This window comes from Lichenostomus cassidix, chromosome 2 (assembly GCF_008360975.1).
Source record: "Lichenostomus cassidix isolate B80296 chromosome 2, HeHo_3.0, whole genome shotgun sequence".
Taxonomy (NCBI): Eukaryota; Metazoa; Chordata; class Aves; order Passeriformes; family Meliphagidae; genus Lichenostomus; species Lichenostomus cassidix.
In genome coordinates, this window is record NC_139482.1 from 132,476,078 (window position 1) to 132,548,166 (window position 72,089).

Sequence of the window (72,089 nt, forward strand, 5' to 3'; positions counted from 1 at the left end):
AGCTTTACATGAGGAGAAAACTTGCCTCACAATAACCTACATTCTTCAAACCTTTCAGATGAAAGTGATTTATTACAGAAAACAAGATAATTCCACAGCAAATAATTCTGACTTTTGTTCAAACTGCCCTAGTATTGTAGCACAGGCAAATCAAGAATCAATTAAACAAAACACTAATTCAAACTCTCCAGAATAAAAAGAAACAGAGTAATAATGACTCATCTGAAACCTCAGTAAAACCAAACTAAACAAATGCAACCAATTACTCATACATTATTCCAAAACTGATCACTCCTTTTAATATTGCTAAGAAAAAAAATCACTGCAACAAATTCACCTCATACAAATATGAATTTTATTTACAATTTTCCAAATTATCAATCAAATCCAACTTCTCAGTTAAATGTGTAGCATTTCTCCTTGAAAACAAATTAAACATTGTGTTCTTTTTACATCTGCAATGTGGAGTCCATAGGTACATGCTATTTGGGGCATCTAATGGAACAAATTTAGATCACTGTGTGTCTTAAACACCGAAGGTATTCTGTGAAGACTCTTTCTTTAAAATTTATCTGCCTCAGGGACAAGCATTTCCACAACCACTTTCTAATGACAATTAATTAGGAAGGTTTAAAAACCCAGTATTTTATACCAGGACATACTGTTCACATATACTTCAGGGTGTGTTACCATGTTCCTATTGCAAAGCCGCCTGCTCTATAAGCAATGCTACTGAAATCAGACTAAAGATTACCCACAGATTTAGATATTATTCAATGTGAATAAAAATGGCCATTGATGACTTTTACTTGAGTATGTGTAATTATGGGCCAACTTGTACCTGATCTGGTACCAGTGTGATGTGATCTGTTCTGAAACTTGAAACCGCATGGGTCATTGTAATAAAATCTTTTACAACTGTATTGCACATAAGGTTCCTCAAAAGCACAAATCGACGTAATTGTGTCCTGAACTCAGAATTTACCTGCTAACTCTCATGAAAAAATCAACCAGATGGTAAAATAGATTATTTTTCTCATCCCAGTGTTTGTGAATGAAGAGAAGAGGGAGAAGATATATACACTTTGGAATCCATTCAATTGTTTGTTTCTTCTGCATGTGATTTGTACTTCAGAGATGAGGATTTTAAAAAAAATAAAAAGCCCGACAGACCTTGGATTTATCTTTAAAAGTACCTCAAAAACATAACAAAAATTCAATTTAAGTTTGATACATATTAAAATTTTAGTCAGTTCTGCCCGACAGCATAACACGACAGAAATGCACAAGACTTTAAACATGCTTTAAAATGACATTCAACAAAGTATTTAAAATTTAATAAATAGCATACAATCACACACAAATACATTTCATACTGGATCTTTAAGCCTACTAAAAAGACTGGCAAAGAATAAATAAAACAGTAGTTGACAGTTTTGTTTTTAAAAGGTGAAATTTCTTGTTGTCACACTAGTAGCCACATATTAATCTGCTTATCACAAAATTGGAAGTTATGAGCTTTTTTCCTCACTTATCTGTTTTGCTCCAACATGTAATATAATAAAAAATACACTAAAAGGGTTTTCTTTTGGTTTTTTTGAAACAACCAGTCTGCGACCAAGTAAACCAGTTTTTAAATACAATGAATAAATAGGGAATTAGTAAAGCAAATTCAATTGCAACAAAAATGCAACACCCCAAGAAAAGAGCCATGGAAATATATAGCCATTGCAATATTAGACAATAATAGTACTTAAAGTGATAGTGCTTGTGCACTAAGCTCATTAGAGACCTTAATATGATTTTAGTGCAAATCCCTTGAGTCCAAACAAGCTTTATACCCTACAGTATTAGGGAAAGATCTATTACCAGTTGGAACTTATTCTGTAGTGTATTTGTACATATCGGATATTCAAAGAACTAACACATATTGTAATATCTTCGGCCCTTTTTTACTTCAAATCAAAAAGACTAATGACTGGGGATTTTACATACTATTTGGCTGTACCATTTTAGATTGCAGTTTAGGAAAGTCAGTGCTATAAAAGCGTTTGCCATCAGTTTATCTATTATGCCTAAATTTCATATATCATTGCATTTTGTACTTCTGAAAGAAAAAGAATGCTCCTGGAGAAAGGTTCTCCTCCCTTTAAGTAAGTTCACATTATGATGAAATTCAAGAATATTTAGACAAAGTGTTGAATAAACTCAAAGAAAAGTACATATTTTACATTAACAATCCTTACCAGTATTTAGTATATTAAGTTACAAGTATGTTGGCAGTAATACAACAGAGTCAATTCCTAAAGGAGAATAATTCTGTACAAATTCACCTGTTAATATGGGGTTAAACAGGCAGCCAATAAGTCTTGAGCAGCCGTGTTTCAGGTTTGAACTATAGTACCAGGATAAACTAAATTTGAAACTAATCGGGAAAACTTCAGTTTAAAGAGTAATCTGATTATACTGGATACACACATTGTGTATTCAGAGCCATTAAAATGTTCATTCTTATAGTTCCATAATATCATCCAGTATAAGAAAAGTTTAATCAACCACACAGGCTAAAATAGCTTTAACATAATGTTGTCCTGGATTTTTTAAAACTAAAAACTAATTTTAACTGTGAAGTACAAAACAATGACAGATATTGCTCCAACTTGTACACAATCTTTCCTAAACAATCCGTACCTAGCAGAGTAATAATGCCTCATCGTCACTAGTTTCATTTTTCACTGTTGCCTCTAAGCAAGTGTCAGGTATCTGGGCAGTGTGTACGATGCCACAGCTCTCACAGGGGCCATCTCGACTGCATGACCTTACACTGTGATGTGTTGCACTGTAAGGCTGTCTAAGCCCTGGTCCTTGATCTGAGCTGAGATCAAGTAGAGGTCTTGAACAGTCATTCATGTCAAAGTCTGATGCTACATCAGAAACTGGAATTAACATTTCAACATCATCATCCTCTTCTCTTCCACTTACCCCATTATCAAGCTGTCTCAAAGGACTTTGGTTCTGATTCACTGAGCTTGATCTCCCTAAAGTAAAGCGTACCCAGCGTAAGCCTTGAGTCATGCGGCTCAGAGCGCTCGAGAGCTGGTGGCGTGCGGGACTTGTGCTTGGGGGCTCTACACCTGTCCCTTCTCTTCCACCATCCGTGTTACTGCTACTGCTGCTCTGAGCAGAGGAACTCCCACACGCTCCCACTGCTGCTTCTATTGCTGTTGCAGGAGGGACTTTTTGAGGCAAGGTGGCAGCAACACCACCAACTGCTCCTGCTGTGTCTCTTCTTTCATTTTCTGTGTCTGTATCATCAGATTCAACTGAAAACAAACTTCTGTGAGTATTATTTCTTTCAGCTTCTCTACTAGTACTTTGGCTGGCAACATCATCTCCATCCGCCGAGACCAATGCCAACGATCCAGAATGACGTGACCTTGCAAAATTAAAAATTCGATTCCAAATGTTACTTGATCTGCCAGCAATAGGAAGTCTGATTGAGGTAAATCCAAGCTGAGATCGTACTGCCAGCCTCAGGTTTTCCAGAACTGAAGCCTAAATGAGAAGACAAGCAACAATCAAGTGTTGACAGTCTGCTGGTACTGTTCTAGCAAAGAAAGAATGACAACTATTGCACAAAACAGCATGTAACAAAGTTAAATAAAGTTTTAAATATTAAAAAATGTTGCATCATTCATAATAAAGATCTGGTATACACAGCAATAAGCTACTTAAAAAAAAAGTGGGCATGACAAAAGTCTAGATGCTCTAGAGGAAAAAACACTATAGACAGGCAAATTAAGTGGAAATACATATGCAAAGGCAATAAAAGAGCAATGAATTCTATGTAAGGTACATTTCTGCCCTAATCAAGGATCTCTAAATAAAGACAATGTGAAAACCTATAGCCTGGATATGGAACACTGACTAAAGAAAAGTACAACCATAGAGCCAGATACAAGCAAAAAGGTAGACACTGAGGATTTTAGAGTAGAGCACACATAAACATGCCACAAAAAGTTTAGAATTTGAAAACAAAGTCTTCCAGAAAGATTTAACAAAGGTGACCACCTTTTTTATCCACTACCACTGAGCTGCCTCAAAGGGACTAAATTAAACATCTTCAGCAGAGGCTTGCAGTTTGATTTTTCCCCCCCTTCTGGTATAATCAGTTAATTCCAGTTTCAAAATGCTTTAATGGTTCCATTTAAATAAAATTATCTTATGTGTTCTAAACCATACATTTCCCCAATTCAGTATACATTTTCCACTCATTCAGCTATAGAAGGAGCCATGCCTAGATTTTCGTATTTAAAACCCTGTATAACTTTTCCACTGTAAGGTAACACAAACATATCAACTCCTTTGTCTTGGGGATCCCTTACTCAGACTTACAGGAAACATTGCCTCACCTAAGTAGCTCAGTTCTCAAACAGGGTAGAAGACCTACCAGATGCCCATGATTCTAAAAATACTCACAGATGTGTTTAATTAGAGGAAAAAGTCCATATTCACAACTTTTCATGATCCAATTAAATCTCCAATTAAACATATATGCATTAGTTTTCCTTCATTTACAAACACTGAACTTTGGTGTTCTCATGCTATCACCTTCACCTCCCTTCCACCATCCTTCATACAACACAGCAGAGTGTCAGAACAGCAGAGTGTCATACACAACCTACTCCTTCCCTTCCATTAGTTCAGAAGATGATTGAATTCAAGCCTATAACATGTGTAGAGCAGCCTTACTTTCAAAAGCTACTGAAGAGACTCCTACTCATCCTTGAAAATCCAGCTCTGAAGGTACGTATCAGTTTTAGGCAGAAACCACTACACAGAAATTAGAGTGTCCAAGATTCCTAGAGCTTGAGACTTCTAGGAAATCTTGAATAACTATCTTCAGTCCTACACAGATTGGCAACCTTAAAATGTATACCTTGCTCAAAATAAACTTTAACACACCTTGACTTAATACTGACTCCCTTCCCCCAACATTTTACCATATTAAAAATCGAGTTTTATAGTTTATAGAATTCATTTTGCATTGCCTTGAGTTTTTATTGATGTTCTCTCATCTGAAAAACAAAGGTTTTAAACAATGCAACTTCATTGGTTAAATGAGACTATAAAGTTTTTATCATGGAAGCTACCAATGCTCTAGAATGACATTTTCATTGATGGCCTTGAAGTTGATGGCCTGCTCACTACTATTCCTTATTTCTATGCTAGTTAATTGCTCAGTATAGTTACTTCAGTTTTCAAGGCCACAAGTTTTGTTTGAAATATTTGTGTTCATAATACGAATTCAGTAACACTCTCACTGTTCAAAATTATTGTACATGCATCGATATTTTATGGAGTGTGAAATTATGGTTACATAGAAACACTATGAAGAAACTACATTTTGTTATGTTTAATTATAAAAGATTGCCATATAATTCCAGTATATTCTGAAATTAATTTCAAATGTATCCAAATAAACAGTGGTTAATTCAATTTAAGTCAAACAAAAGTGAAAAGAAAATTTCAGTAATTGCACAGCTTTTTAAAAGCTCCAGCACCAATCTCTGACACTACAAGTCTGGGTCTTTCAGAACTGTCCTCCCTATAGGAGATTTCATTTTAGTAAAAAGCAATATCTTAATGTCACCTTTATGAGATTTCATCTGAAAATGAAATAATTTTCATCATTTTCTGATGAAAAATGGGTCTGAGCAAGGTAGGTTTTTCTGAAAATTGTAATTGTTCCTACACACATTCATGTACACCAAACCTGAAGTGTCCCACACAGGGTAGGTATCTGTAGGAAACATTGGCTTGCTCCAAGTTACCTGTACTACAGGACTTACACATCTGGGCATGACAACTGCATTGTCTCCACAGACTTTCTAGAGCTAACCCTACCTCAAGAGACTTGTGAACACAGATCCATCATAAACTGGTGAAGCTTAATTTTGGAAAAGAGGACAGCAAGCCAAATTTATAGAAGTATAGAATTGGTTTGAAACAGAAACATACTGGTCATTATTATAACCACAGTAACCCACTGAACAAGAACAAGGGATTGTAGAGTGTTCACTACAGGCATTTATTAAATTCATTCATGAAGTTCAGTGCTAATTTAGCTAACAAAAAATCTTTACAATGTCTTCTTTCTGGCACATTTTTAAAGACCCTCATGCAAATTGCAATTTTTTCCTCTTTTCCTCTGCAAAATCCTTTGTGACAGATCCCAGCTGCTCGTGAACATGTGTGCATGATAGAACATGTGATAATCATGTAACTTTTTCTTACAGTAAACTTTGCTGTATTAACTGCAAAACATAATTAATGCCAACTCTAATAGGGCACAGTAGGATTCCTAGACTAAGACTTCTATTTCTTGGCAGAGCTTTATAACTGAAAGACATTTTTAATTACTTAAAAAGTTGTTTGACAGAAATTCATTAATCAACCAAGTAAGAAATGTGCTAATCATCCACCTCTGTATCTGGATGTCTAGAAATTATTAACTACCATTTACTAGCTTTTACTTTGTTACTTGTTCATGCCAATTTTACAAGATATTACAGCCTGGCCTTTTCCATCATCTTATTATGCACAACAGGCATGAACGTACCTACGCAGTGTGCACATGAACTACCATTTTGCATTAGAAGTTTAGGTCTTCTTTCCCAAATCAAAAAGTGCTATCCTGCAGTCTTTATTTACACAATAGCAATACAAAACCTACAATTAGATCTACCAATCTATTACTTTTCATCCAAGAGGGGTTCTATAGTGTGCATTACTGGCATTATCAACAAAAGAAAGCCTGCAAAGGAAACTGTGGTGTTTCAGATCAAAAACTAGATCATGTTTTTGTCCAAGGGCTAATCAGTCGTATAACACTATTGACTTGAAAGGTGGAAAAGGAAATTCTGTAGAACAAAAGAAAGCAGATGAAAGTTAAAATATCTTCATTTCAATCTCTTTAAAATTTAAGTGGTCTGCCTACTGTTTTGAAATCTTACCTGATTTGGGGAACAAACAGGGAAATCCTCAACTGGTGGAATTAAACCCTGGGCAATTAATTGTCCATAGGACGGAGGAGCTTCTCTTCTTAACAGTTCAGCCTCAACCCTTGACAAATGAGTTTCAAATGATCTTTCAAAGAGAAAAGAAATGTCAGAGTACATAAAACACTGATTTTTATATATATATATTTTTATATATATATATATACACACAAAAGAATAAAAGTACATCAGACTATTACAATCTAAAATAAAAAAATTCAGAAGATGAAGGTTTTCTAATTTAATTGAAATTTAATTGTCAAAAAATATAAAGTCATTTCTATGGATCTGTCCAGCTGAAATGAGAGCAAAAAACACCAACCCAACAATAAATTTCTTAAAAACAAACAAACCAGCCCAAAACCATGGGCTAAATATAAAAAGCATCACCAGTAACGCTTTTAATATTGTAAAAACTTGAAGCATATGTAATCCTGGTATGAACTAGCCTACAAGAGAAGAAACATGCTGTTATATACAGAACTGCAATATTAACTGCAAATTAATTAACTGCAGTTTTCCCACACTTCCTTTTAGGTAACACCATCTGAAAGCTTAACCCTCATTAGTACAGTGATCAGAATACTTCTGTCCTCTTCACTGGGAGAGTGGTCAGTCACTGGAAAAGGCTCCCCAGGGAACTGAGTCATGACACCCAGCCTTCAGAGTTCAAGAAGCATCTGGACAATGCTCAGCCATAGTTCTTAGCAAGGTTTAGCTTTAGATGTCTTGCAAGAACCAGGGAGTTAGACTTGATGTTCCTTATGGGTGCCTTCCAACTTGAGATACTCTATGATTAACTAACCTCTTTGTACTATCAAAGAAAAAGGAACAATGTCTTTACAAATCACGTGCAACAATATCTGTATAGCAATAAAATTGCTTCACGAACAAACAATAGAAGATACCAAAACATTTAATAAATTTGAGTTCTTCTTACCTTCGCTCAAACATCCTGAGTGAGTACAATTTACAAGTACATCCCAGTGCAATGACAAGCAGCAATCCGCAAATAAGACTCCCAATGACAGCTGCAGTTATCACTCTAGTGGGCACAATGACTGGGCAATTCTCTTCGTCACTGCCATCGCCACAGTCATCTTGAGAATCACAAACCCAGCTCTCAAACACACAGCGGTTATTTTTACAATGAAAATTGCCTGGCTGACAGAAGAAACAATTCTTTTCATCCGAACCATTAGGGCAATGATTCTGGTAGTTGCAGCGATCTGAACGAGGGTAGCAAACACCATTTCGAGAGCAGGGAAACTCATCTCTTTGGCACATGGTGCAGTTGGTTTCATCCCTTCCATTTGGACAGTGCCAGTAGCCATCGCAGCGTTGCTGCTCTGTGTAGCACCCCCAATTTCCACCGCATGGGATTTCCCAGGGCAAACAAAAGCCATCAACTTGATAGGTTGCATTGAACCCTCTTGCAGCATTCACTTTGTCAGCACAAAAATGCACTCTAATCTGTCCTGAGGATGAAACAACCGTGAGGGGAGCATGAGAGTCAAATGCTGTTAGTACACGCAACAGCCTCCGTGGGTTCTCCTCTAATCCATCATATATTTTGACATAGTCTCCATAACCTGTACCATCAAGTTTAAAATCAGTGAATCGCAAGATTACTTTGCGATGATCACCAGTGTCTATCAGCCAGGTGCAGTTGCTGCCAGGTGGATAGAAGTCAGGATAGTTGGGAGAACTGAAAGTACCATAAAAGTATTTTAACCACTGCCCACATGTTGGCACATCACAGTCTATTTCATCTCCTAGGTCAAGACAATCAATGTTACCATCACATTTTAAAGATTCTGGAAGGCAAGTGTAAAGCTTGGTGAAACGGGAAAGACACTGGAACTGATTGCTGTCACAAGGCTGAAAGGAAGAAGCTGTTGGAGGATTAGCTTTGGCACACATTTCTTCATCCGAGTTGTCTCCACATTCATCCATATTATTACATTTCCAACTTTCTGGAATACACTTCCCATTAGCACAATGAAACTGGTCACAATCACAGCTTGGTTCATCAGATTTCCCTAAAAGAAAAAAAAAAAAAAAAAAAAATTCTTAGAGTTTAGCCTTCTATGGCCTGTGTTGCACATATATTTGCTGCACCAGGTACTTCAGATGGGCAAAGCAAATGCCTGAAGTGTCTGTAAACCATGGCAACTTTCAGCAAATTTCAAGATAAAACAGTTTTTTCAAGTCAAAATTCCATCAACACATCAGCATGAACCTTATCCTTGGGTTAAATAATTTTAACCCAAGCAAGAAAACAATGCTCATTTACGGCTATTGAGAAATCTGACTTCTAATATGCTAAAAATAAGTTAGAAAAATACTGTTTCTCTCATCTATCACTCAAAATACCATAACATTTTTTGCTGCAATACTGGTTACCTCCTCAAATTCTTTCATAAAAGCAGTCAGACTCTCTTCTGCTTTTGGAGGTTCCTACTTTGTACCAAAGGATCTAAGGCAAGAGAGAATCTACAGGTGAAGATTACATCACAACCAACCAAAGAGAAAAGTCTGTCTTCTCTTCTTCCTACTGTTTGCTCCTGTCTCTTCTGCAGCAACTAAGAGTGCAGCAAATGCAAAAATGCATGCTTGCCTTTACTTATTAAAGTTCCAACCATGCTGAACACAGAAGCATACCTGGGATCCAAGCTATTTCAGCACTGCAACAATTCAGCTGAGTCAAACACTGCTGTACATTTTCAATCACTGTTATTTCTACAAACCATAGTACAGACTGTAAAACTGGCTATAAAACAAACTGTCATAGTCAAAAAATTTAAAACAAGTCTGCAATGCAGATGGTCTGGCACAGCAGTAATTCAGAAAATAAAGTAGAGAAATATCTACTCATTCTAAAGAACACTATACCTAAGGTTTTAGTAAGGAAACAGGAAAGACAGCATCATGAACTCACTGAAATCCTAATGTTCCCAGGAGAAGCACGTTCTCTCTTTTTTTACAAGAGAACAATTCAGATTGCAATGGAGACCGTCTAATCAAATCATCTGCTCAAAACAAGGCTAACTGATGTTTGATTAGGCTCTTCATGGCCTTCTCCAATCAAGTATTTTTAAAGTTCCAGTGCTTTTCTATACAACATGATAAAAGTTTTCATAGCTAGCTTGAATTATCCTTGCTGTAACTAATCTGCTGTGATAGGTCACGTCATATCATACCTCTGTTCTCCTTTTTTCTGCTTTAATATCTTTTAGAAAGCATTAAAAATAAATACTCTAACTTAAAAACGTAATTTTTCTTTAGGAAAGTACAACACATAATTTTTAAATTTCACAAATGCTAAGGCTTTTAAAAAGTGAATGCAGGAAAAAATGAAATCAACAAGAGTGGTAAATCCTAAAAGCACTGCTGAAGAATGTTTAAGTCTTTAAATTTGCTGACAGAGAATGAAGAATGAAAGGAGAGCAAAACTTATGTGCTGCCAGTGACTAATTTTCTGAAAATGTTCATTTCACAAAAAAAAATCCAAAGAACAGATACAGTACAATTGATACCATCTTCTTGCTCTGTTACAGATACGTAAGTATTTATATATATATATTATTGTACCCTACAGGCATATGTATGGTTCACAATATTAGTATGGCAAAGTTGGAACCTTGGCCTTGAATTCAAAACCTGTAAAACTGAACTACTAGACAAGTCCTACCCAAACTGAATGAATATGCTCCATAGGTGGAGGTAATATAGAATATGCATCTCTGAACCTGTTCAAGTAATGATTATAATCTAGCTCAGTCCTTCTGCATTGCAGAACCTGGAAGAGGTGGAGAAGAAAGCTGTAGCATGAAATCATTGATGGAATTACTGATGGAATTATTGATGGAATTACTGAAGTAATAAAACAGGATACAATTTCAACCCAAGCTCTTCCTTCTACAAGCTTTTATGCATCCCAGAAAAGAGTTAATTCATCCTGATTTAGCATTTTTAATCACCAATCCTGAAATCCTTACATAAAGAAAATGTACCTATGAATCAAAAACTACAGTCTTAAAACAATAAGAGAGGGACAAAATAGAACTAACTTTGGGACTTGCACCACAAAAGACTTCAAGATGGCACAAGATAATTAGCAGCACTCATACAGTTGTAGCCAAAGGATTAACACAATTCTTCAATGCATTTACAGTGGACATTGACCTCTGTGCTTTAATAACTTTATTTTTCATGCTACATCACCATTAGTAAACTCTGTGCCATTTCAATTCCCATAATTTGAAAGGCTGATAAATAATAAGTAGCAGGAGGAAGACAGAGGGAAGAAAGACAAAAGTGGCACAAAATTTACTTCCTAGTCCAGTACCTTTCCTATCTGTAATGCTTTTTTTCTTTCTTATTATTGGTTTGTTTTAAATTAAGTATAAATATTTGCCTATTATTTATTTTAAACGAGAATTAATTCAAACAATTCACATGACCTATTTTCCATATCAGATTTTAAACATGGGGCTTTCAATAGTCACTTTTGCACTTGGTATCTGTAGTGTTTCTATCATTCCAGCACTAACAGGCCCAACTTGCAACCAAGTAACTAAAGTATTACTGTTTTTTTCCCTTTTTCAATGACGACTTGCCAATTTTGAGAGTAGCCCTAAAAACACTGAATTAAATAGTTTACTGAGGTGTTAATCTAGGCATTACTGCATGATGCTCATGAGGAGAAACCCAACGCAATGGCACAGTTGAATGCATAGCAAAAATGTTAATATTTCAGGAGCCTTACTCTCAAAGGCAGAAACTACTAGATGATCATTAAAGCGGAGTTGTCAACTCTTCTCCCATATACAGGTTAGTTTAAAACATTAAAAGACCACTCTGGTCACTGAAACACTACACTTTCACCTCAATTGTGAAATACTTCCTAAGTATTATATCAAACATAGGGACAAAACTCAAGCCAAAGTTTCAGTAAGGCTTGTTTGTTAAAAAATGAACAAACCTCCCCAAAGTAAAACTTCTTTCTTTTAAAAAAGACATCTATAAACATAGGATTAAAGTCTTCAGCACCTAATCTACAAAACTAAATAGAAGAAATCAACAGAAAAAATTGCTTATTATTGAAATTATTACTGCTTCTTCCAAGAGGGGTTATATAATGAAATTATTTCAAGATCAGAGAAAAAAGATTTTGAGAAAATTTCTACAGAGCCCATGGCTTGACTCCCCTGCCCATTCCACACTCTTATCCAAGGTATCCTTCCTTCTCAAAACCTCTTGGGCAGGAATGCTGCCTTTCATCCATGCCTACTTCGAGAAGGAGGTGGAAAGGGCAGAAGCTGATGCCTGACACAGGGTTAACACTGTTCACCTGGGCAGTTGGCAGAAACAGCAGCACAGGATGACTGATTATACAGTGGCTTCTTTCCCACTCCCTGACATGTTTTTTGGTGATATGGTGCACAAAACCCAGGTAGAACACTGCCCTGAAAGCTGGGCCAGCATCAAATGCAAGGCCCAAGACCTGCTAAACTGCAAGGAGCTATGCCATAGAGGGAGCTTTTTTGTAGGCTTGAAAACAGGTGACAGAGAGGGATAAACCTGCTTGGAAACTTGTTTGTGAAAGACGGACACAGTGGAGGAAGGTATTAGGTAAGAAGAGTGCACAGTACAGAACAGGAGCAAACACAGCTTAGACTAGAGGAGATCAGGGCTAGATTTACTGAACCTTGTTGGAATGGTTTTGAAGGTGGGTGGTATTGGATATGTGTAAGGGTATGAATTGTTTTATGGAGGAGTCAAAGGTTGGTGTGCACAGGGATCTGGAGCAGGCGAGTGAGTAGGTATCGGCACACACTGAGAGGGAGCAAGATAACATGAAACCATTGTGAAAACCAAGAAACTGAAACCAGTATTTGGGATGACTATGATGTAGAACACCATAATCATGCTATTACATAAAACTGTAATGCCTCTTAGAGCCAGGAGAAGTTTGGAACTAGTCTTGACCCACAACTGGCTTCCTACTCTCTCTTGGCAACATCTAATAGAGCAAGAATGGCTCATGAAATACTGTCAGTATTACTGCTGCTAGCTGATTTATATCACATCCTGTAATTACACAAGAAAAATTTTGCATGTACAGAGCTTTGTCTGTACTTGGCTAGATTAATCTATTGTATTAAAGTGGTGGGGTTTCGTTAGATTTTTTTTTTTTAAACAATAGTATGCCTTCTGGAGCTGGGAAAAATGATGCAAATTCTGTGAGAAATGTAAAAAACCCCTGTCATTTCTTCCCTCTCTTACTGCATTTATGCCACTCAGAAGTCTACCCAACTACTTTAACAAATAGTTTGATGAAAACATTTCAAATCTTAAACTATGTTAAAAAATCTTCCAGGTGTCTACTAATGGCTAACCTTTTTCTTCCCAAACCTTTTAATCTGCTTACTGTTACATTCATTGATTCCTACTTTGAAAGCTCAAGTTGTGCACAGGATCAGAATACATTTCCTAATGTGTATTTTCTCTGATTTCAATAAACTTTGAGGTGACTACAGGAAATACCTATAGTCAATACAGTACCCTGTTAGAAGGAAGAAATTCTTGAAACAGGAAACAAAAAGTAAAACCATAAAATTATAGTAGGTATCATTTGAAACATACCAGCAAAGTAGGCTAATCTGAAGCCTTTTCTGGAGATGCTATCATCTGAATGAAACCTGATCCAAACATGATCCTGTGAAGAGATGTATGGTGAGGGAATGGAAGAGCCACATGCTCTATAGCCTTCAATATTCTTGTAGCTTCCAATTGTTAACCAATCCGAGCTGCATCGTCGAGATCCCTGAACATCAAAATCTTGAAAGCTGAAATAGAAAAAAGGTCAAAATTGATACTGAACTAAATATTGCACTAAAAGCTGATGAATTACTACTCATGGAAATTAGCTTGTTCCTTTTGAAAGAAGTTCTTTTTGAAATAAAGAAAAACTTCTGAAATAAAAAGAGTACCTGTGTAAAAATAGGATTTAACCTCGTTCTGATATTTTATATTATGAGGACAGCAAGAATCCATTCTGTCAAACAAAATATTGCACCCATCACTTAAAGAAACGCTACAAAAAGTTTTGCTACAAAAACCACACATTGTCTTAATCTAAAAATAAATTCTTTTAATGAAATTGTCCTTATATGTCTCATTTAATGACTTTCACATGCTACTAAGTGATTTTGTTTAACCCAAATTTCACCAGGATTTTACCTAATGCCACACTTATGGCAATAATATGATTTGACATTATAAATACAGCTAAATTGTTCAAAATTATGACTTTTAGATAAGACTTTCTCCCAGTCACAGTACTTGGCTACACAACCTTTATGTCATGGAATGCTGTGGTATGGGTACCATGGTAATGGCGTGTGAAGGGGAGACAGTCTGTGCAAAACAGGTCTGTACAGACAACAGCACTATCAGAACTGAAATGGGATACGTATGGGTGGAAGAAAACAATATGAAAGGAAAAGAAAGTTTTATGCTGAACAGTTTTACCTACTTTACGTTGCATTTATGCCAGTTAAAATATTTAGTAGAAAAATTGTTTAAATTAAGGAGCAGTACTTTAAATGAGTAACTGATGTCAAAGCAAATACTTCACAATGAAGAGCAGTTTCTTAGGTCAGCAAGTCTGTACTGGAAACTGATGTAAATCTGCAGGTGATGCAGTTTCATCATCAAGTCTATGAAGCAGTACTAACTTGTAGGTTGATGCTAAAAGAAAACAGTAATCTGAAATGAACTGATCTACAAAGAGAGAACTTGAATCTATAAGTTTTTTACATTACTACTTTAGAAAAGCTACAAGATACGTGAAACTATGAGGAGCTCCCTGCATCAAAAGGCAGCCTTTCCTAAACTGCAGTCATATCTGTTGACTCACTATTTGTCCCTGACATTTTTGAGCACACCAAGAGACTTCATAGCAATGAAGCATTACAGCATTTACTCTGCACACTTTTTAATGAAAAATTCCTAAGTTCAGACATAATAAAAGGATACAAATAAATGAGAACACTGAAATTTTTTTTAGTCACCGACTGTCCAGCTGAAAACAAATGCTACATGGTTGTGTGAGAGCAAATTAGATAAAAGGAAAGGCAAAAATGAGACAGAACTGAAATCCTTCAGTTACAAGGAAAAGAATAACACAGGAACACTGTTACCTTATAGTAATGATCTCCCCTGGGTTTGCATGGATGTACCAGCTACAGTTAATTCGGGCAGGATACTCAGAGGGCCACCCTGGACTTGTGATTGTCCCACTTGGTGATCGAATTTGTTCTGGAATATCTCCACAAGCTAAAAATACATAGATATTGAAAGCAATTTGATTAATTCTATTTTTTAAAGCCAAGATATTTTCTTTTTATTTTCAGTCTGCACAAACATTCAGTTCAATTTAACCATGCATTTATACCTTATACTGACAAGTGCTTTAGAAGGTGAAAAACAAATAAAAGATAAATAACCAAGTAGCTGAAATTTTCTGTCTTAGGTAGACTCAGTGTCTGACCATCATTTAAATACCTCCCCACTTCCAGTTCTTGGCACGGAAATGATCTTCATACACGACTCCAAATGCTTGAAAGGCTAAGAGCACTGATTACTGCAGAGAGAGCTGCATAACTACATTTGTGAAAATGGACTAGAAAGCTTATAGGTCTAATTATATGCAACTGAAATAACTCAGTCATTTGTACTCCTGCTTTATTATAGGTGTAGTTTTCTGCCTTGGCCTTAACTCAGCTGCTGTTCCTTCCACAGGAGTGCTCTCAGTTCTGATTTTATTTGAAGCAATGTGCTTACACTCAGGTTTGTGGTTTTGTTTTCCAGTTCTTCCCCCCTTAGCAGCCTCATACCCAACACCTGTCATATAGCATATACACAACCTTCACATAAATAGGAAGACTAGAATGCTCTCACTGCAGAGATTCAAATTATGAGGAAGTCTAATTGGTCAGAGAACACATTAAAAATAACTGCCCTCTGTGCTTTTATTTTTCAATTTTATCACTGATAGTCCAAAACCTGCAAGCTGGCAAAGTGTACTGGTAGCCCCATCAGTTACACACAGGAATCTGAACACAAGAACTATTACAATTAAGGAAGCACTTCCACTATTGTCTGATCTTCAAAAGCTTTTGGAATTCCTATTTGATTAAAATAACCAATCGGAACTGATGCCATAAACAAATGTGATGAAGAATGAACTGCATTTATAACAGTGCAAAAGTTGCAATAATGTAATTTGTGGACAGGTTATTGTATTTATTTTTATGCATAATCAAGCTTTTAAATAATTTTGTAATACTGTAGGGACCCGAAATTAAAAGAAGTTATAATCTTAAATTATTATTATTATTATTAAAGTATTTCTATATGGCATAACAAATACATTTGAAAATATATTTTTAGAAGGATTAAAAGACAAAAATGCTGGCATATGTCTGAACTTTCTGTATTAACTTAAATACAGCAGCAAAAATAAAACTCAGTAAATTTACTAGTTTCCTGTGTATCTGTAAGAGAATAAAGTTTTAAATATTTTTTCACATGTTCCTTTTTAGAGCTTTATTCATGCTGCACAATTAAGTATTAACGTACCTCAATGGTAGAACACAGGAGCTGCCCCAATATCTCGGGGTGAAAAGGTCACAAAATACAGAAAGATATTATTTCATTTGAATATGCATTCACTTTCCTGTTAAATTTTGAGCAAACCCTATAGGTGGTGCTCTAACACCATAATAATTTGGAACACAGCTCCTGTGTAAGTGATATTGTTATACTTAACATTTGTTCAGACAATATATGTAAGGACTTGAAAGAAAAAAACAGTTATTCAGATGATGAAATAAAATAGCAGTTTCAACAAAAACCAAAAAAACATGCAAAACAAAAACATGCAAAAAAGTAGAAGAATGTGTAAGACATTTTGTACCAAGCTTGCAAATGCTGGTAACAATTCCACATACTAGCTGGTTACTACTGAAACAGCCCCCAACTTCAGTAAGTTGCCTGGAGGTAAAATTTACACTACAACATACACCTGCTACCAGATATTGCAAACTGACAGACAAAATTTTGTCACTGAGAACCTCTAAAGAAGCTTTTAAGTTTACCTGACAAAGAAAACATTGCACTAAAATACATAAAAAATAATCCATTCAGCATGTGTTCACTCAGTTTTACAGAATTCACCTCCAAAAATATTAACATGCTAAATCCTACAGCAGTACAAACAGTAACTTGTTATACATGGAAGAAATTCCACATGAAAATCCTGTATAATCAAAACAGTACTTCCAGAGCACATGAAAACTTCTAGTTTTACTCAAACTCAGGATTTTTTTATTCTTTGTTTGCAGAACCAACCTTATCCCCATAATTTCTATATTATTTTATTAAGATGTCTTTTTCTCTGCTTCCAGTAAAGCTCACACTACAGAGCTGAGGGCAAAATATGACCATTTGCAACAGCCTCCAATATGGGGAGAGAGAAGAAGACTATGGAGGACATGAGGGAGCAAGAATGACCACAGGCACAATAATATGAGGTGAACAAAACTGTATAAGTGCTGTAGAAGAGAGAAAAACTGAAGAAAGTATTCATATGACAAAGTAAATGTTCAAAAAATAAAAGGGAATGGACTTGAAAAGCTAATTACAGCTTACTTCAAGTTGACTAGATAAGCTAAATGCACTTACATACTTGATATATATTCATGCACTAAAAATCTCTTACTTATAACTCAGAAGACAACAGAAATCTCCTGTTTGCTTAAAAAGCCTATAAAGGTCAAGATCAACTGTACAGAAGCTGCACTTCATAAGTGCTGTGTTTTTTGAGAAAGAATAATTTCTCAGCAAGATTTTTAAAATCAAGGATAACCTCTTGAAATAGAACAGCTTTAAAGGGAATACAATTTATAAAGACAATAGCAAGCCTTTATAATAAATTCCTGACGCTCTGCCTAATTAGGATGTTTCTCTTACACCTTTTGAGACTATAATGTAACATACATTTTATTCATGTATATGTAAACATGCAGAATGTAAGCAACATCAAGAAGGATATGGGATAAAAAAAAAATCCTACTGGCAGCACATCAAACAGAAATGTATCAATAGAGTCAAACATCCTTACTTTACGTTGCAGAAAATTTGGACTTTTAATCTCAATTGCTGGCAGCCCTGCAAGCATTTGTCACACAGGTCAGTTATGTTTAGGACAACTTAAAATTACAGGAAAACCGATTAGGTTTGGAATAATTTATTTAAAGTGTTAAAAATACATAAGTGAACAGCAGAATGGAAATTAGAGGAGTCAGGATAAAAGGAATTGAGTTTGCAACCAAGGCTGAAGCATGAAAGAAATTGAGAAGGTTGCATTGTGGAGAAGCAAAGACACCCAGTGATGCACGCCCAAGATGTTCTCAAATCTTATGCTGGTGGCTGTAAGATCTGGAGGGGGGAACAAATTCCTCCTGCACAACCATTTCTACCATGAATGTTGTCTCTGCCTACATTCCCCTCAATGCTCTTGTATTCTTTGGCACAATTCTGCTCATCCATCTCCCACCTGTTTCAAACTCTTTCCTTTCAGAACCTTTATTCTATTAACAATCTATCTGCAATTGTTTGTTACTATGATATAAATGTTCAGTAGATTGCAATACTCCAATTAGCACTGAGGATGTTTCACATATTATAGTGTAAAATAATGGTGAAAAGAGCTGTGCACATAATTTTCCAGTGTATGTAGATTTTCCTGTAGACTTTTTAAAAAACATATAGAATAGTTTTTCTTACTTCCTTCTTCCTGAAATTTGTTTACCATCCCATATTACAGAACATTATCCTAAACTACAGGGTGTTGACTGACAAACAAAAGAGGGTGAATGAAAAGTTTACCAAATTTAACTAGCAAGTTGTAACAAGAAAATAATTAAGAAACCAATGCAAAAATTTGGTAGCAAGATCTAGAGAAGCAAAGTATCTGTAGTGAGAGTGAACAACATGTCAAGGAAAAAAGTCACTTCAGAAAAGCAAGGAGAGGGAGATTAGGGATTTATCTTCACAGTAATGCCAGGAGATTAGTTGAAAAGATAAAAGAATTAGCTTTCAATGTGAACCACAGGATGATAAGGTATGCATTATATTGGACATGGTAAGGACATGAATGCAGCTGGATAAATGATCTGAAGGTGTTTAAAACAGCTTAGAGTAAAAAGCGAATAATGTTGTGATAAAGTCTAAACCGTGAATAGGGAGGATAATTATTGCATTGTAACTCACAGGAGCCACTGAAAGTCTTATTTGGAGAACTACGGGGGAAGAAGGCATAGGAATCTTTGCCTCCAGGTCAAGCCCAAAAGCTTGAATTTAAAATGCCCTTTGCTTTGCAATACAGAGACACATTCAGTAAAAAGAAATTATATACATATATATATATATATATATATAAAACTGTTATGAACAACTGTTTCCACCAGTGGCTGAAGTTCTTTAAAATGCAGAGTGAGGGGTTGGGGAGATGGGGGAATTGGTTTTGCAATTGTGACAATTATGGCTCAACATACCTCAAAGACAGACCTGAAAATACTTCTGAACTTTTCAGATTTTAGAGACATAAAGACTTGCACTGTAGTGATAGCTTAGATGCAAAGAGACAACATTCCACTAATTGCTGTTGGTAGAAAAAGCATGCTCATATATTAGAGGTGTACCTGTAACTTGGCAGATATAATATACAGCAGAAGCATAAATATCAAAGACCACAGAGGTCTGTGCTACTAAAACATAATTTAGTAAGGTAGATCACGTAGTCTTACAACAGCAGCATGACAGGAAATCTACCATCAAGACAAAAATTTAATTTTAAATCCTGTCTCTGTAGCAACTGTCCAAGAAAATCACTTGCTTGGTTTCAACATCAAGTGAAAGCTGGATTTAGAAAGATTAAAGGCCAGATGTCTTTGGTTCCATTTTACAGAAATTCTGCTTTAAATTGTTCTGCTAAGTATAAAGCTGTCCAGGTATGCTTGATGAAACATAACCTGCAACTTTGAAAATACGTTTGGGAGACCACATTTATTTAAAAGGAACTAAAAAAAAATAATCTAATCCATCCCCATATTTTATACTTGGACTATACACAACATTTAAGATGTACATACAAAGAGCAGTAAGGAAAATGCTACTGGATGTTCTATATGCTTTCTTTAGGTTGTTCTTAACAGACCACCCCTTCCCTCAAAATCCCCCAGTGAAGAACTTCCACTTTGTATTGAAAAAGAAACTTATGAGTACCATATTTATTCTTCCCCATCTGGAAAGCTATTTTAAAACATAAGAACATCAGGGCTACTTTTATACATTTTTTCTTTTGTTACTATTTGTTTTTAAATGAATCTTTCGTCTCAGAAGTTACAGTTCTATCTACCAGCTGTTGCTATCTTGCTTTGTACAAAGTATGTTGTGTTCTGCTCTTCTTGGCAGTGCCTATTCAGGCATGCTGGCCAAAGTACTGGCAGCAGAGTCAAAAATTCCATTCACCTCTTGCCCAGCAGATGCTTTTCTGTCTGTATTGTGACCTGTGACACAACTGTTGCAGTAAACAAAGGAGTGAGGGGTTGTTAAAACATACCCTGAAAGCTGCATAGTTAGATTTCAGGCTTCTTGTCTCATACATTCCAATTCCGGTAACAATTGTACCAACAGGGACAAGGAGCTATGTTGATATTTATTATTTACAGTGTGCCATAAATGCAGTATATATGATACTTGGTGCACCAGTGCTGTTGAAAAGCAACATCATTCTTCATGATGCAGCAGAAGAATAGAAAAGAAAGATCTTCCATAATTAGACTTTTAACAGTCTTTGAGTGGCAAACAATAAAAGGGAAATAGAAAGCAGTGGGTGTAACAGAGACCATCCACTGACTGTAAATTTATCCAAAAACTTAACCACACAAATAGCAATGTAACGTTTAAAGCAATACTGCAAGGCTAACTACAGTGAGATGTACAAGCTGTTCTCAAAAAGGTTTACATTTCGACTTTGTAGGGATTAGTTGGCAGCTTCCCTATGGAAAGAATCAGGCTTGTATTCTGCTACCTGCTGAGGAGCCTTTATCTCCCCATTTGCACATATTCTGAGTATCTGTGTTATAAACCACGCCCAGCAGCTGCTGACACTGCACAGCATCTGAAGAACAAAGACTGAGCACCAATAATGCCTCAATGGCCACACAGTCCCATCACTAAAACACAAAAGTCCCGACTAAGGCTGCTGCCCAGAGGCCTAAGACTGACTTATTGGAAGAGAACACAGAAACCTTTGAGCAGTGTGTGCTGCTTTTATATCCCATATTCTCCCAGTATCTCACCAGTTTCTCAGTTTCATGAGTTCTAAATTTTTTTTCTTGTACTAAGGAAACTGTGCAGTCAAGTGTACAGTAGTTTCAGTTACTGCTCCAATCTAATCAGGTGAAACACATAACTCTTGGATTTTTATTATTTGATAGTAGCAGAGTCCAAAATTACATTTCAGTAAATTTCATTTCACAAAAACTTTACTGTGGAAAGAAAATATCAATTCAACTTAAACCAACTTTTCTCTTAGTTCAATGTTTGTATGGAAAAATAATTAAGCAGTCCACTTAGAAAGGCATAATCTGTTCATGAGCATGCAGGTATCAGTTTTATCTTATGAGAATTTTTCCATGTTCCAGTTGCTTCATTCCTTATTACATGCTGCAAAAGGCAGTAATAATTTTTATAGCCAAATATCTCTTCATAAGATACCAGGTGGCTTTCAATATTTACTATTTAAGTCATGCATGAAATTTAAACATTACAAAAAATGACTTACCCGTTGACACTCCTGAAATATGCACATTTTCAGAATGTTCTGCAAGAGCACCATTTCCTAAAATTAAACATAATGAATAAGCTAATTTCCAAGATAAAATTTGTAAAAATTCTTCAGATACCTTTTTACAGAACAGAAAGAACAAACTTGAAGTTATTTTAATTAATATTAAACATGAAAGGTCCTACATAAGTTTTATCATAAATTAAAGAGAAAAACTAGAGGAAAAAGTTACAATACAATAAAAAACCCCCACCCAAGCACTGTTAGTTTACTAGGAACAATTAGACATACTAGAAAGTTAACGAACAAGCAGAGACTGATACTGGTAGTTTTGAGAAACTTTATGCATTTTAGATGGTAGACTGCATTCTGCACTGAGTGCTATTTTATTTTCAAGAAAGGTTTGTTTCAACGCATCTTCCCCATCTCCTTCTGGACCAAGATTTGTAAGTAAATGCTATGCAAATAAAGACATTCAGGGGACTATATCCATCTATTTCATAAGAATTGCAGCCTATACCCTTTACCCAGAAAGACAGCTCAGGTCCAGCAGGGAACCACCTGCCTTCAAGAGTAACTCCCCACCAACGTTCATTAAAATGAACTATAGTTGCAAAGATGAACAAGACCTGTTGTCATCAAGAGTAAGAGACAAAAAAGTTAACCCTCCAAATCCCATACTACTTGATACTTCTCCAAAGTAAAACAAGTCTGCTAAAGCCAACACATTTGCTGGCAGGCAGCAGTCCTGGTACATTATGTCACATCAAGTTGTATTTGTGTACATTTTTCCCTTCCTTTACCCATCACCCTTTCTTTTAACCTTTACAACATCTTTTTAATGAAATCTTTCAGACATTTCACAAGGAAAGAGCTACTTTGATACATAAGCTCCTTTGAACACAGGCAGTGAATCTAAAATGTAAAATACTTCAGTAAGCAAATCTTAAAACCACAACTCTCAGTCCCTCAAAGTTTTGTAATATTGAAGATTTGCCATGTCACACAGATTTTCATGCATGTGACATCAGTTATTCTACCAGCACTGCAACATAAGTGTGGTACGTCTGGGTAGTAAGAACCTTAAATATTTGAAGAAAACACAAATTCCTTTTATACCAATTTAAAGACTCTTACAAGTTGACCAAGAACATAATATACCTAAGCCAGCACCTCAGTGCTCCTCCGGTGCACTGCTTACATGTAAGATGTTTCAGAAATTGCTCCCAGGGTTGACACCAAATACAGAAAAAAAAAATTTTAATTTCTTAAAGACACAACACAGTAGAAACCTGATGATCAGAATTTGCAGAAAAATAGCAAATTCATTTATTTTTTCTAAGTTCCTTGGCTCTTCAAAGTGACATGTTTCCCACCCCATTTTCAGTGTACTAATTTCACTGCATATATTTACATACCAAGATGCTTTGTCGCAATTGTTAAAAAAAACTCCACTGCAACAATTCTCCTCAATGTTCAAAACACTGAAGTATTTTTAAAACAAAAGCTATTTCAAATACTGTATAAGTGAGCCATTATTTTTCAAAGTAAAATATACTTCTAAGTTTTAAAAAATTGTTCTCCACATAATTTCTCCATTATGTGTATCACTGACATGCCACAAAATATTGCCACTCTGATTGTGTGTACATTAACCCATAGCTCTCAATTTACAAAAGAAACATCTTTGCTGCAAAATTATTTTTACTTGTTACTAACTCCATTGAAGCACATTTCTGATTGTATTGTTTTCTATTATTTCCATCAGCATAAAGAAAACATTAACACATTTCAAGACCTCTTGTTTTAACCTAAGAATAGCTTACTGACATTTCATCTTTCAAATACACTAGGAATTATTCACCTTTTTATTTGCAAAAAGGGGCACTAGCACATAGAGCTGTATCTGTAGTTGATACTGAACACTGAAAACAAACATCATGACAAAAAAAGAAGGAACTCACAAAGATCTGTAAATACGAAAAACCCTGAAGTAATTACATTGAAGACAGTCAGTATCTGAGCATTCCACTGACGCTCCAAGAATCTGAATTCCTGATAAGCTTCCTGTACATTAAGACCAGGAAAAGAAAAAAAACCACAGTACTAATGAAATCAGTTCTGATTAAAACATGAAAAGACTGACATAACACTGAAGTGATGGAAAACAAAGCCAAGTATATATATATATATATCTCAAAGACTGACATAAACTATTAATCAGTAATAATGAGAAACATACTAAAATGGGAACTTGCATCCAAATCCCGTATGTGTTGATTCAGAATGGGTTAAGAAAACTTAAGTCAATACCTAAAGAGACAACACCTGAATATTTTCCATCTAAATATGCTTTACAATCTAACAATTAATCTCTTGAGATAACGTGATGTCACATTTATTGTCAAACTAACTTCAGTGATTAGTCAGAAATGGCACTAATGTGTGATGATGAAGCCTAAATTTAGATCCAAGTACTATAGTATTAAAATAAGGCCTTTTTTCTTAAAATAAACTCCCAATAAACTTCCATTACATCAAAGATGAGAAATCTCTCAGATTATTACTTCCTATTTTATTGAAAACTGTCATTGAAATAGAGTGTGTTCAGATGCCATTTAAATGTTACTAACTGCTGACACCCTTATGAAATTTTTAGGCAATGACACTTATATGATTTCAACAAATAATCACATGGTTCCATATAAAGCTAGCCTACTAGAATATCAATCTATCAGATAACAGATCAGTAATTTCTATTAAGATATGGGAACATAATTATCTTTGAAGTTCCTGCTAGTCTATTTAACACAGCAGAATATGAAATTGTAAAAAAAAAAAATTCTTAGGTCACCATTAAGTTTTTATATGTCTTCATGTCCTAAAGAAGTATTTACTACTTGTTCTCATTTCAACCTGAAGTTTTAAACTGAAACATGTGCCCCCTAACAAAAGTTAGCACTAAGTTTGTCCTTATCAGTTACAGAAGTGTGACAGCACAGCGTGAAGATACACCCCAAGAATCTCCTGCCTTCCGTTCTGCCTGTGAGAAACCAAGATTGTTTTTTTAAAATGAACATCTTCCTTTTTTTTTTTCCTGGTGACTTAAAAGAAATCCCTTGTGTAACCATGACTATACTCATCTTCTTTACATCCTTTTATAAACACTTAGTACAAATGCAAAACAGAAATGTATATCAGCTTTAGCCCTGCAGCTTAGGACATGGTCAGCAACCACACGTAAGTTAAAAAATTCAAATGGCCGAGGATCGAGATAAAATCAAGCTTTTTGTTTTTCCAAGCAAAACAAAACAAATTGGCAAATAGAATATGAGATTTTAAACTGCTGGTAACTTACAGGTTAAACAAAAGTATGGAAATACTTTTAATGGCTTTCTACTGAGGTGCACATGAATTTGCTGCTATCATTCATGGTAGTATCTCTGCAGATTGCTTGACTGCATATAAAAAAACTCACCCAGCTGGTTATTTAATGAGTTGGACTCTTAAAAGAATGTTTTACAGCATGGAACAACCTCCAACTTTTGAGATGCCTTTCTGTCTTCAACAAATTAAAAAAATCTCTCAAATGTTCAGAGAAAGAATGGTTATGGTCAAAGTTGTTCACTGATTCTGATAGATGTATCAATAAAATTTTATTTCACTTTCACAGCACAAAGCCAGTCCTTTTGACCTCTACCAATTTTTTCTATTCTACTCAAATCCTCTGGGCTGCAATGCCACCTCATCTAAGGAGCAGGCAGAGACAGACAAGTAGTTCCACAGACACTTGAATTAATTCCTTTTGATTCATGTCTCACAGCTGACCGACCACAGAATCAAGCAAGATGACACTAGGTTTGCCTTCAAGTTTTCCAGCAGTTGGGGAATTTCTCCCCTATGAATCTACATTAAACTACGGTAAACATCCCATGCCTCACCCTGAAAATCCCAACACTGTCACAACATCAAATCCGAACATCCTGATCCAAGATTTTTACACGTAATCTGGAGAGGTGAACAGAACTAGCCAAAAGATAAAACCCATAGCCTTGGAAGGTATTTACCTCACTAACTACTTCTGAGTTTCATCACAGATAGGAGATTAAATACAGGCCAGGGGAGTGGGGCTGGCAACAAGGAAAATGTGGCAGCAGCAAACACTTCAGCTAACGAGCAAAGGAAAAGAATGCTTTCGCACTTGAAAAACATGACGTTTGGAAAAATCAGCTGCCAAGTTCTGTATCTTTGAAACCCAGATAGCAGCAGTGATGCTGAGCCTCATTGTGGAGAATAACCACAATGCAGCAGCCTTATTTCAAGATGTTACACCCCTACATCTGTCATTCCCCAAAGCCTATGCAGCACAGCTCTCTCAAAATGGGATGAGTATCAAAGGATTATGTCCTTTTTTTTTTTTTTCTTTGCTGAGGATAAAAGCCTATAGTCGTGATATGAGCTACACCTCTGATTTTTACTCAAATGCATGCATTTCCAAAAAACATAGCCAAACAGACCCCTGCTCACCTCTGCCCTCCCATAAATTAGCGCCCCTTAGTGAAAATATTCAGATTAAACAAGACAAACTTCTGCACTCCAGATATATATATATATATGAACTTGAAGGCTTCAGACAAAAAACAAGTTTAGGTAAATACTGATATATTTGAAAAGCAAATGACTCTTATATTAAGCCACTTTGATTTCAATTTGACTAAAATTAGTAATACTAATCTAATACAGTGAAATGATAAATACTGCCAAAGCACACAGAGAGATATGGTACAAGCAGCTTTGTCTACTGTGATTATAAAATCAAATTCTATAACTTCAGTTTGAAAGAACATCATGTACCTTGAGACGAAGTTAAACCCAGATTGTGTTTTACAGAAAAATTGAGTGTTGAAACGAAAAATTAAAAGAAAAAAAAAATCATAGTGGCAAAGGCCATTTAAGTCACCTTTATTTCTCCTGTTACACTAAGTAGTTACTGTCCACAAAGAAAAATCATGCACACCTATCTCCATTGAAGCTAAATTCTTCTGTATCAAGATTAAGCCTGGGCCATTATCCTTAACAGCCAAATTACAACCCCCTATAAATAGAACTGTATAAATTGAAGAAGTGCTGTAACTGAATGGCTCTGAAGAGAGAGCTTTTTCTAAAGTACCTTGAGTTAAAAGGTACTGTGGTGCAAAATGAATGCTACATAAGCAGACTGGACAGGATATTTTTCTTGAACCACAATTATCAGGGACAAGAGATCAACAACAGTTCTTGTATATAATGTGTTTCTAAACACCCTTTATCGTGATATGTGTTCAATTTGCTTTACTTTAGACAAAGTATTTCATGGCCAAACTTCCTTTCTTCATCATACTCCCAAAATTCCTTTCCACTCTGTATCTTACAAAGCTGTCTCTTGTCACCTGAAGTTACCTTGTACTATTCTTCACCAAGTTTTGCTTTCAACTGACCAAAATAAGGTTACTACAAGCTTTCATGAGCGAACTGGTGCTGCCTTCCATATTACCTCACTAAAAAGCCACTTAGCAATGGTACTTTGACTCCTGAGCTCAAATATAAAAATAACCTTCTTCATCTACAGATATGGGAGCTGGAAAAATCCATGATGCCTCTGTAATATCCAGGCTTCTTGGAAATTACCCTTTTTGACAGCACAGTTTGTGACAATCCCAGCCAGTGGCACACTTCCTGCAAATGCCTAAGCACAGCTGAGCAGAGACAAGCTCCCACTGAAGATGCCATGTGTCCTGCTGAACACGGCCAGGCTCCTCTGCTGAGTCTGTGGGAGAAAAGTGCAAAGGCCACTGCCTACCTACCACGTCTGTGGCTAATCCACAGTTATGATGTTATAGTTCAGAGCAGGGCATGCAGGAGACCAATAGAAAAACCAGTACTACTACTCTTCTTCAGATAAACAACATGACCTATAAAGGTTCTTTCCAACACAAACCATTCTCTGATAAAAGCATTAGTTCAGTATGTAAATCAAAACACTGTATTGAATTGTTTACTTGTGGGTCACATGCAGTTAACGAGCCAAAAAAATAAGTTAGTAGCCTCCTCTGTCTTTTGACTCATTATTTACAACCTCATCTCTTGAACACTTTCCTTATATTTGTTAAACTAATGTGCATTAGAATTGAATGCATTAGCTGCAGGAATTTAGTGCTGTAACCACAGCCAAGAGCTACACATGCATAGGTATACGGACACACTACTGCCAAGCTCTCCTGTACTGCAGAAGGATCAATACTCAGTACACTAAGAGTACCAACTGAAAGAAACACTTTCTGTAATCTCAGATCAACATGACCGTATGAAAAGGACTAGACTTGTTTCTCCCTCATTTATAACCCAAAGTCTCAAAGAGTATGGTTTCTCCTGTAGTTTCTGTTCTGTGCAACATGTGCTCTCTGACCACTGCTAAATTATACTACAGAAATTCAAATTTTGCCTTCCTCAGAAGACAGGAAGAGCTGCATGTGTGTTTCAAATTACAAGAGAGAAGGCACTGAAAGTGAACCACACAGTGGAGCAAAAGGAAAAAAAAAGTGCAGTCTAATAGTTTGAAACTCACCCTCCCAGAACAGTCCATGAAATAGGGAGTTACTGCTACAGGGAATGCTTCAAATTAAGGTGCAGCAGAGCTCAGAACACACAGTCCACTGAAGCCAGGCAACCATTTGTAATATCTCTATATCCAGTAAAAAAGCAAAGCAGCAGTATCATTACCAAATTTCTACAAAACCAGTCACAGCCGTTGCAGATGCCACCATTTTACTATTTTCTGCCACCTGATGCCTTAGTTTACAATCACTACATCCCTTTGATTACATACACGTGAAATAAAGTTAGTTTGTGCACCAATATGTATTTGGGTCAACTACTCAGAATAAGATTCACAAACCACAGTAATCTTGTATTTTCCTGTATTTACTGTCTTTTTTTAACATAACGTATTGCACTTTGACCACGAGTTTTTGTCTTACACCCAACTGCTGCTTACTTCCTTGACAAAGGGCAACATGCAATTCATGACAAAAGGCAATTAAAGCATCGTGATAAGGGATGGTTTTAATGACTTTTAGGCATTACCTCATCAATAGCCTCCAGTGCAGCAGCAGAATCTTTGGAAGAGTTATTGACAAATTTTGTATTCTTTATTTTTAAATCAACAGTTTGGCATTAACTAGTTAAGTTCAGGTATTTTTCCTTATTTCCTTAGGGTTAAGTACTGGAGCAATGAGAATTTCAGGTGATCATCTGTAAATCAGATTTAAAATGCGCAGCAAGATGCAAAGTATTCTTTATGTGAGGGATGGATTAAACAACCATTTACTTTAATATAAAATTACACATGCAATACACAAAAACATTGTGCAGACATCAGTCAGAATTCTCTGCTAAAGGCAAGGATAGCAACAGTGACAGCCTTTGTTCCAAATTCCAGTAACAGAAGAACATCTGCTACAAAGAGGATACAGTCAATGTATCTAAAATTTCAAACAGTGAAAGCGAATGTTCACAGGAAATGAGAAAGTGTTGTATAGTCGCATACTAAAATGGTAAGTAATTTCTTTAATTAAGGAACAAATAAAAATGACTAACAGATGAAACTATACTGAAATAGTGGTTTTATTTAAATGTTTAATGAAACAAAAGCTAGAAATAACAACATAAAATTTCACTGTAAAAGCAGATAAAGCACAGAATTTGTTTACAATACTCAATGCTGTTATTTTATATGGCACCATTTTTATTTTAGACCAACTGTGGCTTTATTTAGTAAACTAAGATGAAAACTGAAGAATCAATTCTGCAATGGAATAATTTTATGTAGGTTTAAGATTTCTTTTTTACCTTTAACAACAACCAGTATCTACCATTTTGGGCTTAGGCAATTATTCTTGGGTATAAAATGACGAGTATGGTGCTGCTGAAAGCCTGCACTGTATACTCAAAACTTGTCTAACATTGCTTTCTTTTAACCACTCTCTTATTCTTATACTGTCTTTCTCTCAGAGGGACTTCAAATGACATGTAGTTGCATGGCACTTTTGAAAAACAGATCTTTATTCATTTTCTTGGTGAATAAAACAGTCATGAAGCTTCCAAGTCTGCATTTGCTGTACAAAGCCTAAACTCAAAAGCCAATCAGTACTTATATGAACATCACACATATCTTCTTGCTATAAGTAGGGCCACAAAGGTGATCAGAGGGTTGGAGCACCTCTCCCATGAGGAAAGGCTGAGAGCTGTGATTATTTAGCCTGGAGAGGAGAAAGCTCTGGGTGACCTTATTGCAGCCTTTCAGTGCCTAAAGAGGGCCTAGAAGAGAGCTGGAGAGGGCCTGCAGTGACAGGACAAGGGCTAATGACTAAACTGAAAGAGAGCAGGTTTAGTTTGGATACCAGGAGGAAATTCTTCACTGTGAGGGTGGTGAGGAACAGAGAAGTCTTCTCCCCATAAAAATGCCCCATCCCTGGAAGTGTTCTGGGTCAGGTTGGATGGGGCTTGGAGCAATCTGGTCTAGTGGAAGGTCTCCTGCCCACAGCAGGTGGAGTAGATGGTCTTTTGATAGCATAGGCCATTCTATAATTATATGATTTTATAATATTGAAAACACTGAATTAAAAATCTCCAAAGATAAATACCCTACTACTTTTATATTCCTTAGCATTGTAACTTTATCTCCACACCTAAAAAAAGTCTGCATTCTTTCTTCAAAAGTTGACTATTACAACACATACTCTAAAAATCTAAGTTCACTACATCAGCGAATGCTTTGAATTTGAAGAACATTCAGTGATCAGGTCATTACAAATCCACTAGCTTTTCAACCAAAACATAATACATCCTTTATTCCTGATGGTTTTATGGTGTGAACTTGGGATTTGTCTACACTAATATTTTATTTCAGGTAAGGGGTATGTTTCTTAATCTCCTGATCTGCTCCACTTCCTGTGCTTCCGCTCTCATAACACTGTGGCCTTGGAACCAGCAAACTGGATTTCTTTTAGATTATATGCTCCTACTTGTATGGGTACTAAGTTTTCTGGGCCACACTAGAGCTAGTCCAAGGAAAACCCTTTAGAAACATATACAGCACCAACTTATGTCTTCAGCAATAACTTGTTTTGCTCCACAAATCCCCTCTTGCCAGGCTGTGGGATGTACCAACATGGACACTCCCAGCTAGCCAACACCCCAAGCATGTCCTCTGTTCACCACAGCTCCAGTGCTGCCAGGGAAGCTTCACCTCAACTTCAGGAATGCACTGAGCCTCCGCAGCAATTCAGTGTAAGCAACACAAATTCTCCTTCTGGATTCATCAGGCAGTGCATACATTATTCACTAATATTACACCAGTGGTGAATGCTGTTGCAACACACATTATGAAAATGTATAAAATTCTGTATCATCTGAGATGTGTGCATAATACAAATTTGATGTAGATGCTGCCAGCCAGATGATGCTGGAGTATTAAAACAAAGCTCACAGCACCACCAGGACACATCAAGCAAACATCTGGAAGATGCTGCAGTCTACAACTGATTCACATTCCTGCTCCACAGGTGTGGCTTCCAGTCACTTTCCACTCTTCCTTGTATTCTGAGTCTGCTATCATTAAAATACAAAATTCTAAAGTAGCAGCTAAACAAAGTTAAGACAAGGAATTTTGTATGAAAATTTCAGAACAAAAAAAAAATTAAAAAACACAGTTAAAGCTTCTCAGTTGTTGTTTTAAAAGGCAGGGACAGCAAAGAACCTGACATTATTTTTTTATTCTCACTCAAAAATTCCACAAACTATTTATAGACAGCTCTAATATACTTGGCAGCAAGCAGTGGAAATTGGAAATCTAGCAGAGACACTGGCTCAGCTTCAACAAGATTCCTGATTTTAAGCACATAAGTAGTTCTATTCATGTCGCACCCTACACTTCTGCCCAGTCGGGTATAAAGGAGGTTACCTGATTGACCATTGCCTGCTGTACATGTTCTCAGGTGGTAACCTAATGCAGCATTTCACATTAGACGGAGAGTAGGAAAAAAACACCAGACTACCAAGCCAAATTAAACAATTCATACAGTGAATACAGCCTCCTAAATTACAGCTAAATCTCTGAGAAAAAAAAAAAAAAACGAGGAAATCAGAGGAAAAGGGAGTAGATCAGAAACTAGCAGGGGAAGCAGGAGAGACTATATTGCCTATCCATCCTTAAATGAGCTATGTCCTTCATAAGGCTTAGAAGCCTATTCTTAACTGATTATACCCTATCAATAATCGGAACCTAACAATCTGACCTCCTATTTGGAAACTTTCACTGCTATATTACTTAAAAAAACCTAGAAAAATCCTAAGTTTCTAGCTATTTTGAACAGCTATGGTTAAAGTACTAAAACTCTATTTTAAGAAAGGACTGCTCAGACCATTTGTACATGTTCAACTGCAGTAACTATTCTTTTCTGAAATTCCATTTCAGAATCTCAAACCATGTCACATTTGAGAAGTGCCAGACTAGGGGAAAATTTTGATGTGTGGGCTGCACAGTGCTTATACAGTAGGAGGAAGAGCATTGCAGATTTGATTCATACTCTTCACATGCTTTGTACTTTTACCTACTGGTTTCTTTAAATTACTGTTGCAGTAATAAAAATTGGTTTTGTTTTTGCATCATGCTAAATTATTTCTCATCTTAATTCTTTGTAAGTACAGGAACAAATGTTAGCACACAACAGACTACGTAGAGCTGGTATATTTTTAAAATTTAAAATTAAAAAACCCTAACATCAACAAACCTGTTGATTTCATGACTCTATTACAAGTGATGCTAACAGCAGGGCTTCATCAGGTCATATATTCTTAAAATATATTACTGCTGGCTATCCTCTTTTTCTCTTATAATTTGGGTCCAGGCCATCTTGAAAAAGTGCTAACAGAAGAAATTAAATCATTATTCATAAATAATAAATGCAACGACCACAAATCTATTATAAGCTTGCAGAAATGAAAATATAATCTTCTATCTATCCATGAATCCCTACCAGGGACCTGCAAAACATCTGTGCTTCTGGTTGCAGATTACAGTATGACTCAGATTTACAACTGATTTTTTTTCCAAAAAAGACTGAAAGAGTGTAGGAGTACTTGATATTGGAGGGTGGGGGAGGATCACGAGGGTTTTTGAAAAGAAGGAAGACATTGCTTTACTGCTGCACCTTTATTATTGAGCCTACAAGTCATGTGCCAAATAAAAAAAAAAGCCTAAGATACATCCAGAGAATAATGGTTTCAAAATCCAGAAAACTCACTGGATTAATGAAATAAAGTTACAAAATCGATTTATTTTAAGTCTTTATTCAGCAGAAGGGCTAAGACGTCACACTCCAGACAGACATCAAGGAGGGAATGTCATAGTTCTGACTGAAGCAAAAGTAGGGAACTGAGAATTCCAACCGTAATTTCCAGATCTGCTATATTCTTTTTGGAATATTGGCCTGGAATATTCACTGAACAAACCAGGGAATACTGGAGGTCAGCAGTATAGAGCTACTGAGCTTCAACTCCACCTTTATGAAGATATCAACAATAAATTAGCATTAACTGCAACACATCCCAACTGCATTCACTGTAGTGACATAAGTGACTTGACAGCAAGCAGTTTACTGGGAAAGGCGGTGAAGCAACAGCATATTTACAGCACATTTTGCACATATATCAAATACAAAAATCATAAAAGCACTGCATGTTTATTGCATCTAGGAAAAATATCCTCATTTGAAAGATAAAACTGTTTTCTTTCCTTCTTGCTATTTATTACTAGAAATAAAACTTTGATTTTGACAACTTTTTATACTCTTCAATGTGTTTTGCTTTCTTTCTGATAGCATTAAAAAGCACTGTAGAGTTTCCAAGAACACTTGTTTCCTTTAACATACAAAAAAGGTTCACAGAAACTACAGACCGTGCAAAGACTTGTGCAGACTTGTTTATGCACAGTCTGGTAACTGGAGTTTTTAGACCCCAAACACCTATTCACACTGAAACTGAACTTACACCAAATGTCATGCTGTCTGCCCAGCAATCTTCCAGTAACACAAGACAGAGTCTGTCCCTTGTTAATGCTTCATTGAACTAATTAAAGCATAGAGGTAACCTTGCATAGAGTAACCCTGCAAACATTCAAGAGGATTGCAACACAGCCAAAGCACAGCCAAAGGAAGAGCTCCTAAGGCAACACACTTTTGCCTGTCCTTTCAACATTTGTGAAACAATGCTTTTTGTTAATCTCATGCAAACAACCTTGTACAAAATTAATTTCATTATTTATTATGAATCATTTGATCTAGTTACACCACACTTCACACAGAAGTGGAGATGTCACTGAATTCTAAGGGAACCACAACCACATGAAGATATTTCCATTCTCACTACTGAAAAGACACTGAATTGACACAGTTCTTACTACCGTCAGCTTGAAAATTTAAATTACTATGACAGGAAAGGCTATTAATTAGCTACACATATTTTCTAGACGTGCCTGAACTATGCTGTTTATTAAATATCCTCAGGACTTAGCAAGAATAAGAGATGAACTTGCTATAACTTGCTGGTCATAACATACTGCATTCTTCAAAATACACTGTGAATCGCTACAAGTCAAAGGAGACAGACATTAATAGAAGACAGATTGCCTGCAAGACATGAAATTGATTTTACTCAGATTAGTAACTTCTTTAAAAAGGAATCAGATGTTGAAATTGCTAATGCATATTCTTGATATTAACATGCCTGCACATACACTTGCATGGGTACACTCAACAGCCATGACAGAATTCTGTGCATGGCAGTCTTGATATTTTCACATTCTTTTGTTCAAAGAGATTTGGTTCATCAAAGCAAACAAATGATAAGGGAAATATCCAATAAAATTTATAATTCAGTAAAACTTATTTCCCCTCCAGTGTTCTATGGAAGATCTATATTCTTCTTTGAGAAAACTCCACTATAGCTACTGCATTGATTCAAGTAATTGATTCTAAACAGGAAACTTCAGAGACCCTCATGGATATTTTAAGAAACTCTACAAGCAGTCTATATGTACTTATATAATTTAAAAACCAATAGACAAATTGGTGCATATTGCTAAGACCCAAATTCTCTCTCTCTCTCTCTCTCTTTGAAAAGGAAATATTTTCTTTCCCCCCCTCCGCCTTTCCTTCCATGTTATCTGGTATAAATCCTAAGATTCTTGTCCTGCAAGAATAATGCTGGTGCTGTACCTCACACATTAGCATGAGTACACCTGTTTTATTTCAAACACCATGGAGTATCTTAGAAATAAATTTTCAAAATAAATTTGTGGTATGTTTGGAGTCTTCTTTACTTGGCTCATGATACAGTAATGTACTACTGCATTGCTTTTTTCCCACAACAGCACAAACAAGCTTTTCTCATTATTATAACTTTATTGTGTCAGGAACTGTACAAACAAGAAAAACAACTCTTGCTCCACAGAACTCACTGCTTTGTAAAACCTGGATATAGCACATTTCTATCAGATCAAGGAAAGGACAATAACTATACATAAAACAACTAGAAATCCCACCACATTCCAAAACATTGTCAAATGGCAGGTGCTTTACAGAAAGCAGAGCAGACAGGTGAGGTTGAAGAAAGCAAATACAATGGCTTTGTGTTTCTCATGGACAGAACTACCCAGGTGGTGGCAAGCACAAAGGAAAGAATGGCTAGGCTTGAGTAATGTTAGTAAGTGATAAAGCTACCGGTCCTAAAGAAACACAGCAGAACAACAGGAGACTAAGAGCAAGTGAAACAGAACTTTGACATACAGCTATACTGTGCTAACAACTATCTCCTCACTGTGTTTCACCTTCCCTCTCTCTACAAGTCACTGAGAACAAAGTGCAAAATTCTGAAAACCAAAGGGAAAGGCTTGACCCTTCCATGAAGCATTTGGAAAAGCCTGATTTACACTGATTGTCCTGCAGGTAGTACCAGAGACAGAAGAGCTTATATTAGATCAGTTTTAATACAGTAATTGTAAGATAAGGACAGTTAACGTTACCACCTTTATATGCACTGGAAACAAGTGCACTTCTGACAGCCAGAATACTATTTCTCATATTGCACAGGACTGTAGGGTACTGCAGCCTCTTGCCGTGGGGGTTCCCAGCAGTTAGAAAAGATGAACACAATCTTCTATTATCAGGGACTACAAATGTGAGTGTTGGATAGTATTATGATTCCACAATTGCAAAAGAAAGAAAAATAAAGTCCTTTCTGTAGAGCTAGATCTGCAATTTAGCAGAGTACAGCACAACCTCAAGACAGCCATAGTGTATTTGTAACACTGATCGAAGAGAACAGAACAGTCTGTTTCAAAACACTTAACTATGTAATTTGCCTGCGATCAAACTACATCCCTGAGACATACAAATTATTCCTGGAAAACTTTAAATGTGTTAAAGTAGACGCACAAGTAATTTAATATATGGATTCCAGTTTTGGCTTTTTACAAAGCAAGTAATTGTCACAGAAACTAAAGGATCACAACTACTCATAGATGCCATTGTTTACAAATGAAGGCTTGTTTGTATGACCCTAAACACACTTCCTCTGCCTACTCTCAGTAGTCAGAAAAAAAAGTCTCACATTTTGGTCACAAAATTCCAAATTTTATTACATTACAGTAGTTCTAAGCATTCAAAAATCTTTCTCTCATTCTTTTATGTAACATGAAATTTGAACTACATCCAGCCTTCTTCTTAAATATGCACAGATATTCCTGTCTGACTGTCTGTCAACCACATGCATGTAGTTCTGGGCAGCAAAACCATAATTTCTATCAAAGTGCTTTGCAAGGAATCGGAAACATCTATAAAATTCATGATACATGTTTTTCTCAGGGTCAAATCAACACCAATCTGGTGTCTCACTGCACTCTAAACCTTCATGTTTTAGATGCAATTTCACTGCACTTCAAAAGAGCAAAGAGATTTCCAGGAAGTTAGGTAGTTGAAACAGGCACATATACAGAGGTGTGAATCGGCCCACTCACTTCCCCTTAATGTTACCTCCTTAATGAAAAAGGCCTGTGGAGATAAATGCCAAAGAAATAAGCTTCCTCATTCCACTTAAACAGAGCCATACTTGGAACCATACCATTTCCCTCAGCTTCCACACAGCCAGCATGAGGCTGCCCATTTCCAATACTCCCGTTCTCAGGCTCACCCACATGCCAATCCCACCAGCAGAACTAGCAAAGGAGGTTCAAAGAAAACTTGCACCCCTGGGATGTGCACCAAGGAGACACAGAGAGCCTCACACTGCAGTGCTCTGAAAAACCTTACCAAACCACAAGCTTTCCATGGAGGGAAAAGCAGATGGCCACGAGTGAATGCACACACACACAAACACACGCAATCACATGCATGCATTCGCTCTAGGACAGGCTTCCAGTGACAAAGGCACAAATAGGAAGAGAGACTTAAACAGAGTAGGAGGAATGAACACCTTGGAGAAGAGAATGCCATCTAACAGGTATTTCCAAAATCCTTATCACAATTTACCCTTACATTCGTATTTATAATTACCTCCTGGTATGCTATCCTTACACCTAGTACACCTTGTCTCTTTGACGCAAGCTCTTCTGATCTATGCTTTTCTTGATCAAAAAACATTCTCGCTACTTGTTTACAAGAGTCATTAACTTCCTGAGAATAGTTTTAGACTTTTTCTTTCTGCACTCCAGCTTCCTAAAATAACTTATTAAATATACGGGATAATAAAAACAAATCTGACTCTCTATGAAAATCCCTGACAAAAAGCATTCTGATAAACACCAAATGGCTGAAGGTCAAGTTACCTAATAATTGCCCCCTCCTTTGTTCATCCAGTTCACCACCTCATCCTCCAAAAGTCACTTCAATTGTTTAATTTGAGCATATTCACTGTTACCTGGCAATGTAACTATCAATTTGAGTTTCACTTCCTGTGGATCACTCAGCTATGCACATCTGTACACTCCCCACAACTTCCAAACATGCTGGACTATTTTTACATTTGGCAAAAGAGTAACAGTACCAAAAATCCAGTCAATAAAAATTTCAAGAAAAAACCCTTACATTTCTATTTGTATTCCAACACAGAGGTTTCACTTTAAATTTGTAACTAAGAGATTCCACACAGAATACAGTAATCCACGACAAAAAATGTTCTACTTCTGCTTCCAATAAAATGTATCTGGTCTGAAGGAGCTCTTTAAGTGGCAGCAGCAGATCATCACTAAACCTCTTAAAGCACTCTGCATCCACTCACTTAAACAACAGCTGAAATATACAATAGACTGTGTTTCTAATGAGCAGATGAGAGGAAATCAGTTGGTAGTAACATTTGTAAAACCAGACAAGGATAGGAGCTGGAGTTTTAAATAAAGTAGAACAGACACTTCTCTGAAAGTAGCCTATTTCCAGTTCCACAACAAAAACTCGGCAACTGGGTATTTCCCAGACGGATGCTGTTCGCATTTAAATAATTTAGGATGACTCTTCATTCTCTGTCTTCCCTCTGAGGGCCAGACTAATCTGCCTACACTGAGAATTGAGACTTCTCTGAAGAGGAGTTCAGATCAGTAAGTCACACTCCTGTTGCCTTACATCCCTTCAATAAGCCTCTCTTTTTGCACACTGCCTTAAATTATGCCAAACCAAGACTCCCTACTTCACTCACAATCAGTATAGCACCAGAAATATGCAATAACAAACTCTATGCATGCATAACCATGAAACAGCTACTTATTTTCTGTGTTTCAGCTTCTACCTTCCTCAACATACTTTACAGAAATACTGTCAGTATTAGTCTTATTTAATAATTAAAACTCAGATAAAAAAAAAAAGAGCTTTTAGGAGACTACACAAAGAATATTTTAAAATAAAAATACTTACTGAAGGTTTACTTCCAACCATGTCACATCATGGAGCACAGTAAATTCAGATGTAAGTTAGGCCTATTCCAAAAGCATATTATAAACCTATTTTTAAGAAGAAAGCCCAGTCCCAGCAAGTCACCACTTGGTACATACACGCTTTTTATAAAGAGAGATCACATGTGAAATAACAGCCAACTAGGGAATGAAACAGCCATTTATTGGGACACTCAGATTCAACCTGTGTACAACTGAAAGAATTTTTTGAAGACAGGGATGAAGAATGCTTTGGAAAAAGAGCTAGGTGAAAAAATATACTATTTTCTTATGTTAATATCATTTACTAAACTTGACAAGCAGTTGTATTCTTTTGGATGTAGCTTCTTATCAATTCACATGAAAAGCATTGTTACACTTGTGCACTGATGGAAGCACATTACATCCCTTACAATTCCTTACTGGTAACTCTGTCTAATCAATAATAATAGTAAGTCACAGTTTAAGGGCACTGGCTTTGCTGTGTGTTGGCTATTTGAGAAATGAGGAAGGTATCTCTAGAAGAGGTCTAGTTCTGGGATAGAAGCAGAAAGGAAGTCTGGAATATTTCACGGTATCAGAGTTTTCCATTCTTCATCTTTTACTGATGGTAGATACATACGTAACTTTCTAAAATTAGGGAGCACTTTCAAGTTGATATAGAAACACTGAAGAGCAAGGCTTATTTGTGATAAAGCAGATACTGTGAAAACAGCACACTTGCAAATTCTTACAGTGTTTATACTTCACACTGATTGTTATCCACTTGACTATTTACTTGCTTTTTCTTTCTGGATCATCTGCAGAAGTACTCAGAGGCTCAGCAGTGACACAACAAGGCAACTTCCAGATGGATTCTGCCATTATCAGTGTTAGGACACCAAGGCAATATGATTTCTCATGAGATTTGTGTATTCACTCAAAATATTTTAGCTGGTTCAGTCCCCAGAAAGTACCTGGTTAGGCTTGCTGTAGCTAAAGGCAACAGTACAGATGGCATTTCTGTTGGCCTTTGTCCTCTCAAAGCAAAACAAACTGTATAGGTGTTGCAAATGACTATTTTTTAAATAGTCATGGATCATGCTACAACAGGTGACACCTCATTCTATACTGCTTCTAAAACGTTCTAAGGCTCCAATAGACGATGGCTTTCCTTTTTAGGGAATGTAGCTGGAAGAGTGACACAGGTACATTAGGCTTCAATGCATTAATTCAGCTGTAAAATAAAGGGTAAAAAAAAACCTTTCATTTTACATACATTTCACTCTATTAAAAGCCAACCTGATAACAAAATTCAGCACTTGCTCCTACATCCTTTTTAAAGGAAGGCACTGAATTTTTAAATAGTAAAAAATGTGACACAGCATGGTGACAAGTACAAGATCAATGTCAGACATAATGCCTACATGTTCAAATTCCTATTTATCTGCCTTTATATAATGAACTATTTTGCTAATTTAAGTACATATCCTTCCTGTTTAAGAGCAGATTTCCAGATATAGGGGGAAAAGCACACCCAGGACAATGGAACCCCATAAACTTCAAAACAAACTCTGATTACCTGTCTAAATAAATTAAAATATCATCAAAACACTTCAAAAATACATCAAAGTACACAGTATTTCAGTACAGGCATTAAGAAGTTGCTTAGTAGAGAATCTAACACCATGATCCTTATGTTCATAGCAGTAATTTATACACCACGTTCAACAATTCAAGTTTAAGGCCAATTCAGACCTCTTCCCCATCACAGTAACTCATCTCCCTTGAAAAAAAAATGTTTGATGTGAACATTTTAGTTGAGCAACACGCACATCTGAGAAACTGTGCATGTTTATTTCAAATTAGTGCTTTGAGCACTTTATTAGCTTCCAAAGGCGCATTATGGTCAGTAAGCAAGATCTCAGATTAAAAATTTAAATTCAGCTTTATTTTCATCATCAATAATTTCTGAAAGCTTTTGCATTTTATGCTGAATACCTTCATGACCAACACATTAAACTGCTATCTCAGACTTCAGATCCACCTCCTTTGTAAAGCCACAAAATATGCAAAGTTTCAGAAAAATGGTGAAAGAAAGTCAAACATAGACCTATTCACTTAATTCTCACATACATATTCCTGGCTTCCATGCTTTTACTTAACATTTTAAGACTGATGTGCAGCTGAATATTTCAAGACATTAATTCAAAAGAAGTCACAATCAAGCACTACTAGAACTTTCTGTTAGGCATGTGGGGTGTCTCTCAATTCCTAAGCCATGACCTTAACTTTACTCTCTGGGCAGATCTGACTTGAAGAGAGTCATTATTGTGCAGGACAGCTGCACTGCTGTGCCTCCTAATCTGCACAGTTAGAAAACAGGGCCTCTTATTCCAGGAAAACTCCTCATGGACCCTAAAGGCATCTATATTGGGTTTGCATTGCCAGGTTTTGGTAGCAGGGCGGCTTCAGGGGTGGCTTTCTGTGAGAAGCTGCTGGAAGCTTCCACAATGTCCAGCAGAGCCAGTGCCAGCCATCTCCAAAGCAGATGTCCATCAGAAATGGTGGTAAAGCCTCTGTGGTAACGAAGTCAAGAAGAACAAAAAAGTTACTGTGCAGATGCAACTGCGGCCAGAGAAGAGCAGCGTGAGAATATGTGAAAGGAATGACTCTGATGACACCAAGGTCAGTGGAAAAGGAGGGGGAGGAGGTGTTTCAGGCACCCAAGCTGAGATTCCTCTGCAGCCTGTGGTGCAGCCCATGGTGAGGCAGGTGTGCCCCTGTAGCCCATGGAGATCTACAGGGATGCAAGGATCCACCTGCACCTGTGCAGGAGACCCACACTGAAGCAGGTGGATGTTGAGAGGGGACTGTGACCCCATGGGAGGCCTGTGCTGGAGCAGCTCCTGGCAGGGATCTGCACACCCATGGAGAGAGAGCTCACACTGAAGCAGGTTTCCTGCTGTGACATCTGACCCTGTGGGGAATCCAGGCTGGAGCAGGCTGTCCAGTTCACAGAGAACTGCTGCCAATTGGAAGGAGTCACACTGGAGAAGTTCATGGAGAACTGTCTCCCATGCAAGGGACCCAACTTGCATCAATTGGAGCAGGGGAAGGACTCCTCTCCCTGCGCAGCAGCAGGGATGAACTGTGATGAACTCACCTAACCCCCATTCCCTGTCTCTCTGCGCCACTGGTGGGGAGCAGGTAGAGCTGTGAAAGAGGGAAGGGTGGGGGATGATGTTTTAAGATCTGTTTTTACTATTCATTTTCCTGCTCTGATTTTGTTAAATTCAGTTAATATCTCTAACTCAAGTCTGTCCTACCTATGACAGACAGTATTTGGTGAGAGACCTATCTCAAGGACCTTACCTCAACCCATGAACCCTTTGTTATACTTTCTCTCCTCTGTCCAGCTGCAGTTGCTTTGGTGGGTGCCTGGTGCTCAGTCAAGGTCAGCCCACTACAAGCTTTGCAGTTCCAACTGACAGTAGGGAAGTAGACTGTGCTCCTCACTAAGGGAAGAAGATAAAGGTATAGCTCTTCTCCCAAGCCTTACTCATCTACAGTGTAAAGGCAAAAGGCCTGGATACTGTCCCACATTTCCACAATGGATAAGGAAAACCAGACAGCTAGTATGGTGGACTTAAAAGAGGTTAGTAACATTATCACTCAGCTGTGGTATATTGGATTGTCATTCACATGAGAACTGTGATACCACAGGCTTTGTTACAGTGCGGACAGATGACAGACACAACAGGTAACTTGAAATCTGGGATTGAAGTAAGACAAACTAGAAGACACATAGGGAACAGGCACTGGAAACAACAGTAGCTGGATCAGCAACAACTGGGAGGTAGGTTACTAGTAACTGGACTCTATAAACATGCAGCCTCCAAGCACATCTTTCAGCAAAGCTGCTGGAGTGCAGAAATGCCAAATGCCAGTATCAGCCAGAAAAGGGACCAAAAAAAGGATGTTTAAAAACACTGACAAAAGCCATTAGCTGAATTACAAAATGTTCAAATATCTCTATTTATAGTTTATTCACTTATTTTCTAAAGTACAGGTCAAATGCAAGAATCTAATGTTCCTGTAGCATCCCTCTGCCTAAGAATACTTGGAAGGCCAGAGAGCATGATCTCAAGAAATTTCCAAGCTTTTCCTGCATTCAAACCCCTTTTCCTGCTTGCCCATAATAGTAACCTCTTAGTCTGATTAGATGCTCACTCAGTCACCATAACACCCTGAAAATTAAAGCCTGGTTCCCTTCCTCCCTTCCACTTGCACAACCCCTTAAAAAACAGCTGCTCTTGCAGCCATCTTGGCCTCCTATTCCACTCTGAAGAACAGTTCTACCACCTTTAGCTGTGAATGTGCCTTAAGAAAACATCCCAGTCTTTCCCTCTCTTGCCATCCCAGCTCTCCAGTCTTCACGAATCTCTCCAACCACAGACACTAGCTGAACTTCAGCCACAGAACTGGTGGTCATTCAGTAACTTTAGATATGAAACATGACAAATGGGAAGTACCCTGACAAGGGAAGCCATTTCTACTAATTACACAATCATCCAAATCCATCCCAGTCAGTGCTTCCAGCTGCAGGTTGCTGTGATCAAGAGTCCTGTGTCTGATGTCATTCATCTTCCTGACTTAACAGTAGGCATCTCTCTCAGATTATTTAAACCGACATTTAGATTGTGGAAAGGACATGTGCTCTTTCTCCATACTTTTAAAAAAATTACAAATTGGAAAAAATGAGATAGGTATTGTCTCAAGTCCAGTTACAAATATTTCCATTTGGTTTAAACACACACTTAGAGTTAAATCCCTATGGACTCTCCCTGAGCACTTCTTTAGAAGAGAGCAAATGGAAAAATGTAATTCTTTAGTAATATGAAGAGCAGGCTGAATTAAACAATATTACAAATAAAAAAGGACATTAATTAGAACTCTAGAATCAATCTTGCTTAAAAATTACTCCGTTGGACTCTATGTGCAGGAAATAAAAAAAGGGAAGGTTAAAGTCTCCACTTAAAACTATGTGATAAGAGAAGCACATATATATATATATGGATTTGTTTACTGCATGTGACATTCATTATCTCAGTCCCAGTTTCTACAATATCACTGACTGAAGCTTTTACTTGAGATACTCAACATACAATTTCACAGAAGGAAAACATTCTACCAAGGTATACTAATTCATTGGATTACAACACACTTTGTGAAGCATAGGAAAAAAGGCATTAAGCAAAGTCTTATGAAAATTCATATAAAGCTAAAATCTAGAAGTCAGAGCATATGAATATAAGTGCATGCCTTCCCATTACAAGGCACATCAAACAAGACTTAATTTTTCTGTTCTAAACTGCTTACCTTCAGTTATTGAAGAGTTCTTTCTAAAGGAGCAGTTAAATTAGTAGAATCATTAAATTTTTAGAGGCATCATTGACTAGAGAAAACTTATTTCTAGAACACTAGATATAAATTAGAGAAAAATCTTATTTTTTCCACAAAAGAACTATTCTGTTAGTACAATATTTCTCTACTTTCAGAGGGACTTATCTGTATCTCCCAATAGGCACACACAAGGCTGGACTAATAAAACCAAGTTACAGGACCCTCTAGCAGAGTAAGACTTTTTTAACTTTCAAATACAAACAACTTTATCATAGAGTTCCACCCCATGCCGAAATGTGCTCACACTGCTCGTCTGAGGATCACTCTACTGTTTTATGGCTACCACTGACTTTGAATGTCTGCTCTAGTTACCCACAGTCAGTCCCAGGGGCTTCCACTTTGCAGAGGAAACATCCCCAAGGTTAACCAAAGGGTAGTCATGAATTACACACAATCAGATGGGTGAAGCATCCAGTTCACATCCCAATATATACCTCAAATGTACTTTTCTCTCACAGAGAAACACAACTAGTTCACTTTCATTGCTTTGTGGAATTTATAATTTACGAAGCGTGAGCAAGTTCAGCTTTCTTGCACAACAAAAAATTCCACAACCAACTAAATATATCTGGGAAAATACTGTAAGTGCTAAAACTCACAAGATGCTTAAGTGAGAGACCATCTTATGACAACTCAAGGTACTGAACCAAATGGTTTTGTGACTCCCTTCCCCCCTTCAAAATATGCTCTACTTGTAAGCTTTCTTAATTTTGGAGAGGCTCTTGTTTTTGCTTGCTAACTTCCTGACTAGTTCCAGAAAGTTGCTCCTCACAAAACATCTTGGAAAGATATACAGAAATTGCCTCATAACCTAAAATTCAGCATCAAATAGAATAACAGGAAAAAAAAATCTAGTGCAATCTGCTGAATATGCTAGCCTTGATAAGACACCACCAACACGGTAACAATGTACCAAAAGTTATAGTACACCCAAATTTAAAGCATCTGTTCAGAGAAACAAGTCCGAACCACAGTTTAAATTAGACCTTTTTAAGTATTTGCACTGATCTGCCAATTATGCTAAATTTAGTAGTTTTAACATAGATACTCACAAGAATCAATACTATATATTTCAAAGCAACTATAAAGCTTTGTGTAATGAAGCATCAGTGAAGTAACAACTGCAGCAAAAAATCAAGCGCAGCAAACAAAAATGAATGTAGTCAGAACAACACAATTCATCAGAGTATGATATCACACAGCCTGCTATAAACCACTTTGAGCATTTATTTCTACTAAGGGGATAAACACAGGAACTCACATCAACAACCAAATTTTATAGTATCCAACACACTGGTACCCAGTGTTTTTTTGTACAGCATGGAAGCTCAATTTTGCCGACCAACAGACACCTCGAGTAATAACTGGTACTGCAAAGACATTAACAGCTAGTAATTCTGAAATGCATACAAGCTAAAAACATTCCAGGCTGTCAACAAATCACACTCTCTCAATTACTGCCTAGCTAGATATCTCAGCTGTTCCAGTATTTTAACATAATCATTATCTGAGACAGTATAAATGGAACACTAAAACTAGAAAATGCAGAGACATCCAAGAAAGCAAAACCACACTATTTACACAGCACAAACAGTACTCATTAATTTAAAAAAAAAAAACAACCCTGTAAGAAAATTAGTGAATTACACTTAGTAAGTGTGGAAATGATGTCTACAACTTGGCCAGCTTGATGCATCTGGTAAAAGGTACATAACGTGTGAAGGAATGTACCTAAGAGACCAAAGACATGAAGTTTGAAAATTTGAGATTTGTTAACAAACCACAAGACTGATCAAAATCCCAAGTTTTAGCCAGACCAAATACAAAATGATAAATATTAGGGCTTAGTTGAAAATAATACCAATGCAGTTTACATCTACATGATACTAAACCAGGAGTGATTAAAGTAAAGGAATCAAACAGATTCACCTGGAGGGTCCTTCAAACACTAATGCAGTAGAGCTCTTCCTCTCCTAGCAATGACAGAAACAGATGAAAAAGCCATGCTAATTACATGCTTTGCTCTGATGACAGGAATGGAGTCAGATGGCTTCTGTCACAATTCTGGTTACAAGTACACCTCTGCTCTTCCTCTAGATGACAGCATTCTCATTTAGTGCATAATAACAATCACACCAACTACCTTAGATTCAATTTTCAAACTCTTTTTGCTATTAGGTTTTTTAGGATATGGGGCTTTTTCTTCTCCCCTCAAATTAACTTCCCTTTAATATTGTCCACCTGACCTCACAGACATTTTGACAACAGATGCAATATTGGCTCTGAATTGTCAGTTGAATATGTACATACTTGGACAAGTTGACATATGGTGAACATATTAGACAATATGAATTTCTATGGCGTTAAAATTAGGATATTTTCACTTAAAGGACTACAAAACTGTTCTAATCAATTAAATGCAGTGGTTTTGCCAATAATATGATTTACAACTTAGCAAAATATATCTGTTCAGTATATCACAAAAATATCACTTAAGACTGACATTCAAGAGTTTAAGATACAATAATTTATTAAGCCAAGCTATTCCTTTAGGACAATCTGTTCTGGCTTTAGAGTTCAACGCCTTTAGAAAATTGAATAAATTGGCTGGCAGACTTCATTTGCTTACATGATTCAGGCTATTATTTCAAACAAGGTGAATGAACCCAAAGAACTATTTATTCTTCCTCATCTCATACCATTATTAACAAACTGACATGCAAGTAAAATCTGGGTTCTGATCAGTGAACTTTTATGACAATTTTACTTGTCTTCCCATAAAACCAAATGAAGAATGACCTATATATACAGTCTTGCTATAATCTCAAGCAACATCTTACCACAGAAACCTGGAATGGCTCTAATCCAAAACTAAATGTTTTAAAGCTTATATAAGTGTACTATGTTTTTCTTTAACAGGACAAAACAATGTCAATAGAATTGCAGTCTCTGTAGTCTAACATACAACTGTTGCAATCACAATTTTGGGGAATAAACATTTTCCGACCTCCACTAATGTTTCTCAGTTGTTACTGTTGCCAAGGGTACTCACTAAACCCAAAACCAACCTGGAGATAAGGATAATTAAGACTGACCTCTTCTGCCATTTCTACCTTGGAAATCTTAGTGTCCCTGTCCTACTACTGCAAATATTTTTTTTTTAACACACATTTTTATCTGGTGAAGTAAGAAGCAGGAGAATTCACCTGCTGCACTGAGTGCTACCAACTGTACAGAACTTTACAGACATTTCTTGTAGTCTTCTGCTCAGTGGGACAGACATTCAAATTAATATATCTCGGTGACAAGTATAGTTATGACTATAAAAAGTTTGAATTTCCAGAAATCTCAAGAAGCCAACTACACATGCTTCCAGACTCCATTCCAAAGGAAGGCATGTCCTAGTTTTTGCATTGTGCCACCTCAGAGACTTTTCATAACTCAGCCTCTGCTCTGAACACCAATCCCTCACAAACTGGTCCTGAAAATGCTGCATCACAGTACCAATAAAATACGAACCATGATTCTGCAAGGAGGTAAATAAATATTAAGCAAAAAGGTAACATTAGAAATTCAGTTCTCTAACCTCAGCTCATGTAAAATCAGCATCCTTGAGGTATTTTAAACATATGCATATGTGTCATTTAGGGACATGGTTTAATGATGAACTTGGTGGTGCTGGATTTGTGGTTGGACTCTATGATGTTAGAAGTTTTTTCTAACATATATGATTCTAAGATTTACTTTATTTCCAGTTGATCAATCATGGAATTTTGGTTTGAAAAATACTGCTTTTAAGAATAGGACTGATTCCTCAAACAACATTTTTTTCCCCTAAAAAAATTACTTTGCAAGACACATGGTTCTGGTTTAAACTCTGATAACTGTCATGGCCTTTGAAATACACAGAAATATCTTAATATTTGTCCCAGTAAAATGCATGCCAGGATTATACAGAGACACATACAACCAATTATTTCTTGGATATAAAACTCTCAAGCCAACAGGAAGGCTGGAAATATAAACCAAAAAATACCATTGCCCAATGCCCTACCAAGCTATAATTCTTGTTAGTCAGTGCTATTCCAATATTTCACTCATCAGTATTCCTCCTTCTCAAATTTTTATAATTATAGTCATCATCAGAAGGAAGGTTTGAAAAATTCACTAACTACAGGGAAACAGAGAAACATTCTCTGGAGAGCTCAATGCCCACATAACAACCTTGGTGAATTTAGTACTTTAATTAGTGGAAAATTCTAGATATTTTAGCTGTGCAACTGCATAAGGGAAGGCAACCAAAGTGATGCACCACTGCTTTTCCAAGCATGCATTTACCTTGGGTGCTGCCTACTGCATTCAAAGCCTTAACATAATGATATTTGCAAGGTTCTGCTCAGGATCAATATTACAGTCCAGAGCTATGCTGACAGCAGTGTCTTGAACAAATTAATGTCAATATTAAATTAGTTTAGTTTGGAAGAGCAAAAAAGCAGTTGTATGGGAAGGTAAAATGCTTTAATAGAGCATAGTTCCCCGTCTCACTTCCTTCTCCCAAAAGAAATAAATGGGAGAAATCAAAATGAAAGCTAGAGAAAGGGCTATGCTACACAGTAAATACTTGCTTTCGTTTTGGATACTATAGCCTGGCGAGGAGAAAGTTCTTTTCCTTTGAGCAGTGAAACTAGTCAGAACTTCAGACATTTGTAACAAAGACTGTTAGGAGAAACTAATCCCTCATGAGGATGAAGTGGCACAGCGTGCTGATCAAAATCAGAAGCAGCTTCTCCTTCCTGGCAGTGGCAGTAACGGATGGTAATGTTTTTCTCAGCAAGGCAGAAGCCTTCTTGGCTGAACTTTCGAAAGTCTTGATTAAAGGTTTATGAAAAATATTATTCAGAAATAATTTTATTTGATTGTTTTTTCTCTAACTAAAGATTATGCTTGTGATTTAAATTTCTGTAAGGGAAATGCTGACAATAACATCTAAGTTACAGTAGCACAATTCAAAACAATTTACTTAGGTCAGGCTGATGAGGAATATTCCAATTATAATTTTGACTTTTAATTTCAATTCTGTGATAAATACAATAAACCAGCACACTGAGTTTGTTAAAAAACCTTTTCACAGAAATTAAATTTCTCAAGTATATTAAGTATGTAAACACAAGAACAGCTTAATATATCCAAACTTGGGATTTTTGCTACCACTTCCTGCTCCACCATTAGCTAACTTCTTTTCAGTTGTGCCTGTTGTTTACCTTTTGACATGAAACTTTTTTGGTTGACTTGGTATGCATTTAAAAGGCTGGTCAGTACCCTACTTTGTTCATGCAAATAGCCTGCTCAAAAATTAAACTTTACCGGTGTAACTATTTGGTTACAGGTACTGGCATAGTTGTAGCTCTGTTTGAAGAAGCCTTTCTTACTTTTCTACTTATGTAAATATACCATGGGAAATGCTCATACATATTTATGTAGTACATGTACACTTTAGAGTTTGGACTGATTGTTATGGCACAGGCATGTGCCGGACGAAGAACTCTGCCCAGACAAATCTGAAATATTTTGATGTTCCAGACTCAAGCTTGTTTAACACTGGAAGAGATTCCAATTCCATATGGTCAATCACAAGTTTTAGAGCAAAGGCATCTACTTCAGAAACTGCTGAAGCAGGGCCCCTGTCGCTGTCCTCCTCAGGGCAAGGCACATGTCCAGCTCCGTGCCAAAGGCTGCTTCTCCCGCTTGAGGCCCATGAACACAACCTATGCTCGACTTCATAAAACAAACACAACTCCCTGAGAAAACATGAGACGACTCTCTTTGTCAAGTATCTGTGTTTTGATCTGTCACGTGTTACTGGGCCACCTGCATACTGTAAAAACCAACCTCAGTGCATTTACACAAATATTTTTCATTAGCAGTTCTGTTTCAAGATGGGTTTATATCCAGGGATGAAATCCTATTCGGGTACGAACTGGAGACAGGCTGAGCAGAAGCAAAGGTCCCTGGAAGGACTTCCAGGCCCGTGCTGATGTGTCACAAACTCATCCCCAGCGCCAGCCCCGACCCCACGGCCCAGGGGCCGCCCTGCCCCCGACACCAGGCCTCCTCCGTCCCGGCCGGACGTGGAACATCTCCCAAGCATCCATCCCTATTATCCACAGGCAGCGATTACTCGTGACTCAGAGGATTTGGGGCTGGCTTGTTTGTGCGGCCCCGCGCCAACTCCGGAGTTCCCGGCAACGCACATCTGCGGGAGAGCAAGCCAGGGCAACTGGGCCAAATCGCAGAATCCCGGCCCCAGCTCTAAGGACTCCCCTGAGGACACTTCCGTCCACCTCCACAAACAATAAATAATTAAAGAAATGAACAACACACAAAAAAAACCCCAACAAAACAAACAAAAAACCCCGGAGCGAGTTCTGGAGCAGTAGAGTCCGAAGGAGGAGACGGGGCCGGGGGCGGAGAGGAGGAAGTACGGGGACAGCAGCCGGGCCTGGCGGCGGCCCTGGGAGGCTGCAGGGACCCCGCCGAGGCCGGCCGGGAGAAAGGCCGCTTTGTTCCCCCTCCCCCGCGGCCGCGAGACGGAGGCGGACGGGCGGCGTCACTGCCCGGTACCTACCGCAGCAGGAGACGACGAGGAGCAGGAGTTGCGCTGACCTCCAAGCCGGGGAGCCCTCTGCGCTCCCCCAAGGGGCCATAACACCCGCCCGCGGGGAGGCGGCGCGGAGCCGGACCTGCCACTGCCGCGCCCCCGACACGGAGCCGGAGCTGCTGCCGCCACCGCAGGAGGGGCCGGCGGCGCTTCGCCCCCTCGCCCGCCGGAGCCGCCGCCTCGGGGAGCGCTAGCGGCCCGCACGCTTCGGCCGCCCGCCCGCCCGCCGAGCCATGAGCCGCCACCGCCGCCGGCCTCGGCCTCCCTCCCCGCGCGCCGCTTCCTCCTCCCGGCTGGGCTCCGCCGCGGCTGCGCACTGCCGGCACGAGCGCATGGAGCCGCTCCCGGCAGCCGCGGGCCGGGCGGGCGAGCGGGGCGGAGCGGAGCCCCCAGACGGCGGGGGCGGGCCCGGGCCGCCGCGCTCGGCGCAGCACAGCACCGCCCCGCCGGTGCCGCCGTCTCCTCCTTCAGCTCCTCCTTCGTCACCTCCTTCAGCTCCTCCCCGTCCGTCGGCGCCGCAGCGGCCGGGTTTCAGCCCGCCCCGGGCAGCGCTCGGCCCGCCCCGTCCCAGCCAGGCAGCCGCTGCCGGCCGTGGAGGCTGAGGCCGCATGCGGAGGAGGCAGGGTGAGTGTTGGGCGGCTGAGCAGCCCAGGTTCCTGGCCCACCCAGGATAACCCAGGGGGTGTTTGAGTGCCCTGGCTCTGCGCCCTGAGTAAAACTGCTGAAATCCAAACCCAGTCTGTAAGGCACAGGGGCACCCTGGCAGCTGCTGGGCTTCTGACCTCCAAATCTGCATTTCGGCAGTGAGACCGAAACGTTACCGTGGGAGCACAGAAAGTGCAACTACTATTGTAGATGCAAAATTATGGACCCGTAGGAATTCCTTGTGACACTCCCGGTTCAATTACGATTGCCCATTTTCCTGATGCATAGTAATCTGTTGTCAAAAGCGAGTGGGATTCACGGTACAACTTCTATATTTTGCTTTAATTTTGCGGTGCCTGTTGCAGACCATGAGATGTGTTTATTGCCCCATTAGAGTAGAACCATTTGTTTGGAATAACAAAGTATCGCCATACCCAAGAAAAGCAAAAGTTAACTTATATTGGTAAGGCTTTACAGCTACCCCCTGAAAACAGATGTGTTCAGTCAGACCAGAGCTCTTGCTTCACAGAGGGTGATTGTAATGGAGAATGCTCTGTGCTATTTCTCCTCATTCATCTCATTTTTTTCATAGAATCGTGAAATCATTTTGGTTGTGAAAGACCCTTAAAATCACCGAGTCCAACTGTAAACATAGCACTGCCAAGTCCACTACTAAACCATGTGCCCCAAGTGCCACATCTATGTATTCTTTAAATACCTCCAGGAATGGTGACTCAAATACTTGCCTAGGCAGCCTGTTCTAATTGACAGCCCTTTCTATGTAGAAATGTTTCCTAACACTTGTTTCTGAATCCCCACCTATTTGGGATGGAGGAGAAGTATATTGGGAAGATATCTCTTTTGGAAGGGAGGAGATGTTTAAGAGTGAGCATCTGGATGAAGATTCAGCATTAATAATTGTTATGAAAGGAGAAAGTTAAACCAGACAAGCATGAATGCTTTCCATCTCTGGGAAGTTGTGGTCCAGAAACACCCTGTACTAGAGATGGCATCATTGAGTTTAACAGTACTCAATGGATTTATCTTCAGTACATTTGTCTAGTCACATTTTGAACCTATGACAGTTTGTCTCCAAAGCCATAAGTAAGCACACAAAATTAACATTTCATGGAAGAAGAATACACAACCCTCATTTATCCGTGTATACAAATAATTCAAGCATTCACAGCCTTTTAGATCTCTTTCTACTTACAGGTCTAACCAACTTCTTCAGTGAAACCTCAGGTGGCCTTTTTTCATGCACTGCATCCCATTCCTCTTTTTATTTTTAATCATTAACAATGGGGCACTGAAGAAATGCTCAGGAAGTCTGGTCTGTAGCTACTGAGAGAGACATTACTGCTTTTATGAACAGACATCACACAGAGCCTATGAACACACAGGAGCTTCTAACCCTCCCAGTAATTACAACTGTAATTGAGAGATATGATAATATTCTCTTTCCATAGATTTTAGTTGCATTACAAAGAAGACCACACTAATTACCATTTTAGATTAAATGCAATTCCAAACAACATAAATATCTCTGTTGGCAAAACTACTTTCAACCTATTGCACAAACAAGTGGCTACCCTTTACCATGTACCCAGGTTGATGGTTCATGGCAGAAGGCATCACTGGCTTAATTTCAACATCCTTCTTAAAGATGCAGAGTGAAAGGATGATATGCAAAAGAGTCTTGCCTCAGTACTAAATAAGCTTGGCAAGCTAAAGGTGAGATACCGAAGTGATGATCTAAAGAAAGAAAAAAACTCTGCAGGAGCAGTTTGCCTGCATATGAGATGAGCTGGATCTTGTAAGGCCAGGGAAGAAAATGTGTTATAAGTCCAGATAAGACACTCAGGATGTCAACCAACATCTTCTCATGTAACACCCTTAGCAAGTTCACCAGATCTACAAACTTCTTTCCTAGCCAAGTTGCCTGATTAAAAAGTCTTGCTCATTTTTGGTGGGTTTTTAGCTACTCCTGTTGGTCCCTGCTGACAGCTTTCTTAATCTTTTCAATGAAAACATCAAACAAATACCTTTACTCCTATGCCTAAAAAGTGCATTGTAAATCACAGTCATAACTTTATGTACATGAAATTCTAACCATGAATGCATTTTTTGTTTGGTTTTTCTTTATTCTTATCTGAAGATGACTAATAGAAGTTTATTAGTAGGCATAATTTTAAACTGGCACAGATGTTGACAGCATCTTTCTTTTATGTTTGAAGGCAGGTGAAGATAAAACATCCTCAAAGCACACATGCTTCACCTTGAACCAAACAAAGATTGCTGTAACAGGCAGTTATTCTTCTGTCTGATGCTCAAGTTTGGCACGTGGAGCTACTGAGGCAGCTTCAGCAAGAATTATGAGGCACCCACTGACAATATCAGCATATGATTTTTTTTCCTCCTGTAGTTTTCTTTGCAACATTTTGTTTTTAATGATCAGTTGGTTATAGTCACTTCAGCTTCACTTCACTTCCTGCTGAATGCACTTCCTTTTTGCCATCCTTGCTCTTCTTTTTTTTCTCTTCCTCATCAGTTCTGCCAGTTCAGTCTGTGCTGTTAGCAAATGCCACCCACAGATTTAACAGCAGTTTTATGGCCCATTGTAAAACTACTCCACATTTAATTTCTTTCTCTCTATTCCTGCTCTGACTGTGTGTAAAATTGGAGACAATCTTACAGTGTCTCTCTAATGCCAGGTCCTGGTTGGAACTTCTCAGCACCATTTTAATGCACACTAAGAATGAGGACAATTTAAGTTGTTGACTAAATGAAGCAACAGTATTTTTGCTTTACCAATCTCATTATTTTCTGTTCCATAACTTCCTTTCACATAAGGTCATAAGAAATTATGCTATAGTCAGTACCAGTATTTAATTTTTTGGTGAGCCCTCTACCACATCTGAACTTACTTGAGCTGTTATTTGCAGAAGTCAAGTACTTTATCATAAGAATGACATCAATGGAATTCTAAATATTCTTATTTTTTGTTACTGGTTTTAAAAAAAACCGTCATTTTTAAACAATAAAGGATAGCAAATAGGCAGCAGAGGAAGTGAACTTCTAGACTTGCGTTTATTTTGCAGCACAACAATATGAACACTGGGACAAAAGTTATTTGTGCCATCTATTCAGTGATTTTTATTTCAACAAACAGTTGTTTGCACAGGAGTTGTCTAAAGGGTGATACTAAACTAGATTTTTATATAACATTAATTTTAATATTAGACCGCAGCTACCTCAAATCAAGAATACCCTGCATAACTTCACTGCAAAATGATGCAAGACAGTAGAAGATGTTGTCAGAAATGTCTGTATCAAGGCCATTGTGCTAAAAATATATAGCATACATCAGAATCTGCTTACCTTGTGCTGGTGTACATATTAATATTGCTGTTGCATACTGGAGGAAATATATCAAATGTGTTAAGTCATCATTTATTTCCCTGGTATTTATTATTAGTATCACTGTGCGGTCTAGAGGTCAGTCAAGAGCAGGGCCCCATTTTGCTAAGGACTGTACAAACATAGGACATGCTGTACAATGAGCAGTGGAAAACATTGCAAGTATAGGAATAACTGCAAATGAAGTATGCCTGGAGACAGTGACAGTGTAGCTGTATCCTTGTAGCTTGCACCCACCCAAATGAATTTTGTAGGGCGCATTAGTTTAAGCACCATACTCCACTAGCTGCTTCTGGGATTCACGTTTGTTTCTTCAAACAATTGCAGAGCACTTGGAGTAAGTCACTGCTCTTCTTCCATGCCTTCTGGCCTGAGGACCTATTTGTAGACAGTTTGTAAACTCTTTGCCTAGAATCTAAACAGAGTAACTGTATCCCCCTCAGGAGAAAGGGATTTGTGTACAAACAAGTTTTAAGAAGTGCCTACAAATTTTATTACTTCAGTTAAAAGTAATTAATGTCCCTGATATGATAGTAGTTGGGGTTTTCTTTGCTAGTCATCCAAATCTGGATCTTCTCTCTTACATGTATCAGATATTATAATTTAAATATTGTTACTACTGGTCTATGTTGAACTGACTGTTCAGATTAAATCATGAGTGGTAGTCATAGGCTCTGTAGTTTCCCTGACAGTAATAGCACTTCTGTCGTATGCTGCATGAATTGCAATTGCCTAATTTTGTAGTTTAAAACAGTTCTGAAAATGTTGCCCAAGCTTATTCATTTATTAAAGTACATTGCTGTTCCTGAAAGGACAATCAAACAGGAGTAACATCAATTTGGAATAAACCATGTGACAAAGTGTGACCTAATTCAGCCTGTGATTATACCACACAATTTACTGCTTAGAAAAGTTCCTACAATATGGTAACACCACTGGTATTAAAACTGCTTTTGTTCATTCCTTACTATTAAGTAAAGCAGCTCAACTCTTACTCTGGCAATGTGGACCTAAATGACAGGCAAAGATTGGCAAGTGTGGTGATACCTTCATTCTTCTGCCTGCTTCCTTAATAACAGCCCCAGAAGTAGCTAAAGAACCACTAGCACTAGAAATACTAGCATTATTTTACTACAAAATTTCCAGTGCATTAGATAAACAACAGTGGTTATCTAAAGTGTTGAATAGCATCAGTAGATAGGATATGAATCTATAGTTACATCGCATCTTGGAAGAAAATTTAGTCTTTCACTCCAGTCATTGGAGACCTAAGGCTGCTCTTCACAGCCTTTCTTTTACCTTTAGATTTATTTTCTCAGGATTAAGGAACTGGATCTGCTTGTTGACCTGGAAGAAACTTCTATCACTGAAATCTGTTTGATTTTTACACATTACTGTATAAAACATAATAAACCCTCAAGAAGGGCCTGAGTTTAAAGTCTAGGAAAAACAATGTAATTATAGCTGAAGATATTTGTATAAAGCATCCAATATTCTTTTAACAATTATCTAATCACAGAAAGACCACAACTGCTCAGCTGATTCCTGAATAGAATTAAGAACTAAACTACTGTTTTAATTTTAGAGCAAACCCAAAGACCAAAGGGAAGAGAAAGGCAAAAAATCCTGAAAATGCAAAAAAAAAAAAAAAAAGAAACAAAAAGCCAAGACAAAAGACTCCATGATTGCAAAGAAAACCAAAAAATCTCTTCAATACTAACAGAACATTTCATAAGCAGTTTTCAAAACCTAAGAGGCTAATTAGTTCATGTGGAAAGAGCTATTAAAAAGCCCCCAGGGTTTTTTTTTTTTTTTGGATTTTTTCATTTTCTAAATTAAGGTTATTTTTCCTTACATAAAATTTTTGAAGCAATTATCTTTTCAAGCTCCATACTGACACTGGTTATATTCTTGATTTTTAATTAGGTTAAATTAGAACCTCCTTTATCTGGCCTGCACATGCACATTATGTCTCCACTGGTCATTAAAGCAGAAACAACACAAAGTCTGAAGTAGTGAACTACTTCTAAAGTACAGCAGTTTAAAGTTTACTGAATTTATTAAAGTTTGAAGAAGCACAATAAATCATAGTTTTATAGCAGTAATCATGTTCTGCATGTTGATAGATGTGGAAGAAAAGGCAACAAGCATAATATATTAATATTTTGCCCAAATAGATTTTTTAATCTTGTTGAGTGCAGCTTATATTTAGTCACGGTTCCAGATCATCTGTTTGTACTGTGCACCCATAACCTCCAAGTGGAAGACTTTGAGTCAGAGGGAAGGATCCCAGCCACAGGAGTCCTCCGAAAAAAAAGGAACCTGTGGACCTGTTAGAGTGAGTCCAGAGGATGACCATGAAGATGATCCAAGGGCTGGAGCACATCTCCTATGAGGACACGCTGACAGAGTTAAGGTTGTTCAGCCTGGAGAAGAGAAGGCTCCAGGGAGACCTTAGAGCAACTTTTCAGTGCCTAAAGGGGGCTTATAAAAAAGAGGGAAATGACCTTTATACAGAGGTGGGTATTGATAGGACAAGAAAGAATGGATTTCAAGTGAAAGAGGGCAGGTTTTGATTAGGTATTAGGAAGAAATTCCTTACTGTGAGGATGGTGAGGCACTGGAATAGTTTGGCTAGAGAAGTTATAGTTGTCCCGTCCCTGGAAATGTTCAAGGCCAGATTGGATGGTGTTTTGAGCAACCTTATGGAAGGTGTCCTTGCCCATGGCAGGGGGCTTGGAACTTTCAGGTCCCTTCCAACCCAACCCTATTCTATGATGATTCAGTGACTTAATCCAGTCTGCTTCCCTAATGGATGCCAGAACTGAGGTCTAAAATTCTCCAGGACCAAGAATGATGTGGTTTTTTTTTCTTACATGATGGCAGTAGGAATATTGCTGTTTTAAAATTCTTAACAGATTTTGTTTGGCTTAGTCATATCTAATGCCCTTTCATTGATGTGATTTTTGATTTGGAGAAAACCACGGGGTCTAAACTTGCAGAGATGGTGATGAGCACTCAGTAGGATAACTGCAAACTTCAAAAGGAAGAACCCCTTGAGGAGCCAGATGTTCAGAGTGGGATTACATTACTTCAGTCTTACTCATCCTTTCCATTGTTCCAACCAGTGGAAACTATCCTTCAAAGTCATAATTTGGCTCTTAATGCATGACTGAACTGGATTTAGCAAGAGAACTCCAGTCTTAAATCCAAAAGCAATGGTGTCTTTTAGGTCCATGAGAACTGTAAGTCAGATAATCTAACTATATTAAGACCTTAACATAAGCAACAGGATAGCTGGGGTTAGAGGAGAGGGTCTTCTAAGAGCTTCTCTCAAGATGTTAAATACAGACAGAGCAACTGACAGCTACTGGCTTGAGCAAAAACATTCCACACTTTCCTGCTGAAACTTCTGAATATGACAGTTATTCCATCAAAGGTCCAAATTTATAGTAGACACATATACACTTGTGTGTGTGTTCATACATATATATGTGTATTACATTAATATACATTGTTACACCTTCCATTCTTACTTAGGTATTTTAATCTTTATAGTACCTATTTCAAACAATCCCAGGAGTCATTCTAGGTCTCACCTTCCCTTGCACCAAATTACATGGTTATTAAAAAACTTTAAGTGCTCAATAAGACTTTACGTATGACTTGGTTCATAAAACTTGGCAATACATTCATATGCTCACCTATTGAAGCTAAGGCATAAACCATGTGGTTATATGTTAAGAGTCCCAGGGATTTGCAAAGCTCCAGAAGGCCCCAAGATAAACACAAATTTAGTTCAAAAATGTGTACAAAATATGCATGTAAATTAGAACTAAAAGCAAATTTAATTTTTTAATTTGTTTATATTTGCAAAGGTGTTTTATAGACTATAGTAGTCTACTCTGGCAAAACCACCTTTATTTGAAATCCCATACACAAACTCTACCCAATTTGTAAAAGCAAACCTGTATTAGACTGCTCAAAAGACGGAGTAAGTGCATTTCAAGACTTTGTGCATACAACTGAAGATGTACCTCAGTATATTCAAGTAATATAAATTAAAATAAAATGTCCTAAGTTTAGTAATTCACTATTTTAATTGGACCTTGTGGTAGGGTGATATCCTGTAGTGAAGGAAGATGTATTACATTTTTGTTTTAGCATTTCTCCATCTTTTAATTAAAATACAAGAAAATGTGAAAGGAAGATTAAGATTATGACATTCACATTCTGTCACCTATTCTTCAGAGAACATATCAACAGTACATTTTACATCTAGTCATTAGAGCTACAGGAGTAAATTAAAGCCTGAGTGTCTAAATCCCATTTGCATCTTTCAATGCATATGCCATGAATGACAGTGAGAGATTCACAGCAGAAGTGATATCCTCATATTCCCTGTTTCCCTGTAGCTACAGAGATCAGTGGGTTACAATTGGTATGATCATTTGGAGGAGCATTTCGATATACCAAAAATACATTTGGACTAGACTCAGTTGTTCTGCATTTTAGTTGTTCACTGTGCAAGGCAGTTATGCACTTCATTTTTCCCTTTCAAGCTTTAGTCCTAGTATCTTATGCTGCTTATTTATTGACAGGATTTTTTGAATATATTCCTGTTAGGCTTGTAGAAGCCTTTGCACACTCCAAGTGAGCAATACCGCAATAACACTGAAATATTTTCGTGCCAATATTCAGAGACTTTTGAGTTACAGGCTGTATCATGAACTGCAGGAATTATCATTATTCCTCAAAGTGAATGAAACTCCACTAATATCAGATTTTCCTGAAATCACTCCTGGATCATGCTTCAGATTTTCTGTTTGTAAAACGTTCAAGCATTTGATGAAGTTTTGCTTGTCTCCAAACAGACATCTGGCTTTTTTTCCCCACTGGAAAAAAGTGATAGTGGCTAATAGACAAAGGCTTTTGTTTGTTTGCTACAGGACAGCTGCTCCTAATCTACCTTGGACTCACACTGGTATTGCAGTGTCAAGGAGGATGTAAACAAACAAACAAGAGGACAATGAGATCCTGAAGGGCAGATTTGCAAAACCAGAAAATCCAGTAGTTGTGGATTCAGAGGCAATTTGATGCAATATCAATGTAGTTCACTGCAGTCATTTATTATATTGTCCTTTAGCTCCAAATGTGCAGAATAGTTTTCTACTGAGCCTGCATAATTGTATTGCAGGAGATATCTGGGACTGCTGGAAGTGCTGGCTGCAGGGATCATTTTCATGTGAACTAGCATGTGAGGTTCTTAAAATTCAGAAAGACATTTTGTTATTTTTCACGGTTACTTGTTTATTCATGACTGTCCAGGGCCAAAGGGTAAAGACACAGGCTCTGTCAGTACTAAACCCTCTATCACTATCTGCAACCCTGTCCCTCATGACTGGCCTGTGTCACAGAAAGCCAGCTAGCTGACACTGCAGCACATCTCTCATTTTACTCCCCCGTGTGCTCTCCTGCCCCTCCTTATTCATCACAGATCTAGCGCTGGAAGGATAAAAATTGAGGGGAAGCCAATATTTCCTCACACTTAATCTGTGTGTCCAGAGGCAGTATACACTCTGGCCATGCTGTTAATCGCTAAATCCCCTAAACAGATAAAGCTTTCTAGAGAAGCTGCTGTAGACACCAACGAGAAGATAAAACTCACTTGGTTGCTTCCTTGGAAGACTTCAACTTCCTAGGCTGAATGTGGACATAAAGTGCAGGAACAAATCCTGGCAATTTCTTCCTGCAGGAGGAGATAAAACCCGATGAAAATAGGGACAGAACTATAAAACTTCATTCCAGCAATCTGAGGCATCAGGAAACCTGTCAAGACAACCTCCCACTCAGCTGCTGTTGGGCTGTTTGCAGGAAATATTCTGGCTTTTCCTGACCAGGCCCAGTACAGACATGGTGCTTGTTGCTCTAAGGATTGAAGTGTTCTTGACAAAGGAAAGCTCACTGAAAGCTCCACATATTGTTGCAATTTTTCTTTAGACTCTTAGTTACTCATTTCTTGCTCTTCTAACTAGTAATGCAGAGAAGTGGAACTTATCACATATATTTCAGTTTGCTGACTCCTCCAGCTGCCCATTAAACAGATCTAGACTAAAGTATCACTTTCAGTACAGACAATTCTGCGTAGGATAATTCAGCCTACCTGTAAGATCTACTTAGCTCTGTGACAATTTGTGACATTTAGGCTTTGCCAGGAAAGAAAAAAGGAAGGTCAAGAGTAATAGGAGATTGGAGTGCTGCTGACAGGACTTCCATGGGAGCTGGCACAAACTGGCACTAAATCAAGAGATAACTTCTTGACTCTGCTCCAGTTATCCTCACTGACCTTGTGAAAAAACAAGGTTTTTCTGAGTCTGAGTTTCCAAGGTAAAGAATGAGGTAATACCCTTTTACCCACCATTTTCTTCAAACTTTAAAGATTTTGATGGTGGATGTCTTACTACATAAATGCACAGTGCCCATAGTTCAAGGATTCTGATTTCAAGCATGCCACAGTATGTTTAGGAAACTGAATTTAAAAACTGTTCTTGTAAAATAGAACTATAATTCATGAAATGTATGTCTGGGAATCCAGCAGGCTCTTAGTGTAACTCATTAGTAAAAAGTCTATTCATCTGCCTTCCTTTAAAAAAACAAGGACAGTATAAAAGCAAAAGTCAGATCCATGAAGTAGAAATTCACAGAGAGTAGAGATGCAAAGATAAGGCCTCTGATTCATTTTACTGCAGACATTAAGTTTATTTCTTGGGAAATTCTTCTTATGTGTAGATGTGCACCAAACACCTGGAAATCTCTTGAGTGAAATTGATAGCTGCAAATTGCTTGCAAATTAGATTTCACTAGAATATCAAGCGGCTCTCCCCCCTTATATTTCTTCCTCCAAGAAATGCCCTAGCCCACATAAGGAATATACAAACATTTTTTATGTATGTATGTGTACATGCATAATTCATATGTTGCAAGAAAAAGTACTTTAAACTGCAGTGCATTTAAAAGTGAATAAATTTTAGCAATGGATGTAACAAACAGCCTTTATTCTGTGTTTGTACGTGCTCATTACATAGGACTCTCCAAATAATAAAGGAGTCTTTACTCTCCTACTGTTCTTAGGTGGCTAGCAGATAATATTCCCATCATCAAATGTTTCATTTTTTAAACCTGTTGCTAATCTGTTCAACAGACTGCTCGAAATCTGTATGTCTGGGGTAGAAATCCCTTGACTAATAATTATAATTAAGCAATGAAGATTATGTCACTATATCTGGTGATTCGCCAGGTAAGGCAATACATGAAGAAACAGAATATATAAGGATGAGCCAGTCTAGAAGATATGCATCCTGTAGTCTTCAGGGTATTCACTAATAAAATTACTGTATGACTTGTAATTATATTTTGTAAGTTAAAGAAGAGCCAGAATCATATCTAAGGGATTGGAAATGAAAAGATAGACTGATTAATTTTTTGTTATATATAAAGAAATAGTAGTAATTACAATTTGCTAAACATACCTAATAAATTTAATTAAGATCATAAATAAGAAAATCTATAAGTATCTACACCAGTAAGGACTAATAACAATTCAAAGGATGCAGATGCAAGGGCATGTGACACCTTAATGTTTTAGGTCAGAATTTCATCATATTATTAGATACAGCTCTAAAATCTTATGGGACTTTAGGAGTCATGGAAAGGGGAGCAATTCCATAATCAACAGCAACATGAATGTCCTAGGTTACAATACAGATGTATTCAGCATTCTATTACCACCAGCTGTGGGGCATTAGCTGTTATCTCCTGCTGTGACTCACCCCTGATAACAGACAATGGGCCATCAAGACCCCATGACTCATGGACTTATCCTATTGTGAGATGCTCCACCCAGGAGGGAGGAGCCAAGCATTCCCACCTGGATATAACCTGGCCTTGGAACTGCCTAAGTCAGCCCTGTCTACTGGGTTCCCAGAGGACAAGAGCTACCACTGCACCTTCATCTGGAGAGCAGCCCTTCCACAGGATCACTGCTTCAACTGAACTATTTCATTTGGACTGCTACCACCACCCTAACAGGGTGTCAGGTTGTATCTGACTTTGTCAGTGCTTTTCCTTGTATTATTGCACTTATTTTTTAATTTTCTTATTAAATTATAATCCTGACTTGCGATCTCCCACTGGTTTGCTTTCAAACTAATACAATGAGTTTGAGATGACAGATTCATGGAATATTCTGAGTTGGAAGGGACCCACAAGAATAATCAAGTCCAACTTTCAAGTCAATTGCCTGTATGGGGATTGAACCTACAACCTTAGTGTTATTAGAACCATACTCTAACAAGATGTGCCTGGTTGCCTGGTTAAATATGGAGAAAGCCTTCATTACAAAAAAAGAAAAAATATTTTATTCCAAATTTGACAGAAATTTTCAAGAAAATTTTCTATCTTGAAATAGCGTGGGTGGAATTCTACATGAATTTGAAGTCAAGAAAAGACCCATGAACTCCTGTGGGAGCAGACAACATTTTGTACTATTTTATTCAACATAAAATTTTTATACGGCATTTGTTGCTGTGGTCTCTGAATATATTGCAGGGCATTAGGGCAGTGACTACCATTTATCAGCCATGGTTACTCATCTGCTCCCTTGGGACAGAAGTGAAGGTGTGCAGGGTGGTGCACTTTTCTCCAGAGGTGAAATGGAAAGATCCCACTAGGTTAATCCAGTGCTTCTTTAGGCAAAAACTGCAGTGGCTGTGGATGCAGGAGGTGAAGTATATCTGGAATCAGGCACATATGCCGTGTGGCTACCACACGGATTTGGCCACTGAAAGGAGCTCTGTAATGGTGCCAATGTACAGAGGCTGCCAGGACAAAGGTCTAAGCCCATATCTGTATATCTCCTCACCAGCTTGTTCATGCTCTTATAGCAAGGTCTGAGCAGTGCTAGCAATGAGGAGCTGCAGGCTAAGGGAATTTGCAATCACATTTCACTTTCACAGCATTACACTGCCAGTCTTTCATCTGCTGGGTTATCTGACCTGTATTTCATCCTCTCCAAAGTAGCTTAATTTCTACGAATCTTCCTCTTTGTACATTTTTAATTCAGAAGAGTAGCATGTACTGATTATCCTGCAGGACCTCTGAGTTTTGCCAGAGGTGGAATACTATCTACATTTATTTAGCTTGCTCAGCAAACAGTCCTTTAGGAGTAATTATTGACAAATTAAAGAAGTCAAGTTAACTATTGCACGAATACACAGGGATCACACAGAGTGTCTTAATCAGAAAAATGTTTGAAACAAGATGTCATTAAAAACCAGTAACTTGAAAAATGTAAAACATTTGTTGATAGCCCACTTGCCATTTGATCTACTGTCATAATTCTTACTGAAAAAAGCAAAGTGAAACAACAAACCCAAAATGCTGCTGTAGCTGGCCACTGGTGGAGTACAGAAGATAGAACTGTAGTAATCAGGTGATACAAAATTATGTAAATTAAAAAAAAAAGCCCATTTCTTAATTTCAATAGTGTCGAGTGGTATCCAAATGAAAATATCTGAAATTACATCTTTCTAATAAATATTCAGTTTAATTTGTGTACTTAGAGATTATATTGCTAACTCTATGGAACACCAAAATAACAGATCAGTCATCCTCTATTTTATTTGAAGAGTACTGACTATACATCTGATATAGCATTTCTTAAAATGCTGTTCTTCCTTGATCTGAATACAAAGAAAGCAGATTTTTTCCCAGTATAACAGGCAACATTTTATAAAAGAATTCAAGGCTAAACAATCAAAAAGTCTCATTACAAATGCAAGAAAATTAAACACCATCATATTTTGTTGTTACAATTATGAAAACATTCAGCTTGTGTGTCATGCACTCCCTGCAGGAAAAAACAAGTTCAGCATTATGTAAACAACAACAGTGTCCTTATCTGTGGGAAAGCCATGGAAAGTTACACCATGAAAATTTTCAATGTAAAGGAGCTATTCAGGTTGTCTTCTCACCCCCAGTCATACACTGTATTTTAAAAGTCAGCATTTTAAAAACCAGCAGCTACAGTTAAATCTTAGTGACTATATTAAAATAATAAATTACTTCAGTATCAAAGCTATAACTCAGTCTGTTGACTGCTACTAAATATTGATGTTTTAGTAGTGAAATAGTCTGATTTTCTTTGCATAGCTCTTCAAATTACAAAAATTTCTATTAATTATAAATATGCATAATGGCAACAGTCTCAGAATTAAAACTGTTTCAAAGTAACACCACAGTTAGGATTTTAACTTAAATTCTTCAATTTCCTTCCATAAACAATAAAATGTTAGATGCTACCAGCTTGAAAATAATAAAAGAAAAATTTTGTAAGTATAGGTCGTCAATACTATTACCAAGCAAGATATTTACTTAATTCTCTTGTTGGAGTTTTCCCCTATACTGACCAGCTTACTTATGAAATTTCACATTCATGCTTGCTTTAAATTCTGCAATATTTTCTTTTAAATGATCCAATTGTGTTTTTTAAAAATCTGGATCTATGATACTTTTGCATAAAATTAAATAGCCCCCACTGGTATATTTTGAATGCTGGGGAACTCAGAACTGTTAGCAGTGATGGTTTGGTCCGTACCAAAACTTCATCTGTGACACTGGGACATGCACATTTCTTCCATGGTATTCGTATTCCTTTCTAAATTGACATTTGAAAAGGGTCTCCCTTTCATTTTGAAGGGATGCCTTGTGTAATGTGAGCATAAACCTATATGAAGAAATTCCATAAGCACATCAACTGGAACAGGCAGTATCATACTGTTCTTACACTTTTTCAGGTGCTAGCCATATTATAAACAAAAAGAAACAAATATTCACAGGGCCAGATGGCAGGAGGGCAGGGCCAGAGCACAGCTAAGCCTCATGGACCAGCAGACATACTGACAGCAGATATGTGCATCTTTGATCCAAAGCCAAAGGGAAGAAGGACAGGAGTGCAGAGCCATCGCTCCAGACACCCGTGTCTGCCATTGTGTGGGGAAAGAGAATGCTGAACTCCCAAAGTGAAAGTCACTGGAAAGGACAGCTTGGAAAATGTGAGGAAGTAAACTGGATATTTGGTCTTAGTAAGTCCACAGAAGCCGGACACTGTGTAGATTTCTTTGTAAATAAACTGAACTTCTCTATAGAAAGACCGTCTTGTAAAAATCAATTTCCCTTACCAGCAGACTAATTGAGCACAGCTCTGAAAACTGGCTAAACACTTGAGTCAAAAAGCAACAAGATAAAGCTTTGAGCATAGTAGAAAAGTTACTAAAAGAATCTTTTCAAGCCTATTCTAGAACATTACACAACTTATTTTTTCTTCAGCCTTATCCCCTATGCTCACTGTCACCATTTTCAGAGGTTCCTTTTTTACTGTCAGTATTGAAAAGCATAAACACCAGACATAGTCTGCCTTTCTACAGCAGATTTCTTTGATGCTTCTTCAGGTCTCAAAGTAAAGTTCAAATACAGATGATGTGGGAAAATCACCTCTACCCTACCAAATGGGAAATTGATGGCAAATAAATAATAGGTTGAGGCATAAAAAGAATGTTTCTCTCTTACTAGACTTTATTTGTCTTTGCTTCAGTGTGGAAGTCATGTACCAGTCCTCACTGCTTTCAAAGGACAAATATTTGCATATTTCACATTCATATTCAAAAGCCTATGTTGGCACAGAAGGGTGAAGAATCAGGAGAGGTTCCAGCTAAGCAGTGGCTGGACTTATTACCAGTTTGCTTCCTGCTGCTCTCAAACCCCAAAATTGTCCCTCCATACCTAATGGCAATCTGCAAAAGCGTAACACTTGTCTTCTGTAACACCCCAATACACAATTAGGCTGGGGAACTTACAAGATGCTATGTACATGAATGTGGATATGCCTTTTTGATAAAGTCTTGAAGAAATATGATTAAAAAAACCTATGTGTCCTCGTCCTTGTGCTTTATGCCAAGATTAGGCAGACTCATTTAAGAGTCAAAAGAGTGCAACATCGCACATGGGGATTTAAGAGGAACAAAAGATCTCCCACACACAGATGTGAACACTAAGCAACTTCACCAAGTGCAGTGAAATTAATTTAAGCAATTTAGTTTTTAGTGTTTAAATCTATCATTCAGTCTTGAGACGATTGTATAAAACTTCATTTGTAATGAGTGTTGTTCATTTGACTACATGAAAGTACTTTTCATTAATGAAAGGCTTTGTCATTCAGAATCACATATTTTGAGTTTGGGGCCATTGGTAAATAACAGTGTACACAAACTAAATGAAAGTAACATTCACACTGTGAATTATTTTCTTTTCTCTCTTGCTGGAAATGTTTCCTTCCCTCTCTCCCTGCTTGTAACCACGAATCTTTTTCTGTACTGCTCTGTTAACTTTAATAAGAAGTATAGCACAGTAGCCAGTGCTGGTTTTCACTTAATGTGGCTGAATGTTAAGCAGCATTGCAAAATGTTAAGTTACAAGATAACTGAATAGCTTTTTTAAGACTTTGTTTTGGGTTTCCATGGCAAGATTTTGGAGGTGGGAAGGCTATAGGGTTGGCTTCTGTGAGAAGTTGTTAGAAACTTCTGCTGGGTCCAATGGAGCCAATGCCAAGCAGCTCCAAGGTGGACCTGCTGGCCAAGGCCAAGCTCATCAGTGACAGTGGCAGCATCACTGGGGTAATGTATTTAAGAAGAGGAAAAAAGACTGTGCAGCTATGGATGGAGCCTGAAAGAGACTGTGACCCTGTGAGACACTCATGCTGGAGCAGCCTTCTGACAGGACTTGTGTCCTCAGGGGCAACCCACACTGGAGCAGCCTGTTCCTGAGCTGGACTGTACTCCATGGAAAGGACCCACACTGGAGCAGTTCCAGAAGAACTGTAGGCTATGGGAAGGACCCACTTTGGAGAAGCTCATGGAGGACTGTCTGCCACGGGAGTGACCCCACACTGGCACAGAGAAAGAGTGTGAGGGGTCCTCCCCTTGAGGAAGAAACAGCAGCAGAGATAACGTGTGGTGAACTGACTGCAGTTCCAACTCCCTGTGGTAGATTGAGAATTAGCAATACTTCTCACCTCCTTCTAGACACTTCAATAGGAAAACACTAATTTACTAATAAACTCATCACAGCTGTCTCACATTCCACTTTCTCTGTTTTGGACAGGAACCTACATACTAGCACTACGCATTGTTGATGGAAAAGTATTTGGGATTTCTTTCAGCAAAGATTCTGCTCACAGAATTTCATCCAAGAAAGGGAGAAAACTTGCATTGTTTAGGGCATGAAACCCATATAACAGAATTGCAATAGCTTTCTCATATGATCTTTTTAATAATGTTCCCGTGCTTTGTGGCTAAGTTCCTAATTACCTCTATCTATAGCCTGATTTATGAAAAATAAAATATTACTTTAGTTCTCTTAACAGTGTCGGCAACAATATGTAATGAGAGGATGTGTTTATACTGTTGGACTGAATTTCTCACAGGAGTTGTAGTGCATAGTCATCCATACCGCCTATGTGTTGATCTGTCTGCAAGGAAAAGTTTGGAGGCAGGCAGATGGTTTCAAAGCAACTGCAAGTGGTCAAGCTGACAGGATTCCATTTGGGATTCCAGTTTGCCTGCCCTCTGCCCCCCAGGTACTCTGCCCCCTGCTTGCTCCATGCCACCAGGCACAAGGCACCGTGAGTGTGCCCAGTATTGAGACATGCAGTGCTGGAGTGAGCAGCTCTCACCTCACTTCCACTGTAACAGCAGCAAAGGTGGTGAGGATGAGCACTGTTTTCCCACAAGTCATGGTTTGGTTGCATGAATCTGTCCCAGGCCTGGTACACACAGATCAGGAAGCCATTTCACTTAGAAATAAAACTCCAGTGTGGAGCATCCTTATTCCCCTGAAACAAATCTTCAGTCTTGAGTAGCTCGACAGATTTACCCTTGCTACTAAGCTGGTCCTTATCCTTTACCAAGTGTCTGTGACCAATCACATCACCCAGACTGGCTATATTAGTTTCCAAGACACAGAAGACAGACTGTTTCTTCCCAAGGCCAGTCTGTGACCATGGCAGTGACACTTCTCCTCCTGTCCATGGTAAGTCAAAGCTAAATTGCCTGACCTAGCCAGCTTTATGGCATTGCTCTGCAAGCAAGCTGGTGCAGATACGATTGCTGTTGGTGAGGAGAGCAAGGCTGAAGGGAAGACAATGTCATCTTTAGAGAGGAGACATGCTCTGCACACACTTGCTTATGGAAGTTGTACTGATAGCCAGTGGCCAGTGCTGAGTGCCTGGGATTAAGAACACTCTGCAAAGGACTAGCCCCTCTCCCACTCTCCTCCAAAATATGCATTTTTGCTGTTCTCCCTTTATCCACCTAGCAGTAAAGCAAGCACTGTGAAGGAATTCTACACTCTCATAGTCACACTTGCAGCTCCTCAGATCTATACTGCAAATCTAATCCTCATCTATCAGCCACGTAAATAGGCAACTTTGCAGGCTGTGTAGCAGGCTGTGCAGCTTGTAGCAGTTATAACACTTCAGGCTAGGTCACATTTCTGTCCAGTGTGGGTCAACGTGGCATTAAGCAGAGGTACTGTAATCAGAATACACCACCACTTCACTAATCTCAAATGCCCATTTTGCTCTCCAAGGACTCATGAAGGAGCCATGGATTCTCTAACCACATCTGTAGATGTAGGTCAAGCATTAAGACACACAGACAGACAGACAAAGTAGGGTAGTACCATTAGCATGGTGCCTTCAGGCAGACAGCTGTATCTGCCGGGCAACCAGGTGTTGCAACCTGGGGCCAGAGATCTTTTCCAGGCAACTCTCCTGGATCAAGGCCTGCAGAGAAATGAGCCCAGCCTCGACAAAGGAATATGCGTGGTGATCTTGCAGGAGCCTGACTTCTAATGTAGAGTCTGCCCTCTTCTCTTTTCCAACATATTGTGAGGCAGAGGAAAGTGAAGATTTGTTCCTGGAAGACTTCTTTGTGACTGCAAGTACATGCTCAAAATGGCAGGATGAAGCAATGAAAAATGGTACATAAAAATATGAACATCAATGCTAAGTTTCTGTGCCTGATTTTTGCCCATTCCTGTTAAACTGCCCATAATCAGAGAAGACATGTTACAGCATGTTCACAGGTTCTGTAACACCCAGCTGCCACAGCCATGCAGAGAGAGCATGCAAACCCCCCAGCATTTGAAAGAGATCTGAAAGAGTAACAGGACAAACTAAGCATAGGTTCTGGAAATCACAGACCTGATTTCCAGAGGGAATATTTTAAAATATTTCCAGGCGAAGATGGGCAGAGAAGGATAATGAGATTTTTGCCTTTGGGGTACAGGTACCTCAAAAAGAACAGTAAAAAGCAGTGCTCCCTGTGGATATGGCTATTCCCCCAAGAGGGACAGATGCATCTTCCCTGTGATGGAAAAGGCAGAGGTTTTTCTTTTGCTGCTCTATAGCAGAGTTGCCATAGAGAAACAGTTTTGTTGACTTGAAAATATCTGCTCTTTGGTTTTGTATGGGAGTCAGCTCCTGGCAGAAGGAGAGTTTACTTTCCTCCTCTTGAGGTTTTGTGCCCGTAGTAGGCTGTGTTACATGTGGCAGGGCAAGTGATCTCACTAGCGCATTTTGGTTTCCCTATTTAAAACTGCAAAGAACAGATGAGTCCATCCTTGACTGGAAGTTTTGGCCAGTTATTTCTTAAACTGTGTTTTCATAACTGCAAAATACCTTAGGACTGTTCCAAAATCAAGTAACTTCAGTGCCTGTCCACTCATTGTCTGAGCTAAGTGGCCAATAAAGTTGTAGCAATAGCTAAAGATACAGGTGCTGATGTTTATATGCAGAGGGGAAAACATTCTTTATGGTATGCATTTGGTTCTGTTGTTCATGCACTCAGAAACAAACAAACCAAAAAAGTAAATACATAATGATGGCTGTTCCTCATGTAGAGGTGAGCAGTCAAGTTGTATTGGTTTGAAAACAAACCAGTGGGAGATCACAAGTCCAGATTGAAATTAAAAATAAGTGAAATAATACAAGGAAAAGCACTGACAAGGTCAGATACAAACTGACACCCGGTTAGGGTGGTGGTAGCAGTCCAACTGAAGTAGTCCAGTTGAAGTGGTGATCCTGTGAAGGTCTGGTCTCCAGCTGAAGATCCAGTGATAGCTCTCGTCCTCTGGGAACCCAGTAGACAGGGCTACCTCAGGCAGTTCCAAGGCCAGGTTATATCCAGGTGGGAACACCTGGCTCCTCCCTCCTGGGCAGAGCATCCCACAATGGGATGAGATAAGTCCATGAGTCACACGGTGGGTCCCTGATGGCCCATTGTCTGTCATGCGGGGTGGGTCATTAGCAGCTGATAGCAGCTAACGGCCCACAGCTGGTAGTAATAGAATACTTAAATACATCTATATTGCAACCTAGGACACAAGTACATGGTTATATCAGTGGCTGGCAACGCCTCGTTACCCAGTGGAGTTCCACACAGGGATGGCTGTCTAGAGCTGCTGTGTAGAGCAGGCATGAGCAGGGCATAACCTGCATTAATTCCACCTGATACTGAGGAAAAGGTAAGTATTGGTGTGTTGGGAGTAGGCATCACGTGGCCTTCCAGCCACAGGTCTCATGGGACTGGGAGCCGTGGGAGCACTAGGCAGCAGGATCATGCAGATGCCTAACAGTCCAGTGAAGGCTGAAATTATATATTGATCATATTCCCATGTTACATTTTAATCTGATTATTACATTTAAAATGCCTACTTTACATATCTTGGACTGCTAGATGACTGAAGCCAAACAATAACTTTTAAGCAAACAACAGAATAATTTTAAGAATGCAATAAGAAACAAAT

General features: G+C 38.0%; 1 protein-coding gene across 1 annotated transcript; it reads right to left on the minus strand.

Annotated features, from left to right (window-relative positions):
* Positions 1–332: 332 nt before the first annotated feature.
* Positions 333–51,443, minus strand: LRP12 (LDL receptor related protein 12). The gene is made up of 7 exons (XM_085053391.1): positions 51,072–51,443; positions 21,985–22,041; positions 15,272–15,407; positions 13,713–13,915; positions 8,002–9,103; positions 7,017–7,149; positions 333–3,555 (listed from the first exon to the last, which is right to left on the minus strand). Exons 1-7 carry the CDS (start codon positions 51,148–51,150, stop codon positions 2,692–2,694), a joined length of 2,574 nt encoding a protein of 857 aa, XP_084909517.1. The 5' UTR covers positions 51,151–51,443; the 3' UTR covers positions 333–2,691.
* Between the last annotated feature and the right edge of the window lie 20,646 nt (positions 51,444–72,089).

Bases quoted from the DNA above. Each gene is read 5' to 3' on its own strand.
- LRP12 (XM_085053391.1), bottom strand. From the start codon at position 51,150: ATGGCCCCTTGGGGGAGCGCAGAGGGCTCCCCGGCTTGGAGGTCAGCG. The intron at 9,104-13,712 runs GTATGTTTCAAA...TTTTTCTTTTAG, and splicing joins CAGATTAGCCTACTTTGCTG to GGAAATCTGATGAACCAAGC. The intron at 3,556-7,016 runs GTAAGATTTCAA...CTTCTCATTTAG, and splicing joins CTGTTTGTTCCCCAAATCAG to GCTTCAGTTCTGGAAAACCT.